A 72,089-nucleotide genomic window follows, 5' to 3' on the forward strand; every position below is an offset into this window, starting at 1 on the left:
TATTTGAGAAGTTTAAAAGCATAATATGCCACCTGTTATCTATAAAAATATTCATAATGCATTTTACTCTATATTTATCACACACATGTATCCAAATGCATACACCCATTTAAACAATATACATGGCTGTGTACACACATATGTGTGTATGATGTATATAAAAGCCATTTTAAGAGGGAACATGGTAGCTTGGAAAGAACACAGGTTTTAAGGTTAAACAGGCCTTTCTTAAAAATCATATTTACAAAAAATAGCTATGAGAACCTGGACGTGGAATTTGCATTTTCTTAGTCATAAAATGGGAGGTGCAGTAATGTATCGTTACTTCACAATGCTTCCTCAATGAAAGATGAAATACTTGCTGCAAAATGACTCAACAGTTTCTAACACCAGAAAAGCCCTTCATAAATGTTTATTATTCTTTCGTTTTATTCTCCCCCAAATACGGAGTTTTCAGTCAATGAACGTTCAATGTCTGCATTGATTAATAAGAGTCCTATATATTAGGAGACAGGTGAAAATAGGAAGGGGGGGGCACTTACCTACTTTTTAAGATATCTTTAAAAATAAACTAGTGGGTAGATCTCACCACCATATGAAAGAATCTACATATACAAAAATGTAACACAAAAATGAAAGGTTCTTTGGGTCACAGTGATGCTGGCAACAGAAGCCCTGGCTACAGAAAAAGTGGTTGGCTGGTTCGTGGCTAACAGTAAGACATCCTAGGAGTTTCCCAGTGTGCAGTGAGACATGCTATTTTCTCTGTTAAAGCTGATGCCAACTGATAGCAAATTCCTCAGTTTCACAGGCATCCATGGAAAAACGTGTCTGTACCTGGAAACATGCACCACGTTAAAACCCATTGCAGAACAAACCAGCTCATCATCTGGTCCACACAGGAGAGTTTCTACGAAGATCATTTCATCAGGTGTTCTCTTTCCCTCTTTTACATTTCTTTCTCTCTTTTCTCCATCATCTAATCATATTCTTGCCCATTCTTTCTCAGAAAGAAACTTTCTCTTATGTAGCCTGAATCCCCTTCTTATGACCCTCTTCCACCACCTTCCATCCACAGCTGCATCTACAGAGACTCTTCAGCTTGCTCTCCACTTATCACCTGCAAGTCACCTTCATCAGACACCCTCACCCAGGTATACATGGAAAGATTTCCACTGAAACTTTCTTCAGCTCATCAGAGGCTTCTAGAAGCAAAATCCAATGAAAATTTTTCAGTTTATTATGTCCTTGTCATATCTACGGGCCTTGGCCCTCGTCACACAAGACCACAAGCCCCTACTTCCACCACTTCTTTCTGTCTGAATGGTCCTTTCTGTATTCTTTTCTGTCTTTTCCACTCCGACCATTTATGATGGTAAATTTTCTGTGTCAACTTGACTGGGGTAAGGGTTGCCCAGATAGCTGGTAAAAGATTGCTTCTGAGTGTGTCTGTGAGGGTGTTTCCAGAAGATATTAGAATTTGAATCAGCAGACTGAGTGAAGAACCACCCTTACCACTCCACAGGCACTGGCCAACCCATTGCAGGCCACAAAGAACAAAAGATAAAGGGTGAATTTTGTCTCTCTTCCAGAGCTGGGACCTCCATCTTCTCCTACCCTAGGATATCAGTACTTCTGGTTCTCAGGCCTTCAGATTCAGGACAGGACTTGGACCACTAACTCTTCTTGTTCTCAGGACTTTGGCCTTGGCTGAATTACACCAATGGCTTTCCTGGATCTCCAGCCTGTAGATAGCAGATCCTGAGACGTCTCCGCCTTCATAATCATAGCTAAGTCAATTCTCGTAATAAATGTATATGTGTATGCATATAAATTATACATGCTGTATATAATATATAAAAATATGTGCATAGTTATATTATCATTATAATATTTGTATATAATACAACATATGCATATATATATGTATATCCTATCTATACACTGCTAGTTGTCTTTCTCTGGAGATCCCTAACACACCGTCCCTGAGATGTTGATTCTCCTCTGCACCCACAGGATAGCCTCATTCATACACATGAAGTAGGCATCACCCTGTGTGCCCTACATCCTTATCTATAATTCATACCCAGACATCTTATTTGAGCTCCAAATTCATACATCCAACTTCCTTTTGGACTTGTCTATTTGTATATTTCATAGTCACCTAAAATTCAATATATGCATTCCCCAGACCAATTTCTAAATTATTTCATCAGACCTGCTGTTTTTTTTGTCTCTATCCCAACCCATCCACTTATTAAGCTTGGCCCCCGTTATCCAGCAAGCCTGGGCTCTGCCTCTATAGTTTTCTTCCCGCGGCTGCTGAGTCTGGGTGTTGTCATCATTCAGATGATTAAATGTAAAAGCATTATAACTAGGCCTGAATTTTCCAATCAATTTTCCACGTTGCCACAGCAGTGAACTTTCTAAAACACATATCTGAAAATTAATTTTCTTCTTTTATATTTGTGAGTGGATTTTAGAAGAAAATACAACTTCCTAGCATCAGATTAAAAAAGAAAAAAAGAAACTTTCATTAGATGCAGCAGCCTACATTTCTGGCCTCTTTTTTTTACCAGGTCCCTATGCATACTCTGCTTTCACTGTATTGACCTGTTTGTAGATCCTTGGATAAACCATCATCTATCTCTCAAGTAATGCCTGTGTCATTTACTGTTTTTCCACAATTAAAAAGACTTAAATATTATACTCAATGAATGTAAAATGAATGATTGAGTTCTGTATGAGAAATGATAAATTTAAAAGTCTCTTATCTAGAGTAGAAGCTATAAGCAGGTGATTCTGATACAAGAAATTTTGAATGAAAATGATTGTACCCTAGAAATTTAATGTTCAAGAAAATAGAGAGTTAATGCGGCAGAGAGAAACAAGAATGGTTAGGTTTTACTGTTGTTGCATGGGGATTGGACTGGATATCCCAGAAGAAATCTGAGCAATAATTCAGCCATGACAAAATAAAGGCCGAGAAAACAATTTTGTTTTAGGTCTGGAAAACAAAGGAAGGGTAATTACATTTATTGAGCAAATGTAGGCCAGGCACTCCCAAGCAATCCAGTACTCCCTTTATAAAACATTGTGAGTTATAGCCAACCCTTGCAATATATTAAATAAAAGGCACAGCGTAAAGAAGGAATTAGAGCTTATTCTCATAGTTTATTTGCTCTGATGATGATGCCGTTTTGGATGGTACTGAATATCTAGGATTGGAAACTCCTACAAGAGCTTATGTTGGGCCTAACAGTGCCATCAAGAATTGGCATTTAATAAAAAATCTATGTTGAGTGCAAAAATGAAGTTATTTTTATGAAAACTATTGAAAAAGATTCACTTTTTTTTACTCATGTATACATCTCATTTTTATTTTAATAATATCACCCAAAGAAGCAAATACTCTATCATATTTTGTTGTGCATTGAATATTTATGTTGTACATTTAGATGCATAGTCTATTACTTTGTTATGCTATAACATTCACGACTTTCATATAAATATGAAATCAATGTAATTGCATTCATATAAAGACATAAGCCCTCAGAATGAAAATGCCATGCAAAAATAAAAAATGAATGCCTTTCATTTCACACTGAATTCAATGCACAAGCTTTTCTTTTTAAATATATAATTAAATATGATTTGATTAGTAATAGATGCAAATAGCCTTTTCTCCCCACAGAATGATTTCAAAAATCATCGCAATTAGGTGTTTGATTTTCCATCTACCTGTCTACAAAGCATTTCTCTTTTAACTGATCTCCAATTGTCAAGGTAATTACAGAACCGCTTTGAGAGCAGCTGCATTCCCAGGTGCCTTCCTGTTAGTTCACGTGAAACCATGCAACAACCCGATATATGGGGAGCATACTGATTTGGTCTTGGGGGGATATGTGATGTGTGGAGGAGGTAAAGTATTTCTCTGTGCCTTAAAATACATTTAGAATCCTGTTACTTGGGAAACTTGTTTTACCTCCATATTTGATCTGTGTAAGTTAATTTTGCATAAAGTTTTGAGATGAAATTGTTATTATTTCCAAGTTTATCAGATTATGAGTAATTAACTATGTTTTGTTGACTTTTCACATTCATTTAATGTTTTAAGCTTCATAAACTTCATTAAACTTCCATAAGTTTGATTTAATAAAAGTGGTCATTAAAAAAATAGCATCTTGCCCCAACTGTCTTTCTTACACAGACTGAGTCAAGGGGATTCCTCCCAGCTGGCTTGATTTCTGGAAATCATTCCATTGGTAGCAATGTAATGTTATCAACCCTACCATATTCCAGAATACCAAAGAAATTATAATGGAAGACCAAACACTCAGGCGACTTCGAACGTGAGGGGAAGGAAAAGGGAAAAAGAACTTTTTCCAGAAATAAGAAAAATGACTCTCTAATAATGGGGTATATTGGCTAACCTAAACAAAACATAGTAACAGTTTTCTAATTGTGACTTATTTCAACCCATCTTCTTTTGCTCTTTTAATTCACTCTGTTAAATAGGTTTCCACTGATTCCCAGTCTTCCAACAACTCTTTAACCTACAGATAATTTTGTAATTCCTCCCTACCCAAGAAAGACAGTCATGTGCACAGCCTCCCGCATTACGTGATGCTGGCACTCTTGGATCAACAAAGACATGAATGGCCGGGCGCGGGGTCTCACACCTGTAATCCCAACACTTTGGGAGGCTGAGGCAGGAAGATCACTTGAGTTCAGGAGTTCAAGACCAGCCTGGCCAACATGGCAAAACCCCGTCTCCATTATAAATACAAAAATTAACTGGGTGTGGTGGTTGACACTTGTAATCCTAGCTACTTGGGAGCCTGAGGCAAGAGAATCGCTTGAGCCCAGGAGGCAGAGGTTGTACTGAGCCAAGATAGTGCCACTGCACTCCAACCAGGGTGACAAAGCAAGACTTTGTCTCAAAAAAAAAAAAAAAAAAAACAAGACATGACTTAGGTGAATGGCCATTTTCAACATTCTCTTACAATGGTAATTTTCCAGTCATGTTTCTGTTAATCAAGGACAAGAGTGGAGCAGAAAGGTCGCTGCAGCATTCTTTTTTATCATCTTTAGAATTCGAACACCCCCATGTTTGGATGGGCATGGGTTGCTCAGCTAGAAACGGACTTTTCCCCAGTTCTCCTTTTCTGCTTGGTGTGGCAGCATGACGAAGGTCTCAGCAAAAGAACTTCATGGGATGTGCTGTATGCAACTTTCCCTGTACCTCTTGAAAGGACATTTCTCAGCCTTCACTTTTGCTTCTCATTTCTATGATTGTGGTCTCAGTGCCAACTTTGATCATGAGGAATACAACACATTTCATTGGAGGAAGCACACACACACACACACACACACACACACACACACACACACCTGATCCCTAGATGGCATAGAAAGCTGAACATCTCCACCAGCTTAGATGACTCACTTCTTGGCTATTAAACAGTAAACTAAAGGCACTGCATTTTTAGGTCACTTTGATGTATCAGCTTATTCTCTATCTTTAACTGTATGGAAGCTGTTAACCAAAAACTCCTCCTATTTTTGCAGGATAAAGTTTATTTTTTCAAACATTTTTTAAAAACCAGAAAACACAAAAGCAGGTGATTTTTATATAGGTAATAAAATCATAGATGTTGGGATTTAAAAGGATCTCTAACAGTTTAACTAGACAAAGGAGACAAATATACTCTCCTAACTCACCTTGTCTGTTATCCAGTCCACAGTGTCACATATTTAAAATCAATCTTAACAACTTTTTCTTCTGAGCCTGGAGGCAGTTTAATCATCTTTATCAACACAGTGCTCTATGCAACCACAACCAATTGGTCCAAGTTGACACAGAAATGGAAAACTATTTGCTCTCCCTGAAATACTTTGATCCTATCATTTTACGTACTAGAAAACGGAGACCCAGGACTTGGCTCAAGTTAGTTTCCTGAGTATCTGAGTATGAGCATTTCATCGAATTCATTAAAAAGAAATAAACCAAAGGCTGCCCAAATTAATATCAGGATTTATAAAATCCTGCCTTTTGAAGTAGTCCTTGATAACAAATTCTCAAACCTAGATTCACTATTTTGAATGTTTTAAAATAAAATGTGGTTAAAATTACCTAAAGAGACATTGACCTGGGTCTGGCAACATGTATGTGGAGATCCTGTGTATCTTACCTTCCATGGACTCGGCTCAGAAATGTCCACCAGCTCCACCAACCCTCCTGTAATACTGAAAATCCCCTAATGCAGAGGCAGGCTATCTTTTTATAGATATAATCCAGTTGACTCAAGGCTCTATGTGAAACCCAATCTCTTGACTTCTCATGGTCCCCCGGCTGTGAGTGCCTCTGGTGTGGTGTGTACGCCATTTCATCCACTACCCTTAATTCTCCTCCCCACCAAACCCCATGTGGACTACTGTCCTTTCTTTTGTTTTCACTTAGATCCTCTCATTCTTCACAAAGGATTTGACCTGATGGTGATATTTTAGTTTGCAGAAAAACAACTTGAAATTGAATGCTGGCTGCCCCATCATACCTATGGTTTTCCCTGGCTGACTCTCTGCAGGTTCCAGGCACCACCATGTCACCCCACACTCAAGATGCTGCCGTCAAATCCAGGCTTCTCAGTTTAACATACAAGACAATGTTGGTCACAACACTTCTCAGGATCAATTTTTTTTTATTTTTTGAGACAGGGTCTTGCCCTGTCTCCCAGGCTGAAGTCCAGTGGTACAATCATAGCTCACTGCAACCTCTCAGGCTGAAATGATCCTCCCACCTCAGCCTCCCTAGTAGCTGCGATTCCTGGCTTATGCCACTACACATGGCTAATTTTTTGTATTTTTTTTTGTAAAGATGGGGTATCACCATGTTGCTCAGGCAGACTCAAACTCCTGGACTCAAGCAATCTGCCCACCTTGACCTCCCAAAATGCTGGGACTACAGGTATGAGCCACTGCTCCTAGCTGGTCACATCCTTTAGCGACCTAAAAGATCTAGAAGTAGCTTTAACAGTTCAGTTTCAAACTTACTAATCAATTTACTGTCAATTGAATGAAATAACGAACTGACATATGCTAGCACTGACATTAATGGCGTGTCTTAGAAGGCACAAAATCTAACATGCATTGGGATTTTAAACATTATTTGTTTTTTAATCTTAAGATACAAAGTATGCTATTCTATGTAGCTTGGTCTCAACGTGCACCTCCCTTTCAAGGTTAGTAACTCATCTGCTGTTTCTGCTTCAGAAGGACCTGGGAAAATCCTTCCCTGAAACTTTGTGCATATCCCTACACTCAAATCTCACATTCCTTTTTTTTCCTTTTGGCTTTTGTGTACTTTAAGGAAGAGCCTACTCAAATCCCGAATCCTGTCTCAAAGTCTTGCATCCATTCCCATCTCCTATTGGTTCAACACTGTGAAGGTGTAGAAATGGTACCAAGAACAGATTTATTGGGTGGGAAATTTCTGCCCAGATATATGCAGAACTCTGGAGAAGATTAATGAAGTCAGCCCTCCATTCCCTGGGAAGCATCAGTATCTTGGGCATCCGGTTCTCCTGAAATGGACTTCTGGAATCACAGTGAGTTTCAGTGGGGAAAAAAAAAGCTGTTTTCTGAGGTACCAAGCCTAGCAATCGATCTTAATGATATGGGTTTATTATCCCATCACAAGATGCTCAGAAGCTTTAAAATTTAAAGTGAAACTAGATAGGCATCGTTTGAACAGTCATCTCAGAAGTGTGGTAAAGTGCTTTACACACCTAACCCCACCTGCTTCACAGGATAGCCCATTGCAATTATGCTCTAGCTGGATGTTTGTGAAAATCCAGCTGAGAAGCTCTTCTTTTAAACCTCTTCCCTAGGAACAGGTGAGATGGCAAGTTCCTATTCCCCAGAAGGGCCAGGCCTTCCCTCCCAACTCTCTCTGCTCTCTTGTACCTTGCTCATGTATGCTGGCTGCTTGGTGACATTTCACCGAGTCAGAACATGAAGCACGTTAATAATAAGCTCACATTTTCAAAATGTTAAAATAACACCACTCTCTAGGTACCGATTACTTCTTTCAAAGATACTTTTCGAGGTACCTATGAGCCCCATACCTTGTGAAAACCTCACTGTTGCTTTAGATGTTTTCAGTTGTCACCTCCCTTTCCCATGTTTCACATGTGTGTCTGTGGAACTCATTTCTAAAACCTGGACAGTCTGCAGTCATCATAAATGTAACAGTTCCTTATTGCACTTCACTCCAAAGACTAAGATTTCATATATCAGCTCTGCGTAAAGCTGCTTCATTTTGTATTATTTTCATTAATTACTCCTGACAGGCATTTATAAACTGAAAAAGAATTTTTTTTACAAATGAAAGCAAACCATTTTATTCAAAAATAAAGGAGGGAGAGACTGTTTAAAAAGAGTTTTGATGTTCTTTACGTGATTTTTTAGCTATCATATTTAAGAACACATTAAACATTCTAAATTAGATTATTTTTGATCTAGCACTTTAGAAACCAGCTTAGCTCTACCAATATAGCATGAAAAGCATCAGTGGGATCACAACTATCTTGAGCACATTTCCCACTATTTTTAGGATTCTAGAGTGATGTTAATTGTGCCTCATGGCAATGCTATTAGTGTACAGAATATTTCTAACTGCTCAGAGTAACATATGTAATAGTCCTGTGTCTGCCATGAGAAGACTTCTGGATCATTTATTTACAAGACACATGACTGGATTAGCTGGGAAGACATAGGACTGGGTTAGCATAAACCAAAACAAGCTGCCTAAAACAAGCACAAAAAATCTGATGACTGGTTCAGCTGGAATTGACCTCAGTGTGAAGGAGTCCCTTTAGCCTGTCAGGCTGATGTCTGCTGGCATCAGACAGTCTGGCCAAAGTTTAGTAGACCTTGCGACCTAACCGCCCAGCGTTCCACATTATACCCCTGTGGCCTTATCAGTAGTAAACGTCAGGTTTTTAACATTCTGTGTAAATTCAACATATTTATTATATTAGTCACTTTTGGAAACAATTGCGATTTATTTAATTTTATTTTTTTGAGGCAGAGTCTCGCTCTGTTGCCCAGGCTGGAGTGCAGTGGCACAATCTTGGCTCACTGCAACCTATGCTTTACTGGTTCAAGTGATTCTCCTGCCTCAGCCTCCTGAGTAGCTGAGACTTCAGGCATGCGCCATGATGCCTGGCTAATTTTTGTATTTTCAGTAGAGACAGGGTTTCACCATGTTGCCCACACTGGCCTGAAACTCCTGACCTCAGGAGATCCACCTTCCTCAGCCTCCCAAAGTGCTGGGATAACAGGCATGAGCCACCGTGCCCAGCCACAGTCACTTTTTAACAATAGAATGTTCACGTAATAATTTGGACATATACACCCTCCCAAAACTAAACCAGGAAGAAGTTGAATCCCTGAACAGACCAATAACAGGCTCTGAAATTGAGGCAATAATTAATAGCCTACCAACCAAAAACAGTCCAGGACCAGATAGATTCACAGACGACTTCTACCAGAGGTACAAGGAGGAGCTGGTACCATTCCTTCTGAAACTATTCCAATCGACAGAAAAAGAGAGAATCCTCCCTAACTCATTTTTATGAGGCCAGCATCATCCTGATACCAAAGCCTGGCAGAGACACAACAAAAAAAGATAATTTTAGACCAATATCAGTGATGAACATCTATACAAAAATCCTCAATAAAATACTGGCAAACCTAATCCAGCAGCACATCAAAAAGCTTATCCACCATGATCAAGTGGGCTTCATCCCTGGGATGCAAGGCTGGTTCAACATATGCAAATCAATAAATGTAATCCAGAATATAAACAGAACCAAAGACAAAAACCACATGATTATCTCAATAGATGTAGAAAAGGCCTTTGACAAAATTCAACAACACTTCATGCTAAAAATTCTCAATACATTAGGTATTGATGGGACATATCTCAAAAAAAATAAGATCTATGACAAACCCACAGCCAGTATCATACTGAATGGGCAAAAACTGGAAGCATTCCCTTTGAAAACTGGCACAAGACAGGGATGCCCTCTCTCACCACTCCTATTCAATATAGTGTTGGAAGTTCTGGCCAGGGCAATAAGGCAGGAGAAGGAAATAAAGGACATTCAATTAGGAAAAGAGGAAGTCAAATTGACCCTGTTTGCAGATGACATGATTGTATATCTAGAAAACCCTATCGCCTCAGCCCAAAATCTCCTTAAGCTGATAGGCAACTTCAGCAAAGTCTCAGGATACAAAATCAATGTGCAAAAATCACAAGCATTCTTATACACCAATCACAGACAAACAGAGAGCCAAATCATGAGTGAACTCCCATTCACAATTGCTTCAAAGAGAATAAAATACCTAGGAATCCAACTTACAAGGGACGTGAAGGACTTCTTCAAGGAGAACTACAAACCACTGCTCAATGAAATAAGAGGATACAAACAAATGGAAGATCATTCCATGCTCATGGGTAGGAAGAATCAATATCGTGAAAATGGCCATACTGCCCAAGGTAATTTATAGATTCAATGCCATCCCCATCAAGCTACCAATGACTTTCTTCACAGAATTGGAAAAAACTACTTTAACGTTAATATGGAACCAATAAAGAGCTAGCCCGCATTGCCAAGTCAATCCTAAGCCAAAAGAACAAAGCTGGAGGCATCACGCTACCTGACTTCAAACTATACTACAAGGCTACAGTAACCAAAACAGCATGGTACTGGTACCAAAACAGAGATATAGACCAATGGAACAGAACAGAGCCCTCAGAAATAATGCTGCATATCTACAGCTATCTGATCTTTGACAAAACTGACAAAAACAACAAATGGGGAAAGAATTCCCTATTTAATAAATGGTGCTGGGAAAACTGGCCAGCCATATGTAGAAAGCTGAAACTAGATCCCTTCCTTACACCTTATACAAAAATTAATTCAAGATGGATTAAAGACTTAAATGTTGGACCTATAACTGTAAAAACCTTAGAAGAAAACCTAGGCAATACCATTCGGGACATAGGCATGGGCAAGGACTTCATGTCTAAAACACCAAAAGCAATGGCAACAAAAGCCAAAATTGACAAATGGGATCTAATTAAACTAAAGAGCTTCTGCATAGCAAAAGAAACTACCATCAGAGTGAACAGGCAACATACAGAATGAGAGAAAAATTTTGCAATCTACTCATCTGACAAAGGGTTAATATCCAGAATCTACAATGAACTCAAACAAATTTACAAGAAAAAAACAAACGACCCCATCAACAAGTGGGTGATGGAAATGAACAGACACTTCTCAAAAGAAGACTTTTATGCAGCCAAAAGACACATGAAAAATGCTCATCATCACTGGCCATCAGAGAAATGCAAATCAAAACCACAGTGAGATACCATCTCACACCAGTTAGAATGGCCATCATTAAAAAATCAGGAAACAACAGGTGCTGGAGAGGATGTGGAGAAATAGGAACACTTTTACACTGTTGGTGGGTCTGTAAACTAGTTCAACCATTGTGGAAGTCAGTCTGGCGATTCCTCAGGGATCTAGAACTAGAAATACCATTTGACCCAGCCATCCCATTACTGGGTATATACCCAAAGGACTATAAGTCATGCTGCTATAAAGACACATGCACATGTATGTTTATTGTGGCACTATTCACAATAGCAAAGACTTGGAACCAACCCAAATGTCCAACAACAACAGACTGGATTAAGAAAATGTGGCACATATACACCATGGAATACTATGCAGCCATAAAAAATGATGAGTTCATGTCCTTTGTAGGGACATGGATGAAACTGGAAACCATCATTCTCAGCAAACTATCACAAGGACAAAAAACCAAACACTGCATGTTGTCACTCATAGGTGGGAATTGAACAATGAGAACACATGGACACAGGAAGGGGAACATCACACACCGGGGACTGTTGTGGGGTGGGGGGAGGGGGGAGGGGGGAGACATAGCATTAGGAGATATACCTAATGCTAAATGACGAGTTAATGGGTGCAGCACACCAACATGGCACATGTATACATATGTAACAAACCTGCACGTTATGCACATCTACCCTAAAACTTAATGTAAAGTAAAAAAAAATTAGAATGCTGAAATCCAAAAAAAAAAAAATTAAAATGATCTTAGGCAATTTAGAAATGGCAACTGAGATGAGAGCTGCAGAGAGGCCTTTCATGGGAAGGTGAGGAGGGGTTACTTAGAATTGTTAAAGGGGGGTGCAGGTGGAGGTTCAACACAATTTTCTTACTTTCTTGATTCCCTAATGCTCCAATGTCTTGGACTTGCTCTTAAGGCTATCCGAATGACCCAATTAGACAAGTTTCCCATCTTCCAGTGATTCTTCACCGCCTCCCCACTATTTCTCAACCTCAGTTTGTTTACTACACACTGCCACCTGTGGCTGGCAAGTTGACCAACAATGTACGTCTACTAACTTAATGGTCATGGATGTTAAATACTGTTAAATCCAGGAAACTGGTAAAGATTAAGTCTATAGCTAATGAGTGGCAGAACTAAGTCTAAACATGATCCTTGAGATTCCAAAATCAGTGGTCTCTATACGTATCATGTTGTCTCTAAGGCTCAATTACCATGAATGTATGTTATGGTAAATGGGACCAAATAATATCACAGAAGAGTTTTCAAAAGGAAGGTAAAATGAGGCAAGAAAAAAAGACAATGGTAGGAAAAGCAATGCAAGCATCATATCTATTATTAAGGAAGAGCTCACAACATTTCCAGAAAGGCTTTCTAGGAACCAGCCTCGACTGAGGGCAGCACGAACAAGCACCATTTTCCAGGCCACCCCTTGCACCATCTTCATGATTTCCCACCACCCCTTTGAATTACTTTCTAAATCACCCTGATGCTGTCTTACACAGCATATTTTTAAAAGTTCTCAGAAACAGGTTCTTACAGTTTTATTTCTTCTTTTAAAAACGTTTCTGGTTGTGATGTTGTGAGTACTATTTAATCAGAATATACTTGAAAACAAAAGATTCTTTGTGGTTTTTTAACTCTTGATAATTAATCCATCGTAGGCAGTATTTTAAAAAATGATGTAGGACAGGGAAACCAATATGAAATGGGTAGTCTGAAAAGCAGTTACTAGATACTGACCATCATTTTAGGAAAGGCAGGCTATTTAACCCACTGTACGCTCCCAGGTAAACTTGTCTTCAATTCCTGTTAAGTCAAATATGAAAGACCAAACTTGCCATCTCTCTATAATTGCTATTGTTTAAAAAATTCTGTTGGGAGACACCAAAACATAATATTTCTTATCCCTGTGCAGCATAATAAAAAATAGGATTCCCAGCTTTGGAAGTCCCAGCTTGGTAGAAAATACTTAACGTTTTCAAAGCCTTGATCTCTTCTTTTTCATGTACCTGATGCCTAAAAGACAAAGAATAGAGTACCTCTGAGGCTTTATGTTGTCTACTGAGTATGTAAAATAGTCTATAATTGGATAAACAATACTAAAATAAAAAAATATTTTAAAAGCAACAGGCATTCTAAAGGGTAATCTGACAACATGCACCAAAAATTTCAAGGTATTGCTCTTTGAGCCACAGAAGCACTTTTAGGAGAATTCGAAGAGAACTACTGGACGAGGATATTAACCATAGGATTGATTTTACTCATGACATTTTTGTCCCAGACAGAAGTTTATGATTTTTGAATGAATTCATTTTATCAGTCTTTTCCTTTCTAGCTTATGGATTTTGAATGGATGAAAAAGGCCTTGCTTTGCCATGTTGTTTTGATTTATGGGAGTTTATCCTCATAAATGGTATGAAGATATTTTTCCAGATCATTACTCAGTTTTGTCAACACCATTTATTGAATGTCCAACCTAATCTCCTTGATTTCGAATACCACCTTTATCATATATTACATTCCCATATGTATTACAACCTGGTTTAATTTTTATACAGTCTGCTCAAGACTCAGTGTGCTTCTTTAACCTCAAGATTCATGCCACTCATCAACTCTAGAAAACATTCATCTTTTCCCCTTTCAAATATTACTTCTTCCCATTCTCACTGAGCTCGATTTCTAGGGAACACTTACTAGACATATTTTGGACCTTCTCATTCTGTCTTCTGCATCTCTTAACCTCTTTCATATTTTCCATTTCTTTATCTGTCTGTACTGACTGTATGCTAGGTAATTTGCTTAGAAACTACCTTCAGCTATAAATTTAATTTTTTTTTTTGAGACAGAGTTTTGCTCCTGTTGCCCAGGCTGTTGCCCAGGCTGGAGTGCAGTGGCGTGATCTCGGCTCACTGCAACCTCTGTCTCCCAGGTTCAAATGATTCTCCTGCCTCAGCCTCCCAAGTAGCTGGGATTACAAGCACCCACCACTATGCCTGGCTAATTTTTATGTACTTATTTTTTTTTTTTTAGTAGAGATGGGGTTTCGCCATGTTGGCCAGGCGTGTCTTGAATTCCTGACCTCATGTGATCCACCCACCTCAGACTCCCAAAGTGCTGGGATTACAGGTTTGAGCCACTGTACTTGGCCTAAATTTTTTTTAAGTATACATATTTTTTTTTACACCTAGCATATCTATGAGTCTTGTGTCTTGGGAAGGAGATTGTATTAACTCAGCCCATCATGCTGCTGGTACCAGGTCAGCATTTTAAAAATATTAATGGAAACAACCTAGATATCATTTCATAGGAGAAAAAAATATACATGTGCATAGATAAATGACTGGGAGACTATTCACCATACGTTAACTGGATTATTTCTGAGAGGGAGGATAAACAATTTTTATTTTTTTTTACTTTCTTCTTTAGATTTCTATGTTGAGTAATTTAATAATTTTTTTAATAACTGAGATTATTATAAAGGTATCTTCATTTTTTAAAAAAAGAAAATGGGTCTCCAAGAGCATCAGTGGGAATTTAGAACAAAAATGAGATCTAACATTTATTCAACACTTTACAAGTACCAGATACTGTCCTAAGTATATTATATATATATATATATAATCAGATCACTTAATCTTCAAAAGCACAAAAGACTGCTTTGTAAGGAAAGGTGGGACTTTAGGAAAAAAGGAGTAATAAAAATATTTTCCTAGAAAAATAGAAAAATGGCTAGGATGCCCTCAGTGATATTAAATTTAAAAATTGTGTGTTTTGATGTATTATTCATTTTTATTTTTATATGTATTTATATTTCTATTTACTTGCATTTCTTTTTACTTATTTTTATTTATATTTTTACTTATTTCTTTATTTATAGACAAGGTCTCATTCTGTTGCCCAGGTTCAAACGCAGTGGTGCATTCACAGTTCACTGCAGCCTCGAGCAAACCTCCCACCTCAGCCTCCCAGGTAGCTGGGACCACAGGTGTGCACCATCATACCTGGTTAATATTTTATTATTTATAGAGATGGGAGTCTTGCTGTGTTGCCCAGGCTGGTCTCAAACTCCTGGGCTCAAGCAATCCTCCTGCCTTGGCATCCCAAAATGCTGGGATTACAGGCATGAGCCACTGTGCCCAATTTATTTATTTATTTATTTAATAAACACGAGGTCTCACTATGTTGCCCAGGCTGGAAGCAATTCTCCAACCTTGGCCTCTCAAAATATTGGGATTACAGGTATTAGCCACCATGCCTGGCCTAAAAATAGTATTATATTTTTATATTATATAATTTTCAATTACGTAACGTGAGCACTCTGTTCAGAAAATATGCCCTTAATTACACAGGAATAAACATTTGTTACACTGAGAAAAATCTAATAGAGCAAAAAATAAGAATTAATTTGGAAAGAACATTATATACCCATGCATTCTTATGTTTATACATTCTTTCATATATTCATACATTCTTTTAACAGTATCCATGGTTCTGAGTTATGTGTACAAAACTATGACCTATATGTAATACAACTAACAACAGGCACTTACAATTCAAGGCATATTATATACAAATCTTTAACTTCTCATCATCAGATTCTGTTGTTTTCTTTGTTTTGACACATACTATGAACATAACACTCAACTCACAGGCACTATGGAGCACTTACTAAGCATAAAGTACTGTGAAATGTACTTTAAAAGATTCAGCAAACTACTCTCACTGTATCATCATAAAGTAAGTGTCTAACAATGAGGATATTTTATTCACAAACTAAATCCCACTAAATGGGATTCAAAACAAACGTCCACAGAAATTTTATAGCAATACTGAAGTAGACTATATTTTCTGAACCTTAATCTAAAACACTGCATGTTCTCACTCATAGGTGGGAATTGAACAATGAGAACTCATGGACACAGGAAGGGGAACATCACACTCGGGGACTGTTGTGGGGTGGGGGGAGGTGGGAGGGACAGCATTAGGAGATATACCTAATGCTAAATGACGAGTTAATGGGTACAGCACACCAACATGGCACATGGATACATATGTAACAAACCTGCACATTGGGCACATGTACCCTAAAACTTAAAAGTATAATAATAAGAAAAAACCCATTAACCTTTATGAGGGTTCCAAAAAATGTTACAGTGTAGAAGCAAAGTCCCGCACTTAAAACCAAAAGACCTATGAATCAGGTGTGGGATCTTACGCAAGCCAATTATTCACATTGAGTTGCATTTTCCTTACCTATCATTTGAAAATAATGTTGTCTTCACTCCCTGGTAAGTATTAAATGTGAAAACTTATGAAAGCAAGATGATAAAATATGATTTGTTACTACTGTTATGACAATCAACATATAAAATAAAACATACCCTGTATATATAAATAATATATAGAATAGGCGAAAAGTCGGATCCCCAAACATGGCAACGTGATTATTAGATACATCTTTCCTCATAGTCCTCTATCACATCTAACAAGTGGCCTAGTGGTAACTCTGCTTCTCAATCAAAAAGAAAGCAATCAACATTGTACTTTACCTCATCATAAATTACTCAAACTTTGAACTGGTAAGGTTAAGGCTGGACCACAGCATATCTGCCACAGGTTTGTGCTCTTAAGGATGCAGGTATTCAAGAAGCATTGCCATCTTATCAAAATGTCGTCTTCCAACAGCTTTATGACCCTTAGATATAGCAAACTACTTAGAAAAAAAACTAGCAGTTCACGTTTAGCAGTACACATTTCTTTAGCTTGCAACTGGTTGCTTTTCTTTTTAGTGTCAGCTGGTGGTCCCTGCTGATTTGTAAACAGCACCCAAAAGACCTCAGGCCCATGTCTACTTCAATCCATTAATGATGTATAAAGATTAAAATGTCCTGTGGTTTAAACTCCCATCTCCCAATTGCTTACCCTTAGCTTCATAGTCCACTACCTTTCCTGTGAACGTGCTAACCATTTTTGTTGGCATTTAAAAATAATTTGGGCTCATTTTTCCTTTGTAAGCAACTCCTCATACATAGGAATTTGGTCCCTTTCCAAGTTTATATAACTAGATGGGACAGCAAGTAATTTATATTACACAAGAGACTAATAAGAGCTAATGAAACAATGCCCAAATTAATACTTTTAATTTTTAAATATTTTCATTTTTTTTCCTGAGACTGAGTTTTGTTCCTGTGGCCCAGGCTGGAGTGCAATGGCGTGATCTCAGCTCACTGCAACCTCCACCTCCTGGGTTCAAGCAATTCTCCTGCGTCAGCCTCCCAAGTAGCTGGGATTACAGGCGCCTGACACCATGCTTAGCTAATTTTTGTATTTTTAGTAGAGATGGGGTTTCACCATGTTGACCAGGCTGGTCTCGAACTCCTGACCTTGGGTGATCCACCTGCCTCAGCCTCCCAAAGTGCTGAGATTACAGGCATGAGCCACTGTGCCAGGCCAGTAGTTTCTATATAAAGCTTTATTTGCATATACTTAGAGTATCACAAATGAGTTTATCATAGAATTGAAACACTGACAATATTTTAATTACTGAATTCCTACGAATTAGCTGTTCTTCAGGTTCAAATGCCAGCACTAATTTGAACTTCTTTGGGTCTATGACAGTTTGCAAGCCATTCAAACCCAAAGAGCTAATCTGTGATTTCTTAACTTGAGAAAATAATAATAATAACCACTGGAACCTAAGTAGGTTTGTTGATTATTTAATATGACTTAATCTTTTGTTTGTATTTTTTTTTAAAAAAGAGTCTTTCTCTTTCTAAACCATAATTCTTAGTCCAAGATGCAGCAAAGTAAAAAGCACAATTCATGACCAATAATTTTATTAATCTAAATTTAAACGGAGAGTGTTCACTATCCCCATGACTGGGAAATCTTACCTGTTGCTGGAAAGATACTGGCCGATTTTCTCCTGATTGTTCCAGAGTAGACACGTAAAGTGAGCACACTGCCGTCACTGATGAAGGAAAGACTATGATTTAGTGCATCACTGTAGGACAATCAGATACTCTATCAAGGAAAAACCTTAAAAAACGCAAAGTCATCAGAATTTTCAACACCAGAGACACCCAGACTTAAGTTTGAATTCAATTTATATGACATAACTTTGTGAAGCAACTGAGATTACAATTACAAATACGGAGGGCTTGTTCCCACAAAGTGATTTGTCATTAGACAAAGTAAAAAGGACAAGGAGAAAGTTGGCTTTCCATTGCTGATACCTGGCTTCAGCTTCTGAAGTTAAACAACAACAAAATTGAGATGGATGAAACTTTGGAAAGAGACTAGTATTTTACAGATTAGGAAATGAAGGTCCAGACAAAAGACCTCCCCAAAGATATATAGCCTGTTAGGTCAGAGCCAGGATTAAAACTTTGATCCTTTTAAATTTCTATGGGTACTCAGTGTGCCAGAATATGAATCCTATGCTGACATTCACTCTCTTTCCAACATGGCTTGTCATTCAGCAATGTATATTATTTATTTATTTATTTATTTTTTTGAGAGAGAATCTTGCCCTGTCGCCCAAGCTGGAGTGCAGTGGCATGATCTCGACTCACTGCAGCCTACACCTCCCAGGTTCAAGCAATTCTCCCGCCTCAGCCTCCCGAGTAGCTGGGACTACAGGTGCCCGCCACCGTGCCCGGCTAATTTTTGTATTTTTAGTAGAGACGGGGTTTCACCAGATTGACCAGGCTGGTCTCAAACTCCTGACCTTGTGATCCGCCCGCCTCGGTCTCTCAAAGTGCTGGGATTACAGTCATGAATCACCATGCCCAGCCAGCAATAATATACCTTTTAAACTCTGATTTCCCTAACAGAAAGAAAGTCGATAACAACTACAATGATGATAAACTGGAAGAGAGAGTTGTACAAGACTAGCTTAGATGATGAGGATCAATTAGATTCACACTGGATGAAAAGCAGAATTCCAGACATAAATTTAAAAAGCACTTTCTAATGAATTATCTCATTTTTTTTCTCTAAAAACAACTCAGGCAAAGAGTTTATCCCCACTTTACAGATAAGCCAATAACTCAGAAATAAAGTGAAATACCTGGTTATAGAAATCCAGCAGAAAAGTTTTCTAAAATCATAAAGTTCAGTTACTCATGAACAAAATCTTACGTGTTTGCATTACTTGGTTTAAAGAATAATAGTTCAGATACAGTTCCAAATTTAAGTATCATAAATATTCTAACATCAAAAAACCTTATTAAACATTGTTATGCATTATCGATACCAATTTGGTTTTAGTTTTAAACAAAAGGAATTCTACTCCTTCCTTGTCCCAATATTGTACCATCCTCAAATCCTTTATTTAACTAGACATGTCCAAAATCTCTCTTGGTTTTCAAACATGAAAATCACTACCAAATTATAAAAAAATTAATTCCTTTTATGACTGTCTTTTATAGTAAAATAAAATAAGACAAGCTATGTCTTGACCTAGAGCAGAAGAGAAAAACCTCCACAGGAACTTCATGTAAAACAGGTACATGGACTTATGTGAAGCTGAAAATATGTGATTCAAATAGAGCAAGTGAGTAAGTGGCACGTAGCTTACCTTCATGCTGCACCAAAGCTGCTTTCACAAAATCATTCAAAGGCCGCATATGCTCTTCTTTTGTGAAAAGAACATGATTGGCAATGCTCTGAAGTATCTACACAATAAAACAGGGTTATAAATGATCAGATTATTTATTGTATGAAGTCTATACATTAATATAGTCTTTAAAAATATGAATTTTCTCATTGATATAATTTCTGCTAGTAGTTAAAATCAATCATTCCTCATTCTATAAATTATTTTAGGTAGTGTTTCTACCTAAATATAATTATTATATTTACATGTAAACATACATATTAAAAATGTTCAATGTCTTTTAAAATAAAAAATCCTACAGTCTACATTCTAGTCTGTTTCAGAATGTCTAGAATGATTACAGAAAAAATGATCTTCATGACACAAGACATCTGCTATAATAAAATGTTTTCTCATGAAAATAAGGTCCATCAGGTACCTAACTAAGGAATCCTTTGTAATATATACAAAATAAAAACACATAACTGAAAATCGTAGGGTATTTCAAATATAAATGTAAGAGTAAGTACTGTAAGAAAAGCTGAAAATTTAGTTGGAAGGGGAACTTAAGATAGCTAGATTATCAAAATAATTCACCTTTGACATTAACTTCAAGCCCCTTTTGATTCTAGGTGGTGGCTTTTTATCTAAAATCCCTGCTTCATATGGTGAGACAATGGCAGGATTGATAATCTGAGGAACATGGCACTTCTTAATGCACCGATGCTGTTCTGAGGGAAATGTTGGGTAACCACCTAAAAACAGAGTTGAGAATTGAGCATAAGCTTTGAATTAAAATAAGGACATGGGAACAAAGAGTTCAAAGGTCAAACTTTGCACAAAAACTCTGAATCAGTCAGTCCTAATGAATGACACATTTCTATTTTTTCTTCTCCCAAAACGTGAAAATAAAGTTTCCTCTCAATTCTAGTCTTGTATCATATTAAAGTACAATTAAGGAATCTCAGAGGAAAGAAAAACCTCATGGATGATGTTTCATTAAACAAATTATTAGCACAACCCAAATAATTTGAATTAATATGCAGGTCCCAGAATACAAAATCATCTCTAATGGGGAGAAGGCAATACTAACTTTCCACAAGGCAAAATGACTACCTTCAATCACAAGCATGTACAATTGGCCCTCTGTCTCAGCGAGTTCTGTATCCATGGCTTCAATCAACCATGGATTGAAAATATTTGCGGGGAAAAAAAAGTAGGCTTTCATCTGTACTCAACATGTGCAGATTTTTCTTTGTTGTTATTCCTTAAACAATATGGTATAACAACTATTTATATAACATTTATATTGTATTAGATATTATAAGTAATCTAAAAATAATTTAAAATATATGGGAGGATGTGCATAGTTTATATGCAAATACTATGACATTTTGTATCAGGGACTTGAGTCTGTGGATTTTGGTGTTCATGGGAGTGAGATGTGGGCAGGAGTTTGGGGGGTGGTTCCTGGAACCAATCCCTGACAGATACTGAGAGACAACCGTATTATAAAGCTAGGCTTGGTCAAAGAAACATATGTAAATGCTTATTATACAGTCCATAGTGTTTAATCACTTTCTGATATGTGTCAATAAGTATTTATCGTTAAAGTAGACTTAATTACTTCCTTTTTTTTTCTATCTCTCATGCTTGAATCAGAAAATCAGTTGTTTCTTAGACTCAACACAATGAGTTTCTCAAATAATACCTTTATCTACCTAATCATAACATAAATGCAATCTGAGGCTTTATATATCTTATTTCCCAATAACTGTAGACTATTCTTCATAAACTGACAACACTAACTTCCCAAACATACCACTCTCACACATTTATTTTTCCTGAAAGTCTATCGGTCAAGAAAAAGTAGTAATGAAGATTAGTGTCTTTACATATTTCAAACACAAAAGTTTCACATCTAAAAAGTTTAAATACACATAAAATACAAGTATAAAGCTGTAATGAAGTAGTTATAATTCTCACAGTAAAACTCACTAATATTTGAAAGTCATTTTTTTTTTACCTTGTAAGACATTTTACATCATCATCTGCTGCTTGGTTTGATGTTGCCATAACCCAGTCTGTCAGGTATTCTACCATCTTATTCCTATAGAATGGTGGAGAAAAGAGAAACAGCAAACAATTTTTTTGAAGTCACACCCCCCCCCACACACACCCCTTTAGTCATGTAAGATTACTTAGAGTGCAAATAATTTGGCAGATAACCCAGGTGACATGACGACTTTATAAAAGGGATATTGCTATCATAGATGTAAAAGTCAGAAGGGAACAAGCAACGTGGATATTTATCCTCCATCATGGCCCTTAGTTATGATATCAGATTGGAAACAGAATCAAATTCTTAGCTCAAGTACAGCACAGTTTTAGAAAAAGGGAGGCTTACCACAGGCACAAAGCTTAGGGAAATTTGAGGAGAGATGTAGACAAAAACAAACGTGTAAACTGCTCTATTTTTATGTCTTCCTTTCTACCAGTAACCAGGTATCTACTCTATTTCTGTACTTCATTCGACATATTAAGATTGACAAGACCCTACATTGCTCCTTTGAGAACTCATCTAAATTTCATCTCTTGGCAAAATGAGAGGTCATCTCTCCTTGCCATCGTTACTTCAACCAACTGACACAGTTTCGTTTTTATTTGAATTGCATGGACCATATTCCCAAGCACATGAACATACCTATACAGACACAGAGACAATAAAAAAAATTATCAGATACAGACATAAGAGAAGGCATTCAAAATACTTTAATCATGAAATGAAATGAACTAAACATAAGTTTGAAAACAGTAAGATATTTATTTATATGAGAGCATATACAATTTCTGGTTACCTTATTCTCACACCCTAGTTTGTGTGCAGTAAAGAATGGCAAATTATTTTATCGATTACTATCAATATCAATGTGTAAGAGGTTTTTCTTATCTCTTAAAGTATGTTTCTGCTACATTTCAGTAGAAGGCTTACCTGACCATATTTAACATCATTGTTTCAATGCTAGCTTGCTCTAGATGTTCAGAGCTGCCTTCAGTATGATTATCTAGCAAGTTCTTCATTATAGCTAGGGTTTGCTCTACAAATTGAGTGTTGGTATCAGTCAATAAAATCTATAGAGAGAACAAATATATTCACGATTTGCCATCAATGCCCAGAAGACAGACCCCTAGAGAGATGAAACTGAGTGATCTAAACACACAAATAGAGACATGCACCCACAGGCACACAGCCAAACAGGCATACAGATATACACAGACACTCATACTCATATACAAGGCACGTATACCCTCAGGCACACATACACATCAGAGTTCCTAGAAGCAAGCTGATGTTCATTGAGATGACTCTTCTTTCTACAATTTTTTGACAATTTTTAAAACTGTGAGCACCTAATTGAAATAATCTGAAAGAAAAAGGCTTCATTATTTCAAACAAGTCACTCTATTCACAGGGAAAGGTGAAAAATAAAAAAGAGCACACTTTACCTGTCCTTGGGAGTCAAAAAACTTGCTGATAGTCTCCTTCGATTTGTTAAATAGCACCAGATAAAGAGCAGGACTCAATTCTAGACCCACCAGGTCCTTATCGTTGGTCCGTATTTGAAGTACCGCTTTCTCATGGTTACACACCATTAACGACAACAGCTGATCCATATATTTGCTGACAGGTGTATCTGCATTTCCCTCCAAGGACATCACGGAAATCACGGAACTCTTATGTTCACTGACTGGGCTATAGGTTGCCAGGCCAGAATTACTTCTCTGCTGGAGGCACACTCCCCCAAGGGCACAAAGGAAGCCAGTCATGTTGATCCATCCCTGTAGGGAGTCTGTGTCAGACAAATCTATGGGTCCTCCTCCACTCACATGGGACATTCGCCTCTTAACAATGGTCTTGTGAAGCTTTCAACAGCCTAAACACAAAATTTTTGTGCAAAGCATGCATTAAACCTAAATTAGTTGAGACTTGACAAATTACTCTTTATCGAACATTTCTTCCATGACAAGTATAAAAAATGTAAATTACCATATACATTTTTAAAGAGCTACTGATTTATTTTTGTCATACACTAATATAATTGCCCAAGTATCAAATTTCTTTTAAAAAGCTTTGATTTCACATGGATGAACCTTGGGAACATTATGCTAAGTGAAAGAAGCTAATCATAAAAGCCCACATATTCTAAAATTCCATTTACAGAAAATATCCAGAATAGGCAAATCTACAGAGACAAAGTAGATTACTGGTTGCCTAGGGTTGGAGAAGTGGGGGGAAGAGAGACAAGAAAGTGTGGGGGCAGGGTGTTAGAGGCAGAGATAGCTAAAGGATACAGGGTTTTTTTTCTCAATTGATGAAATTGTTCTAAAACTGATTGTGGTGATGGTTGCACAACTCTGTGAATATGCTAAAAACAGTCACTGAATTGGACAATTTAAATGGGTGAATTGTATGGTATGTAATTGTATATTATATCAAACAGTTATCCCCCAAAAGCTTTCATTCTAAAGCTACATGTCCCCTCCAAATAAAGGTATTAGGTACACAATTTTGCTTCACAAAAATATAACTTTTTCTTATTGTAATTAAGCATGACAGAAAAATAACATGGGGGAAAAGCCAGTTTTTATAAATTGCCTAATAATGAGAGCAATATGAACATTACAAATCATATACACACAAACACCAACTCATCAATTTCCAAAGTAATAGATAATATAGTCAATAGTAATAGTTGAATGAACTGTCCACATTTTAAAATTTCATTTAGTCTATGGGTTCAATCTTCTGCCCAAGACATTCCTTAATGAGAATACCTAACAAAACAGCAAAATTAATTGTTTCCATGTTCATTTTTCTCTATCTCTGTTGCTCCTTTTCTGAAAATTCTGTGAAACACCCTGATGAAGGGAGAAAGAGCAAGAAAAGATAAAGAAATGGTCTCTGCAACAGTCTCTAGCAGTGCTGTCCAGTATTTCTGTGATGATGGAAACATTTTCTCTCTATGCTGTCCAACAGAGTAAGTAATTGTCATATGTGGCTACCGGGTACTTGCAATGTGGCTACTATATGATTGAAGAACTAAATTGTATTTAATTTTAATTATGTTAAAATTTAAGTTAAATAGTCACACGAAGCTAGTGGCTATCGTATTACAAAGTACAGGTCTAGATAAACCACAACTAAATATCAGTCTTCAGACAACTATATGCTTACTTTACTGAGTGACTCGTGAACAATTACCAAAGTGAAGTACATATGTTTAGCAGATCAGTTAATAGACAAAAGGCAACTGTACAAACTTACCTGGCCATCTTCCATTTGGGCTTTTGGATAGCTAAGGATTAGTTTTTTTGCTTGTTTCCATTTTGCATGTGTAGCTTCCCAAGCCTAAAATGAAGACAGTCATCACTTGAAAGCAACTTTAAGTCTAGAGCTAAACATCAATCAGCAACAGCTAAGCTTCAAACTTGATATATATTAAGTACTCAGATATTATACTTGTAATATGCACATATCTTGGATTTACTTCAAAAGGTATTCCTCATCACACATGTGTAACAAGAGGCTTCCAAAATTGAGGGTGGGAGCCTGAGAGGGGTGTTTCTGTTGCTAAGGGCACACCTCAGTGTTTCCTGCAGTGGGATGCTCAGTGCGCCTCAGCAGTGCCATCACTCTTTCTGAAGTGCTGCTGTTCCTAAGCAACTACAACAGCAAATCAAGTTACTGCACTTAGAGCCCTGCCTGCCAATGGAGAACCTGATAAGTCCACCCAAAAGGCAGAGTACGAGGAGCAGAGCAAATGCCTCAAATGATAAAGCCAAAAACTTCCGTTCACTAACCTCACAGGAAAGGTACTTATCTTAGACTCTACAATGTCCACAGCACAAAATAGCTATTCCCACCTGTAATTTACTCATGGAGTTATCCATAACTCCATATGTAAATTACATAGTCATAACTGATAGTAACATATACTGCCAGTTAGTATTAAAATGTATATAGCATATTAAAAACTCAGTGGGAGACTAACAATTTATTTCAAATGCTTTTTATTTTCATCTTACTTTGTTCAGAAAAGGATTTCAAGTAAGCTACTTGAATTTCCCCTGTAAACTTACAGAATAGTAACCTTAAATACATTCTCACAATCAGATACCATGTGCTTTAGGCAGGTTGAGTAAATAAACCACTATTCCCATTTACCTGTTGACATCATATTGCTGACAGGCAAACTCCATGAATGTGTTAGAGTTGGGCAAGAGGTTATGCACCGACACTTCATCCACCCCACACTGAGTAACTACTTCCTCACAGAGGTGGCAGAAACAGAACATGGCAACTAGAACAGCTTCAGTGCAGGGTTCTGCAGAAACACGTACAGGGCCACTTCTAGTTTGGTCTGTGCTTGTCGGCAAATCGGGGGGGTTCCAGTGCATACTGCTGCACTATCCTGAGAGTCAAGGGTGGAAGACATATATTTGCAACTTGGGTAATTTTATGTATAAAACCCAACAATGCAATAAACTGCGTGCGTGTGTGTGTGTGTGTGTGTGTGTGTGTGTGTGTCCGTATCTATCTCAGCATACAATAACTCACAAGAGCTTTCTCCTTTAATCATTATCGGAATTTTTCAAACCCCAAAATATCTTGTCCAAATGAGAAATGAGATTATCTGGACCAATATAAAGCTACTATCTGTCCAATTTCAAATCAAATAGGTATTATCCTATTCCAGATTCCAGAAATGGAAACTGATTGTAACATGGACAGGTAAAACACTGTAACATAAATCTACTGTAGTAACGATATACCATACTTCCCAGTCAATTAGAAATGACAAAAACAGGAAGTAACAGGAAATTCTATCTACTTGCTATAGGGAAGTAATAAAATAAGTACACTGCGGCACTCATTGAAACAAGGGCATAAACAAGAACTAAATATTGCTGTAGAAGATAGACTTGATTCTGAATTACCTGTTCCCCAGCCATGAAATGGAGAAAATAATTGACAAAATACATGCAAATTCTACAAGTAAAACTGACAATAATAAGCAGCATACTGCTTAGATTTTTTTTCTTTAACAAGGTTGTATTAAAAATTAGGGATGAAAAATGTTTTGGTTTGGAAAATCAACTCTTCTATAATGATTTGATATTTTCACTTGAAATATGATTTATATTTAAAGGAAATTATACACACAAACGCAAATCACAGACACTTATCTTTAACATGAAGCAAAATACTTTGTTTTTATCCCTGTACGTCTGTACCTTTGTTAGCTGGTACAAATTCTATACTTCTGTGGTATGAATGGTTTTTCATGAGGTGGAGGTTATCAGATACAGCTTTTAAGTGTCAAGTGCTACTTACACATTTTTTTTTTTTTTTTGAGATGGAGTCTCACTCTTTTGCCCAAACCGGAGTGCAGTGGCATGATCTCGGCTCACTGCAAGCTCCACCTCCCTGGTTCATGCCATTCTCCTGCCTCAGCCTCTGGAGTAGCTGGGACTACAGGCGCCTTCCACTGCACCTGGCTAATTACACATTTTTTATTTAACCTTCATAACAACTCTGGAGCAGAAATTATTATTGTCCCCATTTTAAAACTGAGAAATTGAGGAACAAGGATGTTAATAACTTGCCCAAAGTTCCACAAAGAGCAGTGATAGAACTGGAGTCTAAGCAGTTTTTCACTATTACACTATATTACCTGGATGAAATTTACCAAAGCTCATTCAGACAACAAATAGAGCACACAAGATAACACAGGAAAATTACAAAAGAAGCTGACCATAGAAGAGCTCCCTTTTCCCTTCTGGAGAGAGTCTCTAGGAGTTTGTAGTGACTCTTCAAGACCCATGGACATTTGACTGGTATTTCCACTAGAAGGAGTATCACATCCTACTCTGTAAAAAAGGAGAAAGTGACAGGAACTTCTGTCTGCCTGCTGGAAAAAAGAAATAAGCTTTACTGATGCCCTGACAACCAAGAGGAATAAACACTTACATGGGTGGTCTTCCTGTTTGAGACGCTCCTAGAAAACCTCTCCTCTCAATCTCTGTGCCCCACGTTGAAGGAGATTCACTAGAAACCCATTAGAACAAATAATGTTCACTTAATGTCTTTAAAATTTTTCAGTTTCTCATTCTCTAAATAATCAGAAACAGTAGATTCTACAAATATAAATTAAGTCTGACATAAACATAAGTAAAACATCAACAATGTAAATCTACTGTATGAAAACTATAATTTGATCTCATTGACAAAGATTTTTTTTCCACAAGATTTTATCCTGTGCCATGTTGGCATGACTAGAAATTGACTCTTGAGATTAAGTTCTTCTGGACCAGTAATTAACCCTGGTATATACACCAAGTATGTCACAAGAGTGACTGTGCTGACCAGGGCACTACGAATTCATTACTGGATTCCTCATACTCGTATTCTGGAGATTATACCGTAGGCAAGGGCATGAAAGTCTGAAATCTAATCTCGTTCTATATCTTTGGAATAATGCCAAATTCCGCTACATTAACACATCAAATAAGCCAGATGTGAATAAATCCACTTCACCATTAGTCTATTTCTAAACAAAGACAATTTATTAATAACAAGCTGTATAATACTGAAAAGGATATGAGTTTCATACATTTAAGGTTTTTCACAGCTATGCTTCTAGTACCAGATAAAAACTCATTAAATCAAGTACTTCTAAAACTAGGCCATAATAGAATTCCTAAATAGATTAACTATAGAAACTATACGTTAAAAGAAAGGTAAGACTCTTCTCTATCCTCCACAACCTCACCATGTTTCAATAGTTCAGAATCAAAAAATTTCACTCCACCCCGAGAAGTGTGAAATTTTCAAGATGTGAAAGAAACCCTTATTGGAGGCATAGAAATAAACCTAGATTGAGGACCCTCGACCTCTTCCCTTTTACTTCTTGATAGATAATTCTCTAGACTAGTCTAGCCACGACATCTAGGCCTTTATGATTTCTCAGAGCTATGATTCTAGAACTGGACAAAAAACTCATTAAATCAAGTACTCCCAAATCTATGCCATAATAGAATTCTTAGATTAATTATAGAAGCTGTATTTTAAAATAAATTTTATGGATGAATTATGTCTTATGTATGAACTTGAGAGTAAAGATAGAATATGCTCCTCAAGCTACTTTGGTTATAGCAGTCACCACTTTTCCTAGGCTTGTCCCATACAGACCTATTTAACTCAACTAGAACTAGAATTCATCAACAGTGTGGTTTTAAGGCCAAAGCCTCAGAATAATTTTTAAAATGCTAATTTGCCAGCCCTTGTCCTCTGCACATATATATCATTTTGAGAACCTTGGCGGGGAGGAGGAGCTGAAATAGAAACTAATTCGGCTATAAAACACTTTCTTAATCTCTCCCCATCACCATTCCAAATATTCTCCCATTTTTTAAAGATATCATTTTACTTACCTTATTTTAAAGAAGAAATTTATTCCTGCAGATCATAATTTCTTGCAACCACTTGAGAATTTCTGTGCTACTAAGCATTTGATGACTAATTTCTTGCAGATGTAAAAATACACTTGTGAGCTGCAGTAACATAAAGTTCATTGTTACAAGCATCAATGATAACCTAATGCAGATATAACCAGACATAAGAATGGCATTCTCCCATAATGAATACCAGCTTAGAGAAGCTTAGTTATGTTAAGTATGTCAGTTGAAAGATAGGGAAATTAAAGAAGAAAGAGAAACGTTAAGAAATGATAAGGGCAATTAAGAATCTGATCTAATTATATCAGTATTCATTATACATTAGGTTTCTTAGAGATGTCTTAGTTTTCAGTTATGATCAGAAAGGATCAGTAAGTGCTCTTGAGCTAAAAATTACCCTCAAGGTCTTGGCATTTCAGTTAAACCAAATTAACTTAGTGTGGTAATTTTGGGACATTTCATAAAAAAACACTTACACAAAGCAAGAGCTTTGGATCTGCATGAATTAGTTTCACCATGGACAAGAGAAGATACTTACAGCTTCTTGTCTCCAGGTCTGTAGGTTTTTGTTTGAATTTAAGGCTTGTTACTTTTTCTTTAAATGTAAGACCCTAAAAACCAAACAAAAACATGGTATCAGACATAAGACTCAGGATAATAGCTATCCAACCTTTTAAAAGAAATTTATTATGAAAAAGCTTTGAAAAAAGCTATTTCTATACTACCAAATGTGTGGTATAAGTAGAAACACTCAATAGTAAGCATAAGGTCAGTATTATTAAGTTTAAAAAAATGGAAATTGTTTTTGCACCATTTATGTTACTTTTTAATCAATCCAATAAAACAATGAATATCTATTACAATACTAAAAGCTTAATATCAGGTTGTAAAAAGCTTCCTATGTAAAAAACTATTTTCCAAAATGTAAAAACATAAGGGAAAAAACATTTGGTCTCTAGTTCTCACAAATCTCCACACTGGGTAACTCATTAACAAACATTCCCCACACACGTACATACAAGTATTTCACAGACTCTACAGTATTGTCCCTTGTAAGATGCAGCATTATTTGATGTCCCAAAAGGAATGAAAACCCACTGTCAATTGTAAGACACCATTTAAAATAAGATACACTCCCAATTTCAGAGAGGAGTAAAAATAAGTGCTTCTTAGAATTAATGAAATGTATTATCTAGGCAATCTCTGTATTTACTAGTTTAATTGTAAAATTTGCTTTTTCCTTTGATGGCACTCCATCTCTTTCAAGTTACAGAATGCATGCATTTTGCCTGAAAAACATTCATAAAACAGAAAGAATTCTGAGAAAGGCAAACATGGAAAATATGTTTCCATTACAGAGACATAGGATGAATTAAAATAATCATAGATGTTTCTCAACCAAAAATCCAACAATTATATTCTAGATCTAGTATCACCTATTATATTTCCTTCCTTTTCTTCTTTAAAAGAACACAAAACTATCTGATTTTGACATGAATGCCTTTATGTAAACATATATATAACATAGAAATAGTAGACTGTATACCAACTCTGGACCCATATTACAAATGTCCAAGTAAACAGGCTGTCTTTCCAAGTTAAAAAGCAGACATCCTCACTCTAAGTTGAGGTGTTTCACCTTAGATCAAGCTGAGACTTTGATTATACAAATGTATTTGCTTTGACGTAACTAAGTGTAACTATCGAATGACTTTTCCCTGATGCAGCCATTGCACAGGAACACAAGAGCAGAGAACAAGTAGTAGATATCAGAATTTTTCCTTATTTAAGAATCATTTCCAAAAAAAGTAAATAGAGTCATATGCCACATAACAACATTTCAGTCAGTGAGAGGCAATATGTAAAAGAGCTGAAAAATTCCTGTCACCTAGTGACATAGCCATCTTGATGTCCAAGTACAATGCATTACTTTTTGTTTGTAGCGATGCTGGTGTAAACAAACTTTCACTTCTAGTCATATAAAAAAAGTATAGCACATTCAATTATGTATAGTATACTTGACAATGAGAATAAATAACTGTTACTGGTTTATGTATTTGCTATAATATACTTTTTTTCTGAGATGGAGTCTTACTTTGTTGCCCAGGCTGGAGGGCAGTGGTGTGATCTTGGCTCACTGCAACCTCCGCCTCCTGGGTTCATGCAATTCTCCTGCCTCAGCCTCCCAAGTAGCTGCGACTACAGCTGCAAGCCACCACGCCCGACTTATTTTTTTGTATTTTTAGTAGAGAAGGGCTTTTGCCATGTTGGCCAGCCTGGTCTCAAATCCTGACCTCAGGTGATCCACTTGCCTTGGTCTCCCAAAGTGCTGAGACTACAGGCGTGAGCCACTAGGCCCAGCCTACTATGGTATACTTCTTATTGTTATTTTAGAGTATACTCCTACTTAAAGATAAAAAGTTAACTATGAAACACAGCCTCAGAAGGTCCTTCAGGAGGTACTCCAGAAAAAGGCATTGTAACCACAAGAGATGACAGCTGGATCCACGCATTATTTCCCCTAAAAACCTTCCAATGGGAGCAGATGTGGAGGTGGAAGACAGTAACACTGATGATCTTGACCCCATGTAGGCCTAGGCTAACGTATATATTTGTGTCACAGTTTTTAACAGAGTTTTCAAAATGAAAATTAAAATAGAACATTTTTTGAATAGAAAAAACTTAACAGGCTATAAAGAAAAATATTTTTATACAGCTAGCTGTACAATGTGTTTTAAGCTGTTATTACAAGTCAAAAAGTTAAAAAAATTAGAAGTTTATAAATTTTAAAAGCTACAGTAAATTACCAAAGAAAAAATTTTTTTATAAATTTGGTGTAGCTTAAGGGTACAGTGTTTATAAAGTCTACAGTATAGATCCTGAGTATGATAAAAAAAACAAGCATTAAAAGAGGCAGCCTGTGCCCTGGACTCAGGGGCTTTCCTAGGGGGTGCCCCACTTGCCCAAAGCAGCGCAGCCTGACCCCAAAACTGTGAGCAGAGAATCCCATGTGTGTTTGAAGGGTTTCCTATGTCCTCTGTGTTCTCCTATAGAAAGCCGCAGGGGTGTGTCGAGCACACACAAGAAGCTCTAACAACACCGTGAGTGCACCCTCATGCTGCTGAGATGGACCCGGACCCTGGACAGGCCGTGGTGAGAACAGCCCAAGGATCATGGCTGGGGACTGTGTCGGGCTTCATGGAGGAAGTCACATGGAGTGCCTTCTCCAAGAAGATGGCCAATGCCCTGCAGGCAGCCCGCTCCACTGCGCCCATCTCAGTCTGTACAAGTGTGGGATTTCACTTGGCAGATCCCCAAGGCAGGAGAGGAAAGGAGGAAAGCTAACCTAACTCCAGGCTCTCCATGGACGCCAACACCTAGAAATGTCTGACAGGAGGCAGGCGTCCTTGGCCCCGATGAGGCTGCGGGCCATCCCTGCAGTCCTGGTTTGGCAGCCGAGAGGCAGGCCTTGTGGATGCTCCGGGCACAGGTGTTGAGCAAGGTGGTAACCGAGTGCTTGTCCGAGAGCTGAGGCCGCCTGGAGGTCACGCAGTGGTGCACCGACCTGAGGAAGGGGTTGGTGCCTGCAACAGAACAGTGGGCATGAGCCTGAGGCAGCTGGTGCTGCACCCACGCCCTGCACACCCGGCAGTGCTCTGGGAAGTGGCAGCCCCAGGACTGGCTGAAGCACCAGGAGGAGCCCTGCACGCTGCCTGCCTGGCCGTCGGGCTCTCCTCCCAGAGCCTCATCGTCAGTGAAGAACTGAATCTGAATGGGACTTGGAGCCCAGGGCTTTGCCTCTGACAACCTTGGGGACCCAGCCCTGGCTCTGCTGTGTATCAGCTCTGGGCTCAGGGAGACTGACCTCTGCCAGCATGACTCTCTGGAGCCACATCACCCAGATGGGGCCTTGTGTGCCCAAGCTACGGTAGGACCTGTCAGCTCCGCTGAGCTCCCTGGTGGCCTCTGGGAGAGGTGGGGTCTGTCCTTGAGCCGTAGGCTTTCTCACCCCTCAGCCACTGAACACAGCCACCCTGGACAACTGACCTGACACAAGATGAAGGGGCAAAGGGACACAGAAGAAGAGCAGAGACCCCTATCTCTCAGGTGACCAATGGAAAACCTGCTCCTGCCCGCACGGGGGAGCCAGAAGAAGGGAGGAAGGGGCCTGAGCCGGGGAGGGGCACAGAGGCTGTCCCTGCAGCACTGGAAGCCTGGTTTTCCAGAATGACCGCTGCCTGCCCCAGGCCCCCAGACAGCTCCTCTGGGTCTGCCCACTGTACAGCCACTGCCGGTCCATCCACAGTGGACTCTGGGTAGGGTAGTCGGTGGGCACATGGTGGCACACTTGGGAGGTCCTTGTCGTTTGCAACACACAAGGCTGTACCTGTGACCCAGACAAGCCCTGGCCTGCCCTGCCTCACAGCCCTAATCCCCAACAGGACTCTTCACACCCCGGGAGGTTCTGGTCAGGCTTGTGGTAAAGCCTGGATGTCTCTCTGACTCTCGGACTTCCAGACCCGAAGCCCAGAGTGCCCTGCATCGATGGGTGCCCAGAGGTCCTGTCTACTACCTCCCTAGGGCCCCAGGCAAGCAGAGCCGCATCTGTGTTGGGAGGTGAGGGTGCGTGGGCTCTGGCGGTGGGGGCAGAGGCAATGGCCAGTCTGTCCTGGGCTCGGTGTATGTGAAGACAGAGCAGACAGCCTGCCGGGACATGAACACAGGATGGGGTCTGGACACTGTGCCCTCCGGCTTGGACAGCAGAAGCCTGGGGCTGCGGTCGGGGGTTGCTCTCCTGCGCCAGCCTGGCCCTCCTGAACACTCGCCCACCTTGCAGATCAGGCGGATGGTGCCATTGTTGATGCAGGGAGAAGGGTCCAGGTTTGTCATGCACTTGGGGTCCAGCCTGGCCACCAAGCCCTGGAGCATGCTGGGGATGCTCTGCCACTGGTCGTCCTCATGCCTGTGCTTCTGGGTGCATACCACCGGGGCCTTGGGGAGGCAGCATGGTGACCACATTGGATACACATGGCCCAGGGCTGGCCAGTTGCCCTCTGCAAAGCCCAGCCCAGCTGGATGTACGTGATGAGTGGGTCGTGGATGGCAGTCATGGCTGGAGCAAATGTGCGGTACAGGGAATGGTTGAAGAGGGTGAGTGGATGTTGGCCAGGACAGCATCCAGGAGCTGCTGGCATAGGTACTGCTGTTTGGTTGGCGGCACCAGGGGCTGTGGGCTGGAGATAGGATGGACATGGTCAGAAGCCCGGGACCTGAGGGTTCTCCGTTTAGGGTGCCTTCCCACCCCAGGCCAGTCCTCACTCACAGCCAGATTCCCAAGGCCTCTCTCACAGCCTCCACCCTTGTGCAGACAATGTTGGCCGATCCTGGGTATAATCCCCCACCCCCACAGCCTTGTCCTCCCCAGAGTCCCTGCCCCCTGTGACCCATGGGGGCTGCAGACAGAGGGTGACTTCTCCCACGTTCCCACCCAGCACAGCAAACCTGGCCTGGAAGAGGCCTGGTGGGCAGAGTCTCAGGTCAGGCCCAGCCCCCACCCAGCCTGACCATGAAGGCCCCTCCAGTGGTGCTCCCAGGAGCTCTCGGGGGAGCCCCGGTTCCCTCAGGGGTCCCCAGCATCCCACTCACCACCGCCATGTCATTCTTGAGTTTCTCCAGGGTGATGTCACACTTTGGCAAGGTCTTCAGGGGACCTGTAGAGATAGGGGACTTGGGTTGAGCTCCGTGCTGGAGGGCTGCGAGACATGGCAGGTCTCAGGCTCGGATCTGGGATCCCAACCACTGCCACTGGGCCTCGGCCCTCAGAAACCTCTGCAGGAGCTCCCTTCAGCTGACCAGCTGTTCCCAGACCCAGAGTCTAGGCAGGCGGCCCTCACCCCCAGGAGTGCCCATCCCTGTTGGCAGTGAGGCAATGGGTCAAGAGAAGGGACCGTGGCCAGGCCCCTGACCAGGCTGGGAAGGCCTCAGTTGTACCTAGGCCAGTCCCTGTCCTGCTCAGTCCTATAACCCTAATGAAGAATCAACTCAAGAAGACCTAGAGGACCACACAATAGTGACTGGCATTCTATCTGGACAAGCAGAACAGAGAGACACTTCTAGATGGGGATGGGGCGACAGCCTGAGTTTAGGTGACAGGGAGGTATAGGCCAATGCCCATGCAATTCTGAGGTGTCGCCCGAGCTCACAGCAGCCCGTGGCCAGTGGCCCTGCCTTCCACCTGCTTCTCACCAGCACCATCTTGTTTCATTTTCATGACAGCACACATGGGCTGCAAATGGGGTTACTGAGATGCAGTCACCTGCCCACGGTCACTGGGAAGTCAGGGGCAGAGCTCCAGGTCATGCTCAGGCCCATAACGGCCAGCTGATGGTCAGGCCACTGCAAGCTGGGCCACCAACTACTGGCTGGATGAGACCCGGCTGTGATGGGCCAGTATGAGGGCTACAGCAGTGGTCAGGAGTAGGGCAAAGGCTGGGCACTGGCCAAGATGAAGCCTGGGCTCAAAGCCCCAGCACACACAAAAGTGGAGCCTTGGAGGCCTCTGTGCAGGGCCCAAAGAGCTGCCTGGGGCCTTTGCTAAACTCACATCATCACCAAATGCCCATTCATGGCTGGGCGACCCACGCCCTTGTGGACCCTATGTTGGCTGTGGGCAAAACTCACTGCTTGGAGACGTCTGTCACAATTGTCCAGAAGGCTCTTCATCTTGCTCAGGCCCTTTTTTCTGTCTGGGACAGCAGAGGGGACCCTAAGACACGAGCCCGGTGGCATTCCCAGGGCACTGGCCCCCACCCTGACCACAGCCCACCTTCGTTCTTCTCTATCTTGTTAACCACGCGGTACAGGGGCTTGATGCGCTTGGACAGCTGCTTCAGCGTGTCCCGGTACAGCTGCTCCTCGCCCGGCTGGAGCCAGCTGGACTCATGACAGAGCTGGGGTCACTGCAGGACTATGGGCGGGTGAGGCCACAGCCCTAGACCCTCAGGTGGGGAGCTTGGGCTCTGAGGGCTCCAGGGCTCACATGAATGGTACTACCTGAGGCCTTGTAAAGGTGAGGGGTGACCTAGCACCTCAACCCGCCAGGCCATGTACAGCTCACACGATGGAGCTGTGGGTCCCATGCCTGGCTTACCAGGTGTGTGTAAAGGCCTAGGGGAGGGGACACTGGAGTTCTGTGGGGTTTGTGCTGTTTCTGGGTGCTGGGAAGGCTGCAGTGTGGGGCTGGGCAGGAAGCTATGGGGGACGGGGCAGGGCTGGAGCTGCAGCCAAGTGGGAGAAACATGGGAGCTGGGCCCAGGCAGGGCAGCCACCAAACTCACTCTGCAACAAACCACAGTGGTGACCACTCCCCATCCTCCTTCCCAGGCCAGCCGGGCGGGGACTTCACCCGAAACAAAGGGTGGGAAAACTGGCAAGACCAGCACCAGAGCACAGGACCAGCATGGGCCAAGAGCACACATAGCTGGTGTCCTGCATCTGGAAGGTGGTGGGATGGCAGCGAGACTGCAGGGCGGACACTTCCTTCAGCTAGAAGCCTCATGAGCACACCAGCTGGGTCTGCACCAGCTGAACACACCAGCTGTTCCATGGCTGCTCACTTTCCAAATACCAAGAAATGAAAAGAAAAGGGAAGTTCGGCCGGGCACAGTGGCTCATGCTTGTAATCCCAGCACTTTGGGAGACTGAGGCAGGTGGATCAGTTGAGGTCAGGAGTTAAAGACTAGCCTGGCCTGTCTCTACTAAAAATACAAAAGAAAAATTAGCTGGGCATAGTGGCATGTGCCTGTAATCCCAGCTACTTGGGAGGCTAAGGCAGGAGAATAGTTTGAGCCTGGGAGGTGGAGGTTGCTGTGAGATGAGATCACACCACTGCATTCCAGCCTGGGTGACAGAACAAGACTGTGTCAAAAGAAAAAAAGAAAAAAGAAAAGGGAAGTTCTAGGCTGGGCGCGATAGCTCATGCTTGTAATCCCAGCACTTTCGGAGGCCGAGGTGGGCAGATCTCGAGTTCGAGACGAGCCTGGCCAACGTGGTGAAACCCTGTCTCTACTAAAAATACAAAAATTAGCCGGACATGGTGGCAGGTGCCTGTAATCCCAGCTCCTTGGGAGGCTGAGGCAGAATAATCACTTGAACCTGGGAGGCAGGGGTTGCAGTGAGCCGAGATCTCACCACTGCACTCCAGCCTGGACAGCAGAATGAGACTGCATCAAGAAAGAAAAGAAAGAAAAGAAAGGAAAGAAAGGAAAAGAAAGGAAAAGAAAGGAAAAGAAAGGAAAAGAAAGAAAGAAAGAGAAGAAAAGAAAAGAAAAGAAAAAAGAAAGAAAGGAAAAGAGCATCTCATTTTCCTGCTGGGCTCAACCTGCGGTGTTTAGATGAAGTGAGGTCCTGGACAGGGGAGGGATGGTCCGAAGAGGCAAGAGGAGCAGCTTCTACCGGCTGGGCAGTCACCAGGTATCACCACCAGGCTGGCTCTCAACACACACCACGTCTTTCCTCTGCATGAGAGACCAGGACAAGGGAGGCCCCAGCAGGCCTGAGGACATGTGGAGACACACAGGGAGGTGTGGCAGACAGGCTCCAACCTTGTCACACAAGGTGGTCAGCCTCCCCCAGCTGTAAGTGAACATGACTTCTGTGGTGTGTTTCACACAAGACTCCATCTAAGAAAGAAGATGACTGCTGGGCACGGTAGCTCACACCTGTAATTCCAGCACTTTGGGAGGCTGAGGAGGGCAGATCACCTGAGGTCAGGAGTTCGAGATCAGCCTGGCAAACATGGTGAAACCCAGTCTCTACTATACTTTTACTGATAAAGCAGACAATGAACATAATGTATAGAAATCTTGAGAACAAATAGACAACAAAAGCACAAACAACAAAAACAAAGTTGTAATTACATTAAACTTGTCAAAAGCACAGGCACCAAAGGCAAAGATGTAATTATATTAAACTTAAAACCTTCTGCAAAGCAGAGGAAGCAATCAGTAGAAGAAACAACTCAGAGAATGGAAGAAAATATTTGCAAACTATGCATCAGCCAAGGGGTTAATACACAAAACATATAAAGAACTCAAACTACTCAAAAGCAAAAATACAAATAATCTGATTTTAAAAAATCTACCCAAAACCTTTGTCTCCCACCATTATTTTCCCACCTTTTCCCGACTGCCTTTGGCCCCCCTCCCCCTCGCCATCCATTTTCTTCCTCCATCTAACCCAAAACTTTTTCCCCACCATTTCTTCCCTCACCATCATTTCGCAAAGCCTTCTCTACTCTCCCACTCACCACCCTTTTCCCCATCCATCTACCCAAACACTTTCCCCAGTTTTCTCCCACCGTCTTTTCCCCTTCTCTCTGGCCACCTTCTTTTTCCCCGTCCCACTCTCATCACCATCTTTTGCTCCTTCATCTAAGCAAAAATACTTTCCCTCATCTTTTCCCAAAGCCTTCTCCCCACTCCTGCTGCTCACTCTTTTCCCCCTTCATCTACCCAAAAACTCATCATTTTTCCCCCTGCTCCTCCTTGCCACCCTCTCCCTTCTGCATCTACCCGAAAACATTTCCCCATAGCCTTTTCACAAAGCCTTCTCCTCACTCCTGCTCACCTCCTTCTTTTCCCCCTCCATCTACCCCTCAAAGTTTTCCCCACCGTCTTTTCAGTCTTTCCCCCTTCCCACTCGTCCTCTTCTTTGCCCTGTCCTGCTTGCCACTCTTTTTTGCCCTCCATCTACCCCAAACTATTTTTCCATTTTTTCCCCAACCCTCTTTCCCCACTACCTCTCGCCACCGTCTTTTCTCCTTCTCGTCACCCTTCTTCCCCCCTCCATCTACCCAAACACTTTTTAACTATCGTCTTTTCTTTCTCCACCGTCTTTCTTTTCTGCCCACTTCTTTTTGCAAAACCTTGTCTTCCTCCCGCTGGCTACCCTTTTCCCTTCCCCCACTTGTTACCCTCTTTCCCCCTCTGTCTACCCAAAAACTTTTCTCCCCACTGTCTTTTCACGAAACCTTCTCTCCCTACTGCTCACCCCCGTTTTCCCCCACCCTCTTTCCTTCTCCCCCTTGCCACTCTCTTTTCCTCCTCCATCTACCCATAAACTTTTTCCCCACTGTCTTTCTGCAAAACCTTCCCTCCCTCCCGCTCCCCACCCGGTTTCTCCCCATCTACCCAAAAACTTTTTTCCCACCATCTTTTCCCCACTGTCTTTTTGCAACGCCTTCTCCTGCTCGCTATTCTCTTTTCCCTTTGTCACTAACCACCCTCTTTACCTCTCTCCATCTATCCCAAAACTATTTTCCTCCTCCTACCACTGACGCCGCACTGCTTTCTCCGTCGCCATCACCACCAACCGCAGCGAGGTGAGCCACGCTGCCGCGGCTCCAGCCTCCAGCGTACGGCTGGTGATTACCGATTCCCAGTCCTCTAATCCGGGCACTGAGCAGCTCTACAGGAAGATACGGGAACCTGGAAGGACCTGCCTTCCCTTCAGGATCATTCATATACTGAGGTTATATATATATGCGGGTTCCTGGACTGCATGTTCTGATTGGATGAGAAAAACCCTCCAGGGTTACTCGGATTGGACTTTATTATCATGTTCTGATTGGATGAGAGCAAGTCTTAAGACGACCAATCACAGCATGAAAATAAAGTCCAATCAGAGTAGGCCTAGAGGTTTTTCTCTCATCCAATCAGAACATGTAGTCCAGGAATGCATGTGCTCAACCTCCATATATAAAACAGGGTGAGGCCGGCTTCACGTTATTTTGGGTGCTTTGGTGGCAGTGTTGTGTGCTGTGCTTAGAGGACTAGGAGAGGGGGCCGCCGTCTGCTGCCGGCTGGAGCCTGGGCGCTGGCTCTCTCTGGTTGGTGGTGGCGATGGAGCGGTAGGAGGGTGGCCGGCAGCGGGAGCTTCTCTTGCCGGGCAGGAGGAAGAGTAGAAGGCAGAGGCACCCACGCATGCTGGAGGCTGGAGGCTGGAGCCTGTGCCATGGCGGCTCGCTTCGCTGCAATTGGTGGTGAAGTCGGACACTGCACCTCGGCCAGAGTGGTAGACATGTCGTTGGGTAAGTGAGTTTTCTGCAGCTGCACTGCCCGCCTCTGGGGGCAGGGCTTGGGTGTCATTTTGGGGCTCACTGCCCGAGGCTGCACTGCCTGTGGCAGGCGGCTGGTTGGGGGTGCACTCTGGGGTTGTATTGCTGGCGGTGGGGGGGTTGGCTGGCTATCGGGGGCTACACTGCCCGCTGTGGTGGGGGTGGTGGGGGGAGGCAGGTTGTGTGCACTAACGTGTACTGCTGGTGGTGGGTGACGGGTTAGGGGTGCTATTTTCTGTTCCACTGTCTGCGGCAGCGGTTGGGTTGGGTGGTTATCTGGAGCTACAACGCTGGCAGTGGGCGGTGGTTTAGGGGTGTTAGAGTGCTGCACTGACCTCACTTGGGGTGCACTATCAGGAGTTGCACTGCCTGTGGTGGGGTGGGGGGTGGCAGGTTTGGGGTGCTGTCTAGTGCAGCAACACCCGTGGCTGGGTCAGGCTGTGGGCACTGTAATGTGCTACACTGCCTGTGGGGGGGTGGCTTGGGAGGGGTACTGGGGTTATGTTGCCTGCAACTGGCACAGGATGTGTTGGGTGTGCTAACCGGGGGCTACACTGCTGGTGGCAAGGAGCAGGTTAGGGGTGCTGTCAGGGGCTATACTGTGTGGCATTGATAGGCTGCAGAGGTGGCAGCAACAGCAATAGTGGTACCGCCTCTTTTCTCCTTCCAGTGACCATTCTTCTTTTCCCAGATTCCAGACTCTAGAGGGTGATCTCCTCCTGCTCATGCAATTGTGAGCATGGCAGGGCCCCCACACCCACCGTGGTTCCGTGGCCTGAGCCTCACGCTGTGTGTTTCGGAGACCACTGGGCAGGGATTAGTGGGCATCATGGGGGACTGTGGGGCCAGGGCACTGTGGGTGGAAGCGTCAGGAACAGGAACCAGCACTTGGGTGGGGAGGGCTGGCTGGGTCTGAGTTTCTCCTACTCCTGTCCTAGAGGAGTGCAGCCCCGGTGGGGCCAGCAATTTCTGGCCAGCTGCACCTGGATGGGAGCGGTTTTGGTGAAGGCCCTCACACCCACCCCAGGCCCCAGTTCCTGGCCAGCTTTTGCCAGAAGAGGCTGGACTTTGGAGGGTGGGTGTGAGTGCCTTCGCTGAAATTGGTCCTTGCCACCCAGTGGCCAGCGTGACAAGGTGAGGCTCTAACACTACTACTCCCTGCATCCCATTTTAGGCTTTTTTGGCTTTGCCCTCCCAGCTGCTCCAAGCCAGGTTGGAGGAGGAGGAGGAGAAGAAAGAGTCACCTGTGGTAAACTGGAGCCTGCATATGGTGTGGCTCTGCAGCTGGTCTCATGAGATTGGTGGCAGCGACGGAGACTGCAGCTTGGCTGGAGTGGTAGGAGGGTGCCCGCGGGGGCAAGGTGGTAGGAACCTTGTAGGGTAGGCTGCTGCATTGAGGGCGGCAGCGGTTGTATTGGCATCGGTACTAGTGGTGGTAGCAGCAGCAAGTCTGTGGGTTGGGAAGGGGGAGTAGGAGCACTGCAGGGCCCAGCCTGACCTGGGGGTGGGGAGGAACCTGCAGGTACTGTACCGGGCCTCGGTGACAGTGGTGGAGGCACACCAAGGGAAAGGAGGAGTCCTCCCCTTTCTCCTGCAATCTCTGGAGGGTGCCTTCCTCCTGCTGGTGACTGAGCCAGGTGTGAGGGGCAGAATTGTCTCATTCTTAACAAAACTTAAGGGGTGACTATTTGTGTATCTTTTTTGTTCCTTTTTTGTTGTGGTAGTCTTGGACTTTTTCAAATTTCATGAATTGGGGAAGGGGATAAAAGGTATCATAATAGGCCTTCTAATTCCCACACCTGCTCATTTTTCTTTCTTCTAGTCTGTATTGTTTTTTTCTCATCTTGTTTCTCTTCATTTTCTTTTGATGCTGCTTCTATTTCGTGTTTCTATTGTGGTTTATTCTCGTCTTTTTTTTTCTTTATGCCAAGCAATGGCCTTAACAAACAACAAACCTAAACTGAGTTAAAAAGAAACTGCTTGTCCCTGTGTTGTATTTTTAAAATAACTGGTCTCTTACTATGTTTTAGAGATGAGGAGAAAAATCAGTTGTATTAGTTACTTGAATAGGTATGCTTTCATGATCGTGTTAACCCACTTATGCCTAGGGTTCCGTTATTAGAATGCTGAGCATGAGGAAGTTACTTACATCCTACTGCTCAGGATCATCGACAGGGTCTGATTTTTCACTCATGCAAAAATTCAAAAAATTGCATCCTCTGGCATAAGTGGGCTAAAGGGTTGTAAGTAGTTATTCAAGGAATCAAAAAATGAAGCATCACATAAAATATCAGTAGCAAACAGCCATTTCATCTCACATTTGTCTGGAGCTATGCAAGAGTCATGGGGGTAATAAGTTCCAATTTATGAGATTATTAAGTGAACTGTATTCTTTTCATTTCATGTCTCTGCCACCATTGTCTTTTTTTCTTTCTTTCTTTTTTTTTTTTTGAGACGGAGTTTCCCTCTTTTTGCCCAGGCTGGAGTGCAATGGGGTGATCTCAGCTCACCGCAACCTCTGTCTCCTGGGTTCAAGTGATTCTCCTGCCTCAGTCTCCCGAGTAGCTGGGATTACAGGCATGTGCCACCATGCCCAGCTAATCTTGTATTTTTGGTAGAGACGGGGTTTCTCCATGTTGGTCAGGCTGGTCTTGAACTCCTGACCTCAGGTGATCCACTTGCTTCACCCTCCCAAAGTGCTAGGATTACAGGTGTGAGCCACCACACCAGGCTCTCTGCCACCATTTTCAAGAGTATTGTCACCTGCATGAGCAAACCTGGTTCATCACCACCTCTTTGCAAGAGAAAAAGGAAAAGGGGAGAATCGTGTAATTTTTTTTTTTTTTTTGAGATGAAGTCTAGCTCTTGCCCCCAGGCTGGAGTACAATTGCACGATCTTGGCTCACTGCAACCCTCACCTCCTGGGTTCAAGCAATTCTCCTGCTTTGGCCCCCTGAGTAGCTGGGATTACAGGTACCTGCCACCACCCCTGGCTAATTTTTGTATTTTTAGTAGAGACAGGGTTTCACCATGTTGGTCAGGCTGGTCTAGAACACCTGACCTTAAGTGATCCACCTGCCTTGGGGAACAGGTGGTGTTTGATTATATGAGTAAGTTCTTTAGAGGTGATTCATGAGATTTTGGTACGCCCAACACCTGTGCAGTATACAGTCTATATAATTTGTAGTCTTTTATTCCTCACCCCCCCACCTTTTTTCCCAAGTCCCTAAAGTCCGTTGTAGTATTCTAATGCCTTTGCATCCTCATAGCTTAGCTCCCTCTTACTAGTGAGAACATACGATGTGTGCTTTTCCATTCTTACATTACTTCACTTAGAATGATAGTCTCTGATCAGCTGGGGGTGGCGGCTCACGCCTGTAATCCCAGCAGTTTGGGAGGTCGAGGCAGGTGGTTCACAAGGTCAGGAGATCAAGACCATCCTAGCTAACATGGTGAAACCCTGTCTCTACTAAAAATATGAAAAATTAGCTGGGCATGGTGGCAGGCTCCTGTAGTCCCAGCTACTTTGGAGGCTGAGGCAGGAGAATGGCATGAACCTGAGAGGCGGAGGTTGCAGTGAGCTGAGATCATGCCACTGCACTCCAGCCTGGGCGACAGAGTGAGACTCCGTCTCAAGGAAGAAAAAAAAAATAATAGTCTCTGATCCCATCCAGGTTGCTGTGAATCCCGTTATTTTTTTTCCCTTTTTATGGCTGAATAGTATTCCATGATGTAGATCGCAATTTCTTAATCTGCTCATTGATGGACATTTGGGCTGGTTACATGCTTTTGCTATTGTGAATTGTGCTGTTATAAACTTGGGTGTGCAGGCATCTGTTTTATATAATGACTTCTTTTCTCTTCTGGGTGGATACCCAGTAATGGAATTGCTGGATTAAATGGTAGTTCTACTTTTAGTTCTTTAAGAAATCTCCACACTGTTTACTGTAGTGGTTGTGCTAGTTTACATTCCCACTAGCAGTATAACGGTGTTCCCTTTTCACCAAATGCCCACCAGTATTTTTTATTTTTTGATGTTTTGATTGTGGCCATTCTTGCTGGAGTAAGCTGGCATGGCATTGTGGGTTTTTTTTTTTTTTTTTTTTTTTTTTGAGACAGAGTCCTCTCTGTCGCCAGGCTGGAGTGCCATGGTGTAACCTTGGCTCACTGCAACTTCTGCCTCCCGGGTTCAAGGGATTCTCCTGCCTCAGCCTCCCGAGTAGCTGGGACTACAGGTGCCCGCCACCACTCCTGGCTAATTTTTGTATTTTTAGGACAGATGGGGTTTCACCATTTTGGCCAGGGTGGTCTCGATCTCTTGACTTTGTGATCCACCTGCTTCAGCCTCCCAAACTACTGGGATTTAAGGTGTGAGCCACCGCTCCCGGCCTGACATTGTGGTTTTGATTTGTATTTCCCTGATTATTAGTGAGGATGAGCATTTTTTCATGTTTGTTGGCCATTTTTTATATCTCCTTTTGAGAATTGTCTATTTAAGTCCTTAGCCCATTATTTGAAGGGATTGGTTTTTTTTCCTGTTAATTTGAGTACCTTGTAGATACTGGATATTAGTCCTTTCTCAGATGTATAGATTGTGAAGATTTTCTGCCATTCCGTGGGTTGTCTGTTTATTCTGCTAATTGTTCTTTTGCTGTGCAGAAACTTTTTGGCTTAAGTCTCACCTGTTTATCTTCATTTTGTTGTTGCACTTGCTTTTGGGTTCTTGGTCATGAAGTCTCTGCCTAAGCCAGTGTAGAAGGGGTTTTCCAGTGTTACCTTCTAGAATTCTTATGGTTTCAGGTCTCAGATTTAAGTTGACTTTTGTATAAGGTAGGAGATGGGGATCCAGTTTCATTTTTTGGGATGTGGCTTGCCAATTATCCAAGCACCATATATTTAGTAGGGTGTCCTTTCCCCACTTTGTTTTTGTTTGCTTTGTCAAAGACCAGTTGGCTGTAAGTATTTGGATTTACTTCTGTGTTCTCTATTCTATTCCTTTGGTCTATGTGCTTATTTTTATACCAGTATCATGCTGTTTTGCTGACTATGGCCTTGTAGTATAGATTGAAGTCAGGTAATGTAATGCGTCCAGATTTGTTCTTTCTGCTTAGTCTTGCTTTGGCTATGCAGGCTCTTTTTTGATTTCATATGAATTTTAGAATTATCAGGAGTCACCGGGTGCTGCGGCAGCTTCAGGATAACTTGAGGGCACATCCTGGGGAAGAAACACCTCCTGTCTGTGGCACTGGCTGCTGAGGACAGCGCTTTGGTGTGGCTTCTCCATGGCCCAGCTTCTTTGGAGTGTTTTTCTTTCATGGTGTGTACAGAAGCTTTCATTTTCTGGAATGTTCTGTGTATTTCTGCTAGATTCTCACTGCTTTTTTCTCTCTTGATATCTTAACATTAATTTTACAGTAGTACTCATTCCGCGAGGGCTTTTGAGGTTGGAACATGTAGGAGGTTTTAGGGCTGTTTCTGAGGGAGACTCTCCATATAGGTAGAGAGAGAAAAGCTCTGGCTGTGGGAGGAAGGGGAAGCCCAGCCCAGGTGGGGTGTATGGGCCAGGCCCCAGTTTGGCTGCCTTGCTTTCAAGCCTCAGATGGAAGGAAAGGATCCAACTTAACCTCCAGGGTTTGCTGATTTTTTTAATTGTTTTTATTTTTTTGGAGATACACTCTTGCCCAGGCTGGAGTGCAGTGGTGGATCTCAGCTCACTGCAACCTCCATTTTCTGGGCTCAAGGGATTCTCCAGCCTCAGCCCCAACAGTATCTGGGCTTGTGCCACCATGCCCAGCTATTTTTTTTTTTTTTTGTATTTTTGGTAGCAACAGGGTTTTGCCATGTTTCTTGGGCTTGTCTCAAACTTCTGAGCTCATAGCAATCCTCATGCCTCAACTTCCCAAAGTGCTGGGATTACAGGCATTAACTACTGCTCCCGGACTGGTGAATTTTTAAATCTGTGTCTCTGCCGTCGGGACATAGGGGGTCACATTTCTCCACTCCCTGCAGTGCCTGCCTAACTCTGTCCCTCTAGTCATAGCCACCTGACTGGGGGAAGGGACCTTTCATGTGGTTTACTGTCCTTTGCAGAAATGTCTATTCAGGCTCCCTGCTCAGTTTTGGGTGGATCATTGATTTTTTTGTTGCTACTCAGTACTGGTAATGTGTTGCATATTTGCCATAACAACCCCTTAGTTATGTTATTAATGTGATTCCTCAAAACGTTCTCCCAGCCTTTCTTTTTGGGTTCATTGTTGCCTTTTCCTTGGAAAAACTTTTCACTTTGATGTAGCCATGCATGTTTTTTTATGGCCAGGCATGATGGCTCATGCCTGTAATCCAAGCACTTTGCAAGGCCAAGGTGGCAGATCACTTGAGCCAAAGAATTTGAGACCAGCCTAGGCAACATGGCAAAACTTCATCTCTACAAAAAATACAAAAAAATTAGCCAAGCATGGTGGTGTGTGCCTGTAGTTCCTTCCAGCTATTCAGGAGGCAGAGGTGGGAGGATCACTTGTGCTGGAAAGGTCAAGACTGCAGTGAGCCATGATCATGCCACTGCACTCCAGCCTGAGTGACAGAGTCCCTATAGTTATCACTTCTATGTTTCCCTCAAATTTTCTAACTTTTTTTGAGAAAGTCTCATTCTCTCACCCAGGCTGGAGCACAGCGGCATATCAGGGATGTGAGTCCTCCAACTTAGTTTCTATTTCTCAGGATTCCTTAGACATTCAGGGCCATTTGTGGTTCCATGTGATCATCAACATTGTGTATTCATATTTCTTAAATTTCTGTGCATAATAAAGTATATAATTAGAGAGTCTGCTGGGACTGTTGTTCCTCTGGGATGTTGCGATTCATGTATATTTTTAGTAATGATCAAATCAGGGTACTTGGCATATCTGTTCTCTCATACAGGTATTATTATTCTTTTGTGAAAACATTGGAATTGCTCCCTGTAGCTTTTTTGAAAAATATAGTATTAACCAGAATCACCGAGCTGTGGTATAGAGCACAAGAATGTATCTGTCCCAACTAACTGCAACTTTGTTTCCACAACCAATCCTCCCATTCCCTCCTTCCCCTCTCCTCAGAAAACCACTACTTAGCGAAGGCAAAGTTTTCTGGATTCCATATAAGTGAGATGAATCTGTGCTTGTTTTTCTATGTCTGGTTTATTTTATTTAACATATTTTCCAGGTTCATCCATATGGCTCCAAATGAAAATTACATTACTTTGTTATGGATGAAGAGTATTGCGTTGTGCAGATGTACTGCAGTTTCCTCATCCCCTCATCTGTGGATGGACAGGTAGGTTGATTCCATATCTTCTATATTGTGAATACTGTCATGAAACATGGGAAGGCAGGTAACTCCTTAAGGTACCGGTTTCTTTTGCTTTAAATGCATATGCAGTGTGAGGAACATAACAACTTTTTCACAGTGTATTCACTAATTCACATTGGCATCGATAGCGTATAAGAGTTTCCCTTTCTGTAAGTCTACACTGGCTGCTACCTTCTAAAAATGTTACTGCTGTTTTGGGTAATATTCATTCTCAGTGGAGTTTGATGGTATCTGATATTGGAGTGTGATTCTGACTTACATGTTTGGAGTGATTAGTAATGTGGAGAATCTTTTTTTTTCACCTATGAATCAGTTTCATGTCCTTTGCAGAAGTGATTGTGCAGGTCCTTTGCATATTTTTAGCTTGTGTATTTTTTTAATCTTTTCCCCACTTAGTAGCTTTAGTGCTTGAATATGTTAGATAACCACCCCTTCCAAAATTACGATTTTCCACAATTTTAACCCAATCATCCTTTCCTCCAAGTAAGATGCTTTCTCTTTGGTTTCATTGTTTTCTCCCCCATGAAGAAGCTCTAAAGTGTTGGTCTCACAGTTTTTTATTTGCTTTTGTCAGCAGGGATTTCTGTGTCCAATCAGAGAGAGAAAAAAGAGATCACAAAGTCATTGTATGGTGTATAGCTATTTTGTCTGTAAGTGAGACCATGTGGTATTTGGTTTTCTGTTAGATTGTGTTAGTTTGCTTAGCATGGTGACTTGCAGGTCCATCCTTGTTGCTGCCAAGGGCATGAATTTTTTTAAGCTATGTAGGATGTTGTGGTATCTATGTACAGCAGTTTTAAAACATGTAATCAACTGTTAAGGGGGGACATATGTCGATGTTATTTTAAATTTCCATGTGAATAGCACTTCCAAGAACATACCCATGCCTGTGTCATTTTGAAAGGAGGATTTATGATTTATTTTCCTTTGCATAGATACCCAGTTATGCGATTGCTCATTTGGATGGTAGTTGTTAAGTTCTTTGAGGAACCTCCAAACCACTTCTCACAGTGTGAGAACGTTTTTATTCCCACCAAGAGTGTAGCAGTGTTTGCTTTCCTCCATTGCCTTGCCAGCATGTGAATGCTTGGACTCAGGACACATGGCCATTCTGACCGATGTGAGATGGTATCTCAGTGTGCGTGAGAGTTGCATTTCTCTGATGATGAGTAACGTTGAGGTGTGTGTTCATGTTCTCTACCCATTGTTTGAATGGTTTGTTTTTCTGCCTCTTGCTTTTTTTAAGGTCATGTTAGAGTCTGGCTATCAGACCTTGGTGAGAAGAATAGTTTGGGAACATTTTCTCTCATCCTGTAGCCTGTGTGTTTACTGTGCCAGTGATGTATTTCGCTCTCTGGCAGTATTATTGTTTCTTAGGCCCAGCTTGTCCTTTTGGTTTTTTTTACTGTTGCTTTTTGTCTAAATGCTTTCCAAAGCCCATATTGAGAAAGATGTGTCCTAGGTTTCCTTGTAGGACTTTTAATAGTTTGAGGTCTTCTGCTGAAATCTTTCATTCATCTTGGGTTAGTTTTTGCATCTAATGAGAGTTAAGGCTCCAGTGTTGTTCATCTGCATGTGGCTAGCCACCTAGCGCAGGGCCCTTCATTGCATAGTGAGCCTTTTGTCCATCTGACCTTTGGTGTTTCAGCATGGCTTTGGAGTTTCAGGGCATTTTGTGGTCCCACGGGAATTTTAGCATTGTTTCTTTATGTTGTTTTTAAGAAACAAAATTGGCCCTGTCCTAAATATGTACAACTAGAGGGTAGAGTGGGACATTTGGTTCCATGCATGCATCGTATAGGGATGAAATCAGGATATTTAGCATCATTTTTTGCCTTGTAGAATTTTCATGTTTTTGAGTGAGGAGAGCGAGAACCCTCCTTTCTGGCTGTCTTGAAAACTACCCTTTGGTAAAGTTTTCGCTAATCATCCTGCTGAGGAATAGAACAGCAGGTTTCATTCCTCTTATGCAACGTGTCACTTGGTACCTGTTTCCTATGCCCACCCATGCCCAGCCTTCTGTTCCAACCCTGGCAAGCACGATGGTGCTTTGTAGGCCTGTGTGAGATAAAGTTTCCTAGATTCCTCATGAGTGAGATGATGCGAGGTTTGTCTTTCTCTGCCTAGTGTTTCATTTACCATAATGTCTTCCAGGTTCCACAGTGTTGCCACGGATGACGTGATTTCAGTACCCATGTCTGGCTGAAGAGTATCTGGTTGTGACTGGGTACTGCAGTTTCTGGATCTCATTCTCTGTGGGTGGACAGGTAGGTTGATTCCTTATCTTGGCTATTGCGACTGGATCCACAGTCAGCATGGGAAGGCAGATATGTCTTCTGTGTACTGATTTCATATGATTCCAGTAGCAGCACAGCTCAGTGAAATGGTAGTTGTAATTTTAGTTTTCTGAGGAACCTCCAGGTGGCCTCTGTAGTGTGCATACTAATTTACCTGTTAACAGATGTGGATAAGAAAGCTCACCTCTCTGGAAATTCACAGCAGCTTCTTTTAAGATACACGAAGGTCTTTGTAATGCTCATTCCACCAAGAGAGACACAGTATCTGAGTCTTGTTCTGATTTTCATTTTTGCCATGATTAGTGATGTTAACCAGGTGTTAACAAGCATGCTTGTTTTCAGTTTTATGTGTTCTTTGCAGAAAAGCCTCTTTGGTTTCTTTATCTGGTTTTGGTTTGGTAATTAATTTCTGTTTTCTGGTGTTTTTTGCTAGTTAGTAATGTTAGTTACTTGCACGTTTTCCAAAAAATGCCTCATCAGCTGTGTTTTTCTCCAAATGCTTCTTATCATCCTTTGTATGTTTCTTTCTTTTCATTCATTTGTATTTTTCATTCTTTCTTGCCCACAAGCCATGTAGTCTGATGCAGTTTCAGGTGTGTGCAGTGTTCTGGTTTTCCCTTACGTTGGTGACTGATGAAGTTAAAGAAATTCACTAGTTGATCAATCTGTTGCCAGTGAGTTTTGGTTGTTGCTTGTTTGTATTCTTTTTTGTCTTCATTTTTTTGTTTTCCTTTTTGCAAACCATGAGCATACATCCAAGTTGACCCTGGTATCTACACCCTATATGCTTTCTTCTTAGAGAGTGACTTTATCAAGTTATGGGTATAGGTCTTTCATTCATGTTTAACGAATTGTTGCGAATTTTGGACAATAAGGACCCTGTGTTATTTTGCCTGGGGATATCCAGTTCCCCCAACACTGTATTGGACAGACTCTCCCTTCCCAGGGTGACTTGTGGTTCTTTTCAAACATGTGCTTTCTGTTGTGTTGTGAAAGGAAAATATCTTGGTCCCCCAGAATCACTAAGGAAAACTCAGGCTGGAAACTGCTTAGGGCCAACCTGCCTCCCATTCTATTCAAAGTCAGCCCTCTGCTCACTGAGATAGATGCATATCTGATTGCCTCCTTTGGAGAAGCTAACCAAAAACTCTAAATAATGTAATTATTTGTGTATCACTTATCCGTGACCTTGAAGCTCCCTCCCTGCTTCCAGTCTTCCTGCCTTTGCTTAAAGTTGTTCCACCTTTCCAGAACGAACCTATGTACTTCTTAACATATATTGATTGTTGTCTCATGTCTCCCTAAAATGTGTAAAACCAAGCTGTGCCCTGACCACCTTGGGCACATGTTTTCATGACTTTCTGAGGCTTTGTCATGAGTGTGTCCTCAACTTTGGCAAAATAAACTTTCTAAATTAACTGAGACCTGTTTCAGATTTTCTGGGTTCACCTTTTGGTAACCACGGGGGGATTCTGAGTGGAGATGTCCCTGACCTTTGGCAAATCTCCTGTCAGTGCTTGGGACCAGTGTGAGCCCACTTTATGACCCAAACCAATAGGACAATTTGCTGGGGTCTGAGAGCACCCCCCTCCAGAGAATCCCTCATCTCCAAAATTGTGGTCAAGATCTAAAGTTTATTTTGCTGTACAACTCCTCTTTTTTTTTTTTTTTTTTTAGAGTTTTACTTGCGTCCAACAAGACAAGTTTTCATACCTCCATGATGTTGGAAGGCAGGTAATTACTTTATGGAGTTTGAGCTCACTTCTTCTAATAGGCAAATTTGTTTTGTTTGTTTGTTTGTTTCTGCTTCTAGGATAGTAGAGAGCAGTTTACAGCCTGAGACCCATCACTAGGTAAGAAACTAGTTTTGGATTCTGTCTTGCAAATTCCTTTTAAAGTTAACATTTAACAAGCAGCTGGTGTTAATTTCTGCTTACACTTAGAGTGCTCAGAAATCATATAATTTGTATGACCATTGTTAGTTTAGCAGCATTTTGTCCTAGCTGAAATATGGTAATAAGATTAAAAGAGTTTTGTTTAAAGGAGCACAATTGTGTAAAAGTCAGCTTAATTAAAAGGGTAGCATCCAGATGTGTGTGCATGTGTGTGTGTGTTTGTATTTGGAAGACCTTCATGTTTTTGGGTTTTTTTGTTTTTTTGACTCTTCTAAGACCCTGTCTTTTTGTTGTTGTTGTTGTTGTTGTTGAGCAAATGTGTTTATTTTTTTTTGTCTTTTTTTTCTCAGTTGACTGGATTCTGTTTTCACCTGATTTTTCTTGACTAAAGTAGTTATTGCAACAGAGACTACTCTTGGGTGTTTAAGGAAGAGTGTAGTTTAATTTTATGTTTAATTTGGCTCGAAGAAAAATATTAGTGTCTCCCTCTAGCAGCACCAGACTCTTTCTGTGCTTTATGAGGTAAATTTTGCTATTTGATTTTCACCTGAGTTGTTTCCCTTAATGTTCAAATTTAAGGCTGTTTAGTTGACAACTGCCCAGGGTTGTGAAACAAGTTATCAAGAATCTGAAAGTCCAAGAGAGAAAAAAAGGGGGAGGTCTTATCTATAGAATGTACTGTGACAGCCCAATGCGTTCACCTTGCCCTCTGCCTAGAGAGAACCGATTTATCAAGATAGAGGAATTGCAGTGGAGAAGGAGTAACTCACGCAGAGCCGGCTGTGTGACAGACCAAAGTTTATTACTCAAATCCGTCTCCCCGAGCATTCGGGGCTATCAGAGTTTTTAAAGATCTTTGGTGGGTAGGGGCATGGGAAGTGGGGAGTGCTGATTAGTCAGGTTGGAGATGGAATCATAGGGGGTTGAAATGAGGTTTTCTTGCTCTCTTCTATTCATGGGTATGACGGCACAACTGGTTGGGCCAGATCACCGGCCTGGGCAGGGTCTGCAACACATATCAAGCCCTGATCTTAGGTTTTACAGTAGTGATGGATGTTACCTGCAGGAGCAGTTTGGGGAGGTTCAGACTTTCGGAGCCAGACACTGCATGACTTCTAAACTGTACATTCTAATCTTGTAGCTAATATGTTAGTCCTGCAAAGGCAGACTGCTCCCCAGGCAAGAAGGGATTCTTTTCAGGAAAGAGCTGTTATCAGTCTGCTTTCAGAGTCAAACCATGAACTAAATTCCTTCCCAAAGTTAGTGGAGCTTACACCAAGAAAGGAACAAGGACAGCTTGAGGGTTAGAAGCAAGATAGAGTCGGTTAGGTCTGATTTCTTTCACTGTCATAATTTCCTTAGTTACAGTTTTGCAAAGGTGGTTTCAGTACTTCCATAGACATGCCTGATAGATTTTTAGATGTATTTATGTATTGTGTACAGAATGTTGAGCTACTAAAAATATATAAAAGCTTTAATTAATTGGCTTAAAGAAAAATAAAAGCACTTTAAGTTAGATACTAAGAAAGACTTGTCAAATGCTTTTTCAACTTTATGTAACTTAAGCAAAATCTTTAATAAGCTAGCTTTAAAATTATTGGTAAAATAATATTAGAAATGTCTTAAAAATTGGCAGCATATATTTTTGTTTACATTTAGTTATCAACAAGTTTCATACATATTCCTGCCAAATGCTATAAGGTGTCAAAATTTGGCATTGGGGTTTCAAAAGTATAAACCCAGCCCAAAACAGAATGATCTTTACTTGTGTAATTTTTAATAAGTAAGACATTGATATGAGTTTAATAAAAACAGCTGCATGTTGAATTTAGTAAGATTACTAGCACTTCTAATCCTGTGGCATTTGGCAGTCTAGTCCACAGACAATAAGGAAAGGACTGTTACTGCCTTTGTTTCAAAGCTAAACTATAAACCAGTTTCCTCCCACTGTCAGTTCGGCCTATGCGGAGGAATGAACAAGGACAGTTTGGAGGTTATGAGCAAGATGGAGCCAGTTAGGCCAAATCTTTTTTCACTGTCTCAGTTATAATTTTGCAATGGTGGTTTCATAACTTTAAATCATTACTATCACGGATTTCATAAATAATCTAGGTAAACAATTAAAATAGATAAATGTAATGGGATAAATACTTGTAGGCAAACTGGTCATAATTTAGAATATAAAGTTAAATTAAATAATAGATATTTCATTATTTGGGTATTTTCCAATAAACGTATATTGTAGGAAAACATTCTTGCCAAAAAAGTGTCTTTTTTTCTGAAAAAAAAAAAAAAAAAAAGATGAACAAGTTTTGTCTAATTCAAAGCTTATTTAAGTTTATGTATAAAACAAGGTAAAAGGAACCAGGAAATAAAAAAAAGTAAAGAAAATTGTAAAGAGGTAGTTTTTGAGGTAAAAAGAGCTTAAAGAGAAATACTATTATATAAGAAAGAATCCTGTATAGTAAGTTTAGTCCTAAAATAAAATAACTGGTTGTTTAAAAAGAAGGGATGTTCAGAACAAATCAGAAAGTCTGACCATGTCATGAACAGTGTAAGTCACAATAAGGATTTACATATTTAAAAAATCCAAAAACTTTTAAATAATAAAGTTGTCATATTAAGTTTTGGTTTACTTAGGGAAAAAAACTGAGATTTTTTAAAATTGAGGTTATTACATCCATGTATCTTCCTGTACATGCTTTCAAAATCCTTGCAACATTGAGTTACAGGGCTTTTTAACTCCTATGTCTAAAAACGAAAACCAAGTCCTGCTAAACCTTAAACACCCACTGCAATTAAAGCCTCATCTTCAGGCCCGATAGAGGACGCCAATTTAAATAAACTGTTGCATTCCTGACACACAGGGCAAGAAATGAAAGCTATTCAACTCCTCAAGACCCAGGGACTATTGTAAAAGAGGTGGGAGCATAAGATTGTAAGGGCCGATTTTGAAAGATAAAGTTGGTTCAGTTTCTCTATACATTAATTATTTATTATTATTATTATTTTTTGAGATGGAGTCTCGCTCTGTCGCCCAGGCTGGAGTGCAGTGGCGCAATCTCGGCTCACTGCAAGCTCCGCCTCCTGGGTTCATGCCATTCTCCTGCCTCAGCCTCTCCGAGTAGCTGGGACTACAGGCACCCACCACCACGCCCGGCTAATTTTTTGTATTTTTAGTAGAGACGGGGTTTCACCATGGTCTCGATCTCCTGACCTCGTAATCCACCCGCCTCGGCCTCCTGAAGTGCTGGGATTACAAGCGTGAGCCACCGCGCCCGGCCTTATACATTAATTATTAATGTCAAAGGCACACTGATGCAAAACCAGTAAATGGACGCCTGTGTTATATTAACAAGGTTTTCTTGAAGCATTTACCAACTCCTTAGTACAGGTTATAAAAGGCTTATGGAAGTTATATTTTATAATCAAGATTACATTTTATAGATTGTTTAGAAAATTTTTAAAAACAAATGTAATTGGCTTCATGCTGTTTTTATTAGGGCTTCTTGTTTAGAAAATTAAGTCTCCTGTCTCAAAGGATGAAGGTTTTCATTTAAAAAAATCCTTGAATTATCACTTTGGTTAAATAAATGACTTTACAATGACCTGTAGTCCTATTTTTTAATATCAAGTGTTTTAAACATTTTATATTTGATAAACTTTCCAAAATCAAATTGTATATTATGTCTTTTTCTATCCTAAATAGAACATTAGTTTCTCTAAAGGCTAAAAATGACATAATTTGGCTTATCTGGTATAAAATTTATACAGGAAGTATTGTCAAATAAGAAATGGTGTTTGGCTTTCTTTCATATCCATTTGTATAAATATGTTATTGGTATGTGTTCCAAAATGATGAGAAACTCCTGTAATTCTGATATAACTTAGTGTACATTATTCATAATCATCATAATTGTTATGTTAAAATTATCATGTGCCACGGAGGTAACAAATTCACTTGTCAATTGTATCTTTTAACTATGGCTGCCTTTACTTTTTTTTCATCCACAGTTGTCTTGTTTTCTCTTGTTTTAAACCCTCTTTATAAGGTGGGTTTATAATCAGCTGTAGGACTCTAAACAGGTGCACTTAAATTCAGGTTTTCTGATAATTTTGGAAATTGTTACATTGGAATAAAGCAAAAAATTTTGGAACTCTCATGGAGAACCGAAATGTTCATGACTATCAAACAGAACAGGAGCTAATTGAAATAACTGAACCAATAGAAAACTGAAGTAATCCTTTTGCCTTTTTGCTTAAAACATTGCTGATATTTTGTTTAGTTTTTCAGAGTTTAAGTTAGTTGCAGCTTTTAACAATAAAGTATATTCCTGTGAACAAAATTTGGAGCATATTTGTTTTTCTCTACCTAATTTCTCCAGAATTTGGAAACTGGAGGTATTCTTAATTTATGGCAATATAGTTATTTGCGTAAGTGCAATAAAAATCTGTTTTATTTTGCAATAGGACACAGTTGGAGAATTTGGTTATTTTATCAAGGGTTTGACTGAAATGGTGTGCTTTCCTTTAAGGAATCAAACCTGACTTACAGAAGCCAATAAAGCCTTTGGAAAAACTGGCCTCATATTTTGTGTACACAGTCCCTGTACAGGGTTTCTGACCTGTGGTAAATAAAGAATGTCACTTTCTGACAGGTGCAGAAGCCCCAGGTTTATCTTGGAACCTCAAGAGGAGAGGAAATTCACTGAAATCATAGGTATTTGATGGCAGAAATCCATGGCTGGGCTTGGCTTTAAAAAAGTCTTGTCTAAGATTCCTCCCATGGAACAAAATTCCATCAAAGCCAATTTAAAAGCCTGTGTAAAAAATAATTATTGTTGCACTGTATGCAAATAATTAAGCCAAGAATAATAAAGCAAGTCAGTTCTAACATGATTTATATTTAGTAAAAATGGAAAACTGGAGAGAGAAAAAATTATGTTTCAAAACTACAGTAGACCTGTTTTTAGATTCTAGTCTTACCTAATGTTTTTTTCAATTTTTATTATTTTCTACAGTTGGGACCAAATTCTAATTTTTCTTGGCCACAAGTCTTTAAGGTTTTCAATTTTTTTTTTCAATTATTCCTAACATGGAGTCACTGAAAACGAAGCTGTGCTTTCTTAAAACCCTGCGAACTGAAGCCAGACAACTTAAACTTCAGAAGAAACTAACAGCAACCTGTTTACATACATAAGCCACTTTCATACCTGCCTACTGAGGTATGGACTGCAGAGTAATGTGGCTTACATTGATTTTTCCAGGATTGTTCTTTTGTTTGTTGTTGCTGTTTTCTCCCTTCCTCCTCCCTATTTTAACTTCACAGGATGTGAGACTTCACAACCTGCTAAAAATGAGCTTTTGGGACCTACCTATCTAGGAATAAACCCTCCTAGCCATGAGAGATCACATGAAACCCGAGATCAGAGACTCAATTTCTTGTAAAATGCTTTTTCCAAATGATTTTTTAAAAAGAAAAGGGGGGAAATGTGAAAGGAAAATATCTTGGGCCCCTAAAATCACTAAGGAAAACTCAGGTTGGAAACTACATAGGGCCAACCTGCCTCCTATTCTATTCAAAGTCATCCCTCTGCTCCCTGAGATAGATGCATATCTGATTGGAGATGAATCAGAAACTCAAAAGAATGTAACCATTTGTGTATCTCTGATCTGTGACCTGGAAGCTCCCTCCCTGCTTCCAGTCTTCCTGCGTTTTCTTCAAGTTGTCACACCTTTCTAGACCAAAGCAATGTACTTCTTACATATATTGATTGATGTCTCATGTCTCCCTAAAATGTATAAAACCAAGCTGTGCCCTGACCACCTTGGGCACATGTCATCATGACCCTGGGGCTGTCATGAGTGTGTTCTCAACCTTGGAGTAATAAACTCTAAATTAACTGAGACCTTCATTTGAGTTTGCTGCTGGACACCCTCACTGTGTTCTTTGGCCTGTGTTTCTCTGTTAATGCCTATCATGAATCGCTTGGGTAACTAAAGCTTTGGGAAGTAGTTTAAAGTGGAAGAGTGTGATGGCACTCCACCGACTTTGTATGTGTAGGAACTGCTTTGGGAATGCGGGGCATTTCATTGGCCCACGGGATTTTTAGTAGTGTGTTGTGATCCTATTTGGAAAACAAAAATATCACACGGTCTATGTTTTTATTTAAAGGGTGTAACGGACCTTTTTACATGAATCAGTGAAACTGCAGGACCTAGCATCTCTGTTTCATGCTACAGTGAGGATTTCTTGATGCAGAGGGCATTCCAAATCCTTTCCAGCAATATTGAATATTATGCTACGATATTGTTAAGCCTAGTCACCGTGCTGTGCTGTAGAACACCAGATTACTCGCATCTCACCTGAGCATCCCTTTGTAGCCATTTCCAATCCTCCCCCGAGCCTCTGGTACCCACTGTTGACATTGCTACTGTATGAGATTGTGCAATATTTGTGTTTGTCTTCCTCTGCCTGGCTCGTGTTTTTTAACTTAATGTCCTCCAGTTTTCTCCATCTTGCTGGTAGTGAACTGAAGTCCGGAAGTTTGATGGCCGTAGAGTGTACCGTTGTGCATATATCCTTCAATTCCTGCATTTTTTCACCTGTAGAAAGACAAGTAGGTTTATTCCCCACCTTGATTATTGTCCAGAGTACGTCATGAAACATGGGAAGGGAGATACCTCCTTAAGGTAGGTTTCTTTGGCTTTGCAGGTATACCCAGTGTTGGGATGGCTAGAGGAACTGGTGGTTGTGTCGTTGTTTCAGAAACCTCCAGCTGTCTCACAGTGGGTATACGAATTTGCATTCAAAACAGTAGTATGTAATAGTTCCTCTGTCTGCAAATCTGCACTGCCCTTATCTTCAAAATGTTTTATTGCTGTTTCTGGTCATACTCGTTCTCTGGGGAGAAACTCTTCTGTTGTGGAGAAACTTTTCTATTACCTGAGAGTCTGTTTCAGGTTTTTTTTAGAAATGCCAGTGCCAGTCTTTTGGGCATTTTTAGCATTTGTATTGGTTTTTGTGTTTTTGTCCACTTAGGACCATTAGTTTCTTGAATATGTTAGATAAGAAGCCCTTCCAGATCCACAGTTTTCCATAATTTTCTCTCAGTCTGTGGGATGTCTTCTGTAGGGTTCACTATTTTCTCTCCAGTGTTGAAGCTGTGTGATGCTCTGAAGTTGTCCTTAGTCTCACATGGACACATTAGCTTTTGTTAGCGGTGATTTCTGTGTCCCTTTGAGAAGAAAAGCGAGATGGCGAAGCCATTGTATGGTCTCTGGGTATTTGGTTCCTATGTCTTCCTTTACTGTTTGTAGCTTAGGTGCACAGGTTCAAGTTTCCCTACAGTAAACACACACCCTATGTGTTTTCCTTGGATATTTTGGTTTCAGGATTGAACTTAGGTGTTCAGTAGATTTTGTGTCATTTTTTGTGTCTTGGGTAAAGGGAGGGTTCGGTCCTTTGCATGTGACCCCCCAGTTTCCTCAACCATTGTGCCTTTGGTGTGCCTTTGGGAGAAAAGCAAGAATCCCATGGGTTCAGTGTTTATAATCGTGGGTTGATTATTTGGCTCCTTCGTTGTGCCCATTCGGTTACGTTTCTGTGTTCATGCCGCTAAGAGGATGGATTGGGTCACTGTAGGCTTTTTGTTTTGTTTTGTGTGTTTTCTTATGTTTTCTTCTTTTTTTCTATTTTTATTTCCAAAGCTGGGTTTTCTAAAATGATAGCTACTTTTGTTGTGAGTGAGGGGTATGCCTGCAGGTTCACTTCACTACATGGCTATACAGTAGAATTTTGGTGTTTGGGGTTCTAATGTACCCGTCATCCAGGCGGTGAACTCAGCACCAGTTGGGTCTTTCTTCCTCCAAGGCTCCCTGTCTCCCTCCTTTTTCTGTCTGGTAGTACCCAGCGTCTGTTGATTTCATCTTTATGTTGATGTGTATTGGGTGTTGAGCTTCCACTTATAAATGAGAACCTGCAGTGTTTGGTCTTTTGTTCTTGCCTCAGTTGCTTAGCAGAGTGGCCTCCAGTTCCGCCCGTGTTCCTACCAAGGGCATGATTTTGTTGGTGTTTGATTTTCCTTAGTGGTTTTTTCAGCATTCTGTGATGTATAGGTACCACATTAAAAAAAATCCAATTTTCTGTTGGTGGGCATCTAGGTCAGTTCCACATCTTTATTCCTGTCAGTAACACTCCCGTGGACGTGTGAGTGTCTGTGTCTTTTTGATAGACACATGTATTTTTCCCTGGGGTAGATGCACGGCATGGGATTGCTGTGTCAAAGTGTAGCTCTGCTTTCCTTCCTTTTTTTTTTCCCCAGAAATCATCAGACTGGTTTCCACAGTTTGAGATCTAGTTTGCATGACCTCCAAGAGAATAGCCATGTTTGCTTTTCTCTGCTGCCACACCAGCATGTTATGTTTTGACTTAGGACAAATGGCCACTCTGACCAGCGTGTGATGGCACTGGTACCTCATCTCTGATGATTAGTGATGTTGAGCGTTCCCCATGCCTGTTGGAAGGGCAATCCCTTGGAAATGTCTTCTCAGTTACTACCCATAGGTATGTTGCTCAGGCCACTATGTGGCCCCAGCACTGTTGGTCTGCATAGGGACTTGGGGATTGCTTGTCATCATTAGCCGGGACAAATGTTACACTGCTGTTCTTACAGTGAATAGTGGGAGTGGCATATGGGGGGGGCATATGCTTATGTCCACAGTTCCCTCAGAAATCCCATTGCCTTAAGACAGTCTCAGAAACCCAGTCCCAGCCTTGCAGCACCAGGTAGCCCTGTGGCATTTTGACATTGGGTGTGTCTGCATTGTTGAAGTCACTCAGCACGTTACCATGTGTTTATCCACTCAGGTCAATGTGAAGGGAAGTTCACTGCCTCTGCTTTTTCAGTAACTGATGTCTGGTGCATCAACTGAATGTATTTCAGGCTTATAAGCAGTTCCCCTGGATCTATGGGTAAAAAAGCTTTTCACCATGCCCAACTCCCCAATGAGTGACTAATGTCTCATTGTTAATGCATCTGATGCACAGAGTTTTAGCGGTCTGAGGGAGGTCAGTCACCAAGCAGAGATCGAAATCGCATTTGTATTTACATTATTAGTTTTCTACAGTTTGGTTTCTTGCAGGGTTTCACACTATTTAGTCTGGACTGAATCCTTGAATTACTTTACTTTATCTATCAAGATTTTCAAAGAACTTGATAAACTTGTTCTAATTAGCCAACATATTCATCCATGTTGTCCATATACCAGGTGTAAAAATAAAACATTTCTTAATGCACACAGGACATGGAAGGTAATCTACACATTTTTAAGTGTAGACTTTGCTTCTGATTCTTGTGAGGAATAGTCATTGTTACTTTAGGAAAACCCTGAGTTTATCCAACTCTTGTTAGAATTGGATAAGTGTAAAAACCTACAATAAAATGCAAGTGTGAGAGCCAAGTCCTCTGGTAAAATAAACTCATATTATTATTTATATATGTTTGGTCATTGTATTAGTAAAATCAGTTTGTTTTGGCTGAAACATATGGTTGGCCTTTACAATAGATGTGAAAATGGGCTTATAGATCATTGCTCTTTATTGTGAATATTAGGTTGTATTTATTGCCAAACTCTTTCAACAGCTTCTAAGCAGTGAATTTTCCGTGCGTTCTTGTTGTTCTCCAAGTACAAGCAGCCACTTCAGTTTTACCACATTCATCTTACACATGCTGATGAACCATATGGAGACAGCAGGAATTGAAATAGAACCAGAGGGAGTAGTTAGGACAGACATTCTGATTCATTCATTCTGATTCTCACTATTGTCAGTGAGTAAAGGTTCATTGAATTTTTCTTCTGATGAATAAAATGGACAATTTTCTTAGTGCATTGGCTTACTTTTGGAAGAGCAGCCCTAAAGCCTTTACTACTGGTTAGTAAAGTCTAAGCTGCTTTCTGTGTATTTTTTTAATTCAACTTTTGTTTTAGATTGAATAAATATGTGCAGGTTTATTGTGTGATACTGAGTTTTGGGGTATAATTGAAGCCATCACTCAAGTAGTGAGCATCTCACCTTCTCCTTCTCTTCACTCTGTTACAGAGAACAGATACTCCCAGTCTTCAGTGAACTCTAAATACTGGCTAATTCTGGCCAGTGGAAGGCATCTGTGGAAGAAAAAAGCCTCAGGTCATGGGCTATCTGTCTTTATTCACTGTGACATATTAGGTAATGGTCACAGAGACTCACCATGGCCCCAGTTTTTAATAACATGACCCTGCTTTTGTGTTCCAGTAACTTCTGTTGTTTTCTCAATCTTAAGTATGATAGAAACTTCCTGCTGCTGCTAATCTCTGGGTTCCATTTAAAATCCTTCCATCACATGAATACTATGCCGTGTACTAAATTTTTCCACAATTAAATACTTAGAATTATTTTTGCCTACTTATTTTGCCCCTTAGTGATATGTTTTAAAAACACTTACAATGTCTCACAATATATTTAGCAAATGTAGGGAATGACATTTTTACTTTCATCAGCATTTACACTAGCATTTATGGAGCAATGCTATCTAAAGTATTTTTAGTAATTTAAACGTTATATAATATGCTTTTGATTCCTTTGTTTCTATGTAAAGTATACTTGAGATATTCAGTAAATAGTATCAAATACATGTTTCATTTGTATAATATAAAATTATGATTATTCTTCTTAGTACATTGTACTTGCATGTTGGCTTTATGATAACTTAGAAATAATATTCTGGATTAACTGTGTGACTCAGAAGATTTGTGCAACTATGTTTCCAAATTTACTTGATTTTCAAGACTTACAGTAGAACTATGAGAACAGGGTAATAAATAAGCATATGTATTAATATCACCTTTGGTCAACTCTTGGGTAGCCCCAACGGTAGTGTAGGAATTAACATAATTTTTCCTACTAAAAGTATTGGATTTGTTTTGAGAGACCACAGTTTAAAATCATTGACGTACAAAGTTTAAAAGTTGTTAAACATTTTTTTAATGCATTTGAAATGGCTTTATAGAAAAATAATTATCTAACTTGGTTTACATTGGTAGGTTGTTTTCTTGGATAAGAACTAGATGAAGAGAAAGGGAGAGTAGTGATAAATGTCCAGGTTTTCAAGTTGAAAAGTAACAATCAGTGTATTACAACAGATGGATGTGATGTCAAATCAAAAATGCTGAAAATGTTTTATGTAATCATGTAGCCAGAGCAATTATACAAGGCAAAGAACTGAAAGGCATCCAAATAGGAAAGAGGCTGGAGTGCAGTGGCACCATCTCAGCTCACTGCAACCTCCGCCTCCCAGGTTCAAGTGATTCTTCTGCTTCAGCCTCCCAAGTAGCTGGGACTACAGGTGTGTGCCACCACGCCCAGCTAATTTTTGTATTTTTTTAGTAGACACGGGATTTCACCATATTGGCCAGGCTGGTCTTGAACTCCTGATCTCGTAATCCACCCACTTCGGCCGCTCAAAGTGCTGGGATTAGAGGCATGAGCCACCGTGCCAAGCCAACAGAGATAATCTTAAAGACTCCATAAAAAAGAAAGAAAGTGTTAAAGCTGATAAATACATTCAAAGTTGAGAGTTACAAAATTAACATACAAATAGTATTCTTGTTTCTATACACCAATGACAAACTATTAACTGAAAAACAAATTAATAAAGTAATTCATTTTATAGTAGCATCATAACAAATAGATAAGTAAATAAAAGACTAAGGAGTAATTTTAATGAAGGATGTGAAATATTTGTATACTGAAAATTTATAGCATTGTTGAAAGAAATTGGAAGTGACATAAATAAGTAGAAAAACATTCCATATTTATGGATTTGAAAAATTAATATTGTCAAAATTTCAATGCTACCGAAAGCAATCTACAGATTAAATGCAATCACTATCAAAATCCAGTGCCATTCTTCACAGAAATAGAAAAATTAGTCCTAAAATCTGAGTGGAACCCCAGAAGATGGTGAAAAACCAAAGCAATCTTGAGCAAAAGGAACAAAGCCAGAGGCATCAGACTACTTTATTTCAAACAATATTAAAAAGTTATAGTACTTAAAACAGCATAGCGCTGGCATAAAAACAGACACCTAGACCAGTGTGAAGGAATATAGAACCTATAAATAAATCCATGTGTCTGTGGTCAATTGATTTTTGATAAAAGGACAAAGAATACACAATGGGGAAAGAAAATTCTCTTCAATAAATAATGTAGAGAAAAACTGACTATTCACATACAGAAGAATAAAATTGGATTGTTATTTCACTCTTTATACCAACATCAAGTAGCAATGCATGAAAGACTTAAATATAAACCTGAAACCGTAAAACGATTACAAGCAAAGATAGGAGAAAACCATATGACAGTGGCCTCAGCTATGATTTTCTACAGATGACCCCAAAAGTACCGGCAACAAAAGCAAAAATACACAAACGAGATTCCATAAAACTAAGAAGCTTCTCTGCACAGCAAAAGAAACTAATAGAGTGAAGAGACAACCCACAAATGAGCACAAATGAGAAGAGAGTATTTTTAAACCATACCTCAGGTAAGGGGTTCATACCAATAATACATAAGGAACTCAACCCAGGAATGAGAAAACAAGCTTGCTAAAAAATAAAGGACTTGAATAGACATTTTCTAAAAACAGACATACAAAAGGCCAGATTTTTATCAAAAATGTCCTAATTATCAGAGAAATAGATGTCAAAACCACGAAGATATTACCTCACAGATGTTACTGAGGTTATTATAAAAAAGATGTGGCCGGGCACGGTGGCTCACACCTGAAATCCCAGCACTTTGGGAGTCCAAGGTAGGTGGATCACCTGAAGTCAGGAGTTCCAGACCAGCCTGGCCAGTATGGTGAATTCCTGTCTCTACTAAAAATAGAAAAAATTGGCTGAGCGTGGTGGCACGAACCTGTAATTGCAGCTACTCGGGAGGGTGCAGGAGGGTGAGGCAGAAGAATTGCTTGAACCTGGGAGGTGGAGGTTGTAGTGAGCCAAGATTGTGCCACTGCACTCCAGCCTGGGTGATGGAGCAAGACTTCATCTCAGTAAATAAATAAATAAATAATTAAAAAATGGAAGATAACTGTTGATTAGAATGTGGAGAAAATGGTTGTACACTGTTGGTCGGAATTGAAATTATACCACCATCTAGGAAAATAGTATGAAGCTTTCTCAAGAAATTATAAATATATTTACATTATGATTCATCAATGCCTCTTCTGGATATATGTCTAAAGAACTTAAAATCAGTATGTCAAAGAGACATCTGCAATTTCATGTTCATTGCAGTTATTTATAATTACGATTTAGAAGCAACCTAAGGTTTATCAACTGAAGAATGGATAAAAAATACCTGAAAATTTGAAGCCCTTATACATGGCTGATGAGACTTTAAAACAGTCTGGCAGTTCTTCAAAAGGATAAGTATAGAATTACCATATGACTCCGTAAATTAACTCCTATGTATACACCAAAAAGAAATTAAAACATGCCTACTCAAAAGGTAGCATACAAGTATTTATAGCAACAAAATGTGGGAAGCAACAGAAATGTCCATGAACTGCGGAGTGGATTAATAAAATGTGGTCTGTCCATAAAATATAATAGTATTTGGCAATAAAAAAGAAAAAGGTATTAATATACATCCTTCAAAAAGGATGAACATTAAAAACATAAGTGAAAGCAGTGGGTCACGCATAGCTATTTATTATTATGATTCCATTTACATGAAATGTCCAGAACAGGAAAATCCTTCCAGAGTAGGCAAATCCTTAGGAAGTCGATGGATGGTTGCCTAGGGCTGGGAGGGGTTTAAAGGAAGTGGGGAAAATGGGAAAAGATTGCTAATGAGTGCAAGGTTTCTTCTAAGGAGCATAAAAATATTCTAAAATTATATTGCGATTGTTTATCCACCCAGTTAATACACTAACAAATTGAAATTTACACTTTAAATGAGTGAATTAAATAATGTATAAATTACATCTCAATGAACTTGTGAAAAAATTTAAAAAATATGTGATGCATGCACACATACACAAAAACTTCTTTTTATTGTTTTTTTTTATTTCCATAGGTTTTTTGGGGAACAGGTGGTGTTTGATTATATGAGTAAGTTCTTTAGAGGTGATTAGTGAGATTTTGGTGCACCCAACACCTGAGCAGAATACGCTGTATCCAATTTGTAGTCTTTCATTCCTCACCCGCCTCCCACCCTTTCCCCCAAGTCCCCAAAGTCCATTGTAGTATTCTAATGCCTTTGCATCCTTATAGCTTAGCTCTCACTTGCGGCTGATTTTCCATTCTTAAGTTACTTCACTTAGAATAGTAATCTCCGATCTCATCCAGGTTGCTGTGAATGCCATTATTTTTTTCCTTTTTATGGAATGTGTGTGTGTATATATATCGATAATATATATGTATATATCGTAATTTCTTAATCTACTCATTGATGGGCATTTGGGCTGGTTACATATTTCTGCAGTTGTGAATGGTGCTGCTATAAACATGCGTGTACAAGTATCTTTTTCATATAATGACTTCTTTTCGTCTGGTAGATAACCCAGTAATGGAATTGCTGGATTAAATGGTAGTTCTACTTTTAGTTCTTTAAGAAATTTCCACACAGTTTACCATAGCGGTTGTACTAGTTTACATTCCCACCGGGGTGTAAAAGTGTTCTTTTTTCACCATATCCCCACCCACATTTATTATTTTTTGATGTTTTGATTATGGCCATTCTTGACGGGAGTAAGGTGGCATGGCATTGTGGTTTTGATTTGCATTTCCCTGGTCATTAGTGATGATGAGCATTTTTTCATGTTTGTTGGCCATTTTTATATCTTCTTTGGAGAATTGTCTATTTAAGTCCTTAGCCCATTATTTGAAGGGATAGTTTTTTTTTTTCTGCTGAGTTCTTTGTAGATTCTGGATATTAGTCCTTTGTCAGATGTATAGATTGTGAAGACATTCTCCCATTCTGTGGGTTGTCTGTTTACTCTGCTAATTGTTCTTTTGCTGTGCAGAAACTCTTGTGGATTAGTTAAGTCTCATCTATTTGTCTTCATTTTGTTTTCGCACTTGCTTTTGGGTTCTTGGTCATGAAGTCTTTGCCTCAGCCAATGTGTAGAAAGATTTTTCCAATGTTATTTTCTAGAATTCTTATGGTTTCAGGTCTCAGATTTAAGTTGACTTTTGTATAAGGTAAGAGATGGGGTTCCAGTTTCATTTCTTGGCATGTGGCTTGCCAGTTATCCAAGCACCATATGTTGAGTAGGGTATCCTTTCCCCACTTGATGTTTTTGTTTGCTTTGTCAAAGACCAGTTGGCTGTAAGTATTTGGGTTTATTTCTGGGTTCTCTATTCTGTTTCATTGGTCTATGTGCCTATTTTTATACCAGTATCATGCTGTTTTGCTGACTATGGCCTTGTAGTATAGATTGAAGCCAGGTAATGTAATGCCTCCAGATTTGCTCTTTCTGCTTAGTCTTGCTTTGCCTATGCAGGCTGTTTTTTGGTTCCATATGAATTTTCAGATTATCTTTTTTAGTTCTGTGAAGAATGATGGTGATATTTTGATGGAAATTGCTTTGAATTTGTAAATTGCTTTTGGCGTTATGGTCATTTTTACAATATTGATTTTACCCATCCATGAGCATGAGAGGTGTTTGCATTTGTGTCATCTGTGATTTCTTTCAGCAGTGTTTTGTAGTTTTTCTTGTAGAGGTCTTTTACTTCCTTGTTAGGTGTATTCCTAAGTATTTTATTTTATTTTTTTGCAGCTATTGTAAAAGGGGTTGAATTTCTTGATCTGATTCTCAGCTTGCACATTGTTGGTGTATAGCAGATCTATTGATTTGGGTACCTTAATTTTGCATCCTAAATTTTTGCTGAAATTATCAGTTTTAGGAGCTTTTTGGAGGAGTCTTTAGGGTGTTCTAGGTATACAATCATATCATCAGCAAACAGCGACAATTTGACTTCCTCTTTACCAATCTGGATGCCCTTGATTTCTTTCTCTCATTCGATTGCTCTGGCTGGGATTGTCAGTGCTATGTTGAATAGAAGTGGTGAGAGTGGGCATCCTTGTATTTATTGTTCCAGTTCTCAGAGGAAATGCTTCTAACTTTTCCCCGTTTAGTATTATGTTGGCTGTGGGTTTGTCACAGATGGTTTTTATTACCTGAAGGTATGTCCCTTCTATGCACTTTTTGCTGAGGGTTTTAATTATAAATGGATGCTGGATTTTGTCAAATGACTTTTCTGTGTCTATTGAGATGATTATGTGACTTTGCTTTTAATTCTGTTTGTGATGTATCACATTTATTGACTTGCCTGTGTTAAACCGGAAGAGCTAGGGTGTTCTCAGGAGCCACCATCTGCCGCGGCAGCTGCGGGATGACTTGAGGCTGCATCCTGGGGAAGAAACACCTCCTGTCTGTGGTGCTGATGGCTGAGGACAGAGCTTCGGTGTGGCTTCTTCCACAGCTGGCTTCTTCGGGGAGATCTTCCGTCATGGTGAGTACAGACGCTTTCGTTTTCTGGAATGTTCCATGTATTCCTGCTGGGTTCTCCTTTTCTTTTTTCTCTCTTGATATCTTACCATTAATTTTACAGTAGTACTCATTCCCTGAGGGCTTTTGAGGTTGGAAAGAGTAGGCTTTAGGGCTGTTTCTGAGGGAGACTCCCCCTGTAGACAGAGAGGAAAGGTCTGGCTGTGGGAGGAAGGGGAAGCCCAGCCCAGGTTGGGTTTTGGGGCCAGGCCCCAGTTTGGCTGCCTTGCATCCAAGCCTCAGATGGAAGGAAAGGATCCAATTTAACCTCCAGGGTTTGCTGATTTTTTAATTGTTTTTATTTTTTCGGAGATAGGATCTGGCCCTGTTGTCCATGCTGGAGTGCAGTGGCAGATCTCAGTTCACTGCAGCCTCCACTTTCTGGGCCCGGGGGATTCTCCAGCCTCAGCCTCTCCTTTAGCTGGGCTTATGCCACCATGCCCAGCTATTTTTTTTTTCATATTTTTGGTGGCCGCCATGGGGTTTCACCACGTTGGCCAGGCTTTTCTCGAACTTCTGAGCTCAAAGCAATCCTCCCACTTCGGCTTCCCTAAGTGCTGGGATTACAGGCATGAACTACTGTGCCTGGTCTGCTGAATTTTGTTTTTCTTGTATTTTTGGTAGAGACAGGGTTTCGCCATGTTGCCCAGGCTGGTCTCAAACTTCTGAGCTCAAAGCAGTCCTCTCACCTCGGCTTCCCAAAGTGCCGGGATTACAGGCATGAACTACTGCACGTGGTCTACTGAATTTTTACATGTTTCCCAGCCGTCAGGACATAGGGGTCACTTTTCTCAACACCCCACCCACCCTCCCCGGCAGCGTCTGCCTAACCCTGTCCCTCTAGTCACGGCCACCTGACTGTGGAGGAAGCTCCCTTCCATGTGGTTTGTCTTCTTTGCAGAAATGTCTATTCAGGTTCCCTGCTCAGTTTTGGATGGATCTTTTTTTGTTGTTGCTACTTAGTACTATTAATGTGTTGCATATTTTCCATAACAACCCCCGTTAGCCGATATGTGTTTCGTTCTCCCAGCCTTTCTCTTTGGGCTCATTGTTTGCTTTTCCTTGCAAAAACTTTTCACTTTGATGTAGTAATGCATGTTTTTTTAAGGCCAGGCATGATGGTTCATGCCTGTAATCCAAGCACTTTGGGAGGCCAAGGTGGGCAGATCACTTGAGCCAAAGAATTTGAGACCAGCCTAGGCAACATGGCAAAACTTCATTTCTACAAAAAAATACAAAAAAATTCGCCAGGCGTGGTGGTGTGTGCCTGTAGTTCCAGCTATTCAGGAGGCAGAGATGGGAGGATCACTTGTGCCGGAGAGGTCAAGGCTGCAGTGAGCCGTGATCATGCCACTGCACTCCAGCCTGAGTGACAGAGTCCCTGTCTCAAAAAAAAATTTTTAATCTTTTTAGTAACATTCATTTCAATAAGAGTGAAATGACATCTGAGTGTGGTTTTGAAGTATTTTTTTTGATGAATAGTGATGTTGAGGACCTTTTCTCTTACCTGTTAGTTTTATGTCATCTTTGCAGATAACTCTATTCAATTTATTTGCTCAGTATGAGTTCTGATATGCATTTTTATGCTACTTAGTATTGCTTTTTTCTGTGTACATGTTTGGTAACAACAATTTATCACTTCTATGATTCCCTAAAATTTCCTAACAATTTTTGTTTTTTGAGACAGAGTCTCATTCTCTCACCCAGGCTGGAGCACAGCGGCATATCAGGGATGTGAGTCCTCCAGCTTAGTTTCTATTTCTCAGGATTCCTTAGACATTCAGGGCCATTTCCATGTGATCATTAGCATTGTGTATTCACATTTCTTAAATTTCTGTGCATAATAAAGTATATAATTAGAGAGTATGCTGGGACTGTTTTTCCCCTGGGATATTTTGGTTCATGTATATTTTTAGTAATGATCAAATCAGGTACTTGCTGTATCTGTTCTCATACAGGTATTATTTCTCTGTTGTGATAACATTCAAATTGCTCCCTTCTAGCTTTATTGAAAAATGTACTATTTTGTTAACCAGAGTCACCCAGCTGTGGTATAGAATGCAAGAATGTATTTGTCCCAACTAACTGCAACTTTGTTTCCATAACCAATCCTTCCATCTCCTCCTTCCCCTCTCCTCGGAAAGCCACTACTGTACCTTTTACTTACTGAAGGCAAAGTTTTTTGGATTCCATATAAGTTAGATGAATTTGCTTGTTTTTCTATGCCAGGCTTATTTTATTTAACAATATATTTTCCAGGTTCATCTATATGCCTCCAAATGAAAATTACATTATTTTGTTAAGGATGAAGAGTATTATTGCATTGTGCAGATATACTGCAGTGTTTTCATCTCTTGATGTGTGGTTGGATAGGTAGGTTGATTCCATATCTTCTATATTGTGAATAGTGCTTCATAAAACATGGGAAGGCAGATAATTTTTTATGGTACCAGTTTCCTTTGCTTTAAATGCATACCCAGTGTGAGGAACCTTCCAACTTTTTTTCACAGTATATACGCTAATTTATATTGGTATCAGTAGCATATACGAGTTTCCCTTTCTATAAATCTACACTGGTTGCTGCCGTCCAAAATTTTTGTTGCTGTTTTGGTAATATTCATTCTCAGTGGAGTTTGATGGTATCTGATATTGGAGTGTGATTCTGACTTACATATTTGGAGGGATTAGTGATGTGGAGAAACTTTTGTTTCACCTGTGAATCAGTTTCATGTCCTTTGCAAAAGCGGTTGTGTACATCCTTTGCATATTTTTAGCTTGTGTTTTTTTAATCTTTTCCCTACTTAGTAGCTTTAGTGCTTGAATATGTTAGATAACAACCCCTTCCAAAATTACGATTTTCCACAGTTTTCCCCCAATCATCCTTTCCACCAAGGTAGGATGCTTTCTCTTTGGGGTCATTGTTTTCTCCCCCATGCAGAAGCTCTAAAGTGCTGGTCTCACAGGTTTATATTTGCTTTTGTCGGCATGGGTTTCTGTGTCGAGAGAGAGAGAGAGAGAAAGAGATGGCAAAGTCATTGTATTTTCTGTGGGTATTTTCCCCCTAAGTGAGACCATGTGGTATTTGGTTTTCTGTTCTTTCCTTAGCTTGCTTAGCATAGTGGCCTGCAGGTTCATCCTTCTTGCTGCCGAGAGCATGAATTTGTTTAAGCTGTGTAGGATTTTGCGGTATCTGTATACAACACTTTAAAACATCAAATCAACTGTTAAAGGGAACATGGGTCAATTTTATTTTATTTTTTCTTG

The 72,089-nt window shown here is 40.4% G+C and overlaps 1 protein-coding gene, 2 long non-coding RNA genes and 1 pseudogene across 3 annotated transcripts; all 4 read right to left on the reverse strand.

Annotated features, from left to right (window-relative positions):
* Positions 1–20,121: 20,121 nt before the first annotated feature.
* On the reverse strand, positions 20,122–22,142 carry LOC129464712 (uncharacterized). The gene is made up of 3 exons (XR_008651679.1): positions 22,080–22,142; positions 20,651–20,808; positions 20,122–20,132 (listed from the first exon to the last, which is right to left on the reverse strand). It is a non-coding gene; the product is annotated as an uncharacterized lncRNA (long non-coding RNA).
* Positions 22,143–22,630: 488 nt separating this feature from the next.
* LOC129464620 (neurofibromin-like) lies at positions 22,631–23,800 on the reverse strand. Its single transcript, XM_055246007.2, has 3 exons — positions 23,561–23,800; positions 23,046–23,185; positions 22,631–22,757 (listed from the first exon to the last, which is right to left on the reverse strand). Exons 1-3 carry the CDS (start codon positions 23,768–23,770, stop codon positions 22,631–22,633), a joined length of 477 nt encoding a protein of 158 aa, XP_055101982.1. The 5' UTR covers positions 23,771–23,800.
* Positions 23,801–26,454: 2,654 nt separating this feature from the next.
* LOC134732693 (uncharacterized) lies at positions 26,455–30,186 on the reverse strand. The gene is made up of 4 exons (XR_010116119.1): positions 30,111–30,186; positions 29,549–29,668; positions 27,871–28,026; positions 26,455–26,526 (listed from the first exon to the last, which is right to left on the reverse strand). It is a non-coding gene; the product is annotated as an uncharacterized lncRNA (long non-coding RNA).
* A 2,662-nt stretch (positions 30,187–32,848) lies between these two features.
* Positions 32,849–37,586, reverse strand: LOC129464621 (mediator of RNA polymerase II transcription subunit 15-like; annotated as a pseudogene).
* Positions 37,587–72,089: the final 34,503 nt, after the last annotated feature.

The sequence above is a fragment of the Symphalangus syndactylus genome, chromosome 16 (genome assembly GCF_028878055.3).
Source record: "Symphalangus syndactylus isolate Jambi chromosome 16, NHGRI_mSymSyn1-v2.1_pri, whole genome shotgun sequence".
NCBI classification, from domain to species: domain Eukaryota; kingdom Metazoa; phylum Chordata; class Mammalia; order Primates; family Hylobatidae; genus Symphalangus; species Symphalangus syndactylus.

What these genes read in the sequence shown, in the direction of transcription:
- LOC129464620 (XM_055246007.2), bottom strand. Translation starts at nt 23,770, where the DNA reads ATGTCCTTGGAGGGAAATGCAGATACACCTGTCAGCAAATATATGGAT. An exon ending in TTTTTGACTCCCAAGGACAG is followed by an intron (nt 23,186 to 23,560) that starts GTAAAGTGTGCT and finishes TTCTCTCTATAG; the next exon opens with ATTTTATTGACTGATACCAA. An exon ending in ATGATGTTAAATATGGTCAG is followed by an intron (nt 22,758 to 23,045) that starts GTAAGCCTTCTA and finishes GTGTCTGTATAG; the next exon opens with GTATGTTCATGTGCTTGGGA.